Source organism: Cornus florida, unplaced genomic scaffold (genome assembly GCF_030987335.1).
Source record: "Cornus florida cultivar Cherokee Brave unplaced genomic scaffold, ASM3098733v1 CherokeeBrave_3.0.0_Hap2_Chr04, whole genome shotgun sequence".
Classification (NCBI taxonomy): domain Eukaryota; kingdom Viridiplantae; phylum Streptophyta; class Magnoliopsida; order Cornales; family Cornaceae; genus Cornus; species Cornus florida.
In genome coordinates, this window is record NW_026775574.1 from 22,772,232 (window position 1) to 22,844,320 (window position 72,089).

The 72,089-nt window shown below is 34.9% G+C and overlaps 1 protein-coding gene across 1 annotated transcript; it reads left to right on the forward strand.

The window, feature by feature from the left end:
* Nucleotides 1–10,419: 10,419 nt before the first annotated feature.
* Nucleotides 10,420–37,776, forward strand: LOC132304839 (mannose/glucose-specific lectin-like). The gene is made up of 4 exons (XM_059802547.1): nt 10,420–10,524; nt 35,973–36,197; nt 36,954–37,382; nt 37,531–37,776. Exons 1-4 carry the CDS (start codon nt 10,420–10,422, stop codon nt 37,774–37,776), a joined length of 1,005 nt encoding a protein of 334 aa, XP_059658530.1.
* Nucleotides 37,777–72,089: the final 34,313 nt, after the last annotated feature.

Below are 72,089 nucleotides of genomic sequence, written 5' to 3' on the forward strand. Positions count from 1 at the left end.
TTTAGGAGGTTTCTCGAGGAGATTCTTTCCTACTCATCCCTATGGCATCAGTGTTATGATGTGATGTTAAGGAAGGGCTTTGCCCTTAATGAATTCGAGGCGAGCATACTCTCACAGGGTATAGGTTACATATATCCTTGGAGGATTCACCTAAGTGAAAGTCGTCATGAGGTCGCGACCGTGGGAGTTGGGCTGTTCCCTAGAGTTTTTATGAAGATGAAGATACCAACGCATGGCCATTAATCGCGCTAACCCGCCAAACCAAGTCTATCATCAGTATTATGTGTGTGATATGTTAAAGTTTGGCTCAAGGGACCGAATTCAAGACTTAGTTCATTCAGGTTCCTCAAATGGAGACTATCACACTAAGTGTAGGTTCAAGTCCGGAAAACACCTACACCTATTGCATAGTATAAAGTTGCTCAATTATATATTTATTTTATTAAAATAGGTGGAGATTGTTGGGTAATATTTTAATAAAATTAATAAATATATTAAATTATATATTAAGTTACATTATATTAAATACTATTTAATAGAATGGTTTATTATATTTATTAATTAAATTATTATATTCTCTATTTATGTTACTATAACCGTCACATTCATTTACACTATAAATAGGTTATATGTTTATCATTCTAATTGGCGAAGTATGGATACGTGTATCTAGTGTGAGTGAGACTCTAAAAGAATAGGTTTCCATCTATCTATTATACTCTTCCATATATATATATGTGTGTATACTGTACTTGAGAGTATTTTACCTATTGAGTTTATGAGTAACTAGACTTATATAAACTTAGACCTAAACCTAGTCTTTCTGTGGTCGTGCACATGGAGGAGATGCCGCTGCGAGCTGATTGGGTTGTATCTTGGAGTTAACTAGTTTCACGTATACCCGTACGAAGGAGATGACTATCAGTTTTAGGTCGATGTGTTCACACATACCTCAACAAGCAGGCCAATACTTTCTTACCTATTTTATTATTATCGTTTTACTTCTTAATTTATATTTTTGAGCTAATATTAATATTATATTGCTGAATTATTTATCTTGTTAATTTAATGTTTTATATCATATTGTTCAAATGATGTATTATTCAATTTAATGAAAGATTCATTGTTAGTATTGTTGTTCATTATCTTGTGTATGAATATCGTGGTTAATATTTTTTCCATAAATTTGTGAATTTTCCACAACACATATGACGCATAAAGAGATTGTGAAACAAACGCATAACCAAAAAAACGAAAAAATAAATAGTAATTAGAATTAAACTGAATGCCGTAAATGATAGACCAAAGAATTAATAGTAATTAGAATTAAACTAAATGCCCAAATGATTCGGGAGTGTGGGAAAGAAGTCAAATGATTTTTCATTTTCGAGCCAGGAGTTCTAATCTTAATAGGAAGGGCAAATATGAAATTAAAAACATACAAGTTATTTCTTGTGATATGTGGACTCTTTTGTAGTTTCATTCTAAGAAAAATAGAGATTGGAGCGCCATCAATATCAGCTCCCTAAAACTAAACCAAATACACTCTAAAGAGTATTTATTTCACTTAAAAGAGTTGTGTTTCTTCTTCTTCTTCTTCTTCTTCTTCTTCTTCTTCTTCTTTTTTTCCTTTTTTTTTTTTTCGAAACTTGAAATATAAAACAAATTTTAATAAAATACAAAAAGTTTCTCCATCAAATTATAAAAATTCTCAACGAAACGAAAATTTGAATCCCTTCATTTTATTTTTTTCACTTTTACAATACTAAATTAAACAGGTCTCTACGTTTTCAATTTTGTCATTTGTTGGAAGATTGAATGTCAGTGTAGATGCATCGACGTGACATTGAGGGAGTGAAGGACTGAGGGCACGTGCCACTCTGGATTTTCTCTCTCCCTTACATTTTATATATATTTTATAATAATATATAAGTTTTTTTTTTATGAAAAGATAAAAAGTGTTTCTCTGAATTTTCTCATTCTTCGTAAAATTATATATATGTTTCTTATTTTTTCCTTCAAAATTGTTTCCTTAATCTTTATTTTTTATATCTGTAAATTAATTTCATTCCAAAACTATCACTATCTCTATATATATATATATAACCATTGACTTATATATAGGTACATTATATTGTAAATAAACGTTATGATATACAATAATATAATGTGTGTCCCGGTGACATTCAATAAATTATTTGATGTGGTAGAGTTCGCTAGTTGATATTGTTCACACTCCACATTTGCAATATTTCTTGTATATATCATCTGCACGTCGTCTCTCTGTGGCAAAAATGTATCCATGTCACAAAAATGAGAGATTGTGTTGATTTAAGAACAGTGGGAAGTCTGGGGACGTATTCATATCCACGTCACAGAAATGAGAGACAAACCTATTGCTCGAGTCCTATTAGAAAATTTTACTAGTGTGAAAAGGTATTTGTGACCATGAGATTGGTTGGGGTGGTAAAAATTTTAGAAGCGTAATTGAATTTGGGCAGAATTTGGGCATGGTTTTACTAACTCGGCTTGAATAACTATGTAAAATACCTTTTGACTTGTACATCTTGGAGCGGAAGCCATGAAACGTCCACGAATGAAAAAAAAAAAAATTTTAATTTAAAAATTTATTATAAAATTATAGAGCAATTTGATATATTATTAATAATTGAATTGATCTACCAAAATTATGCTCTCTACATTACATGTATTTATAATAAAGAAATTCTAAAACAAAAGTAATCCAAAAACTAGTAGAACTTTTGAAACTATTTCTAAAAATTATGGGAAAAGAAAAAAGAGATAACATCCTTATCATTAAATTAAGATAACTACCAAATTTTAAAAACAATTGACTTGACCTCCAATAAAAATCCCAAAATATTCAGTAGTCTCCAGATTGAAAAAAGTGATTTTAAAGACGAAGGTTTTTATACTCAATACTTATTTTTATATTTAAGTAATATTAGGTATATACTAAGCAAATCTTAATATATTCTATTTCAATTACTAAATATACTTTTGTAATTTTTTTATTTGAGAACTTCTATATATTATTTTAATTTTTTAACACTAATATTAAGTCTCAAGTATATTTGACAAGTTGAATTTTGTTTTTATCTGCATCAGAGAAAAAGAACTATTAACATGGTTGAAAATTTGTTTCATTGTTTACTTTTATTAGATTGGTAATACAATTATGAAGTACTCTACAAAATCAGTTAATAATAGTCATGTCTCACCACTAATTGGAAAATTTATTTTCTTTGGAAAAAAAAAAAAAAAAGTGTCAGATTGCAACCATCAGGTAATGCTAAAGTTGACATTGCCTATTCTCTTGAGTGGGAAAAAGAAATTGCTGAAGTTCAAGAGCTGAAGTTGTCCTCATTTAGCCTCTCCACTAGAGAGAGACAAGAAATAATCATTAAATTTTAAATGAGACTTTAGAAGCAAGCATTTTTTTTTTTCTTTCAAACTCTACATTCATTCAATGATTCAAAACATTTGTGTTCATATGCAAGAGTTATTGACTGGTACCTTAAAACCTAATAGCCCATGATGAAATCTTCCAACCTGTTATGTCGTGCAATCATGGGTGCAGTCAGGAATTTGTTTCAGGAGGGGCGCCGTATTAAAGATGATAAATTATATTTTTTTTCAAGTTAATGGTGATGCAAGACAATAAGTCAAAAAATAGAACTGTAATAATGGTGGAATAATGCCATTTAAAAATTTGAAAAATAATTATTTTAAAAAAATGGAAACATAAAATACCGATCTCAAGAGTCCTTTTAGCAACAAATTTAATTACTAAACTTTGCAAAAAAAAAAAAAGTTGCTAAAGAGTCCTTTTAGCAAGCTTTTTTTTTTTTTTTTTTATTTTTTATTTTTATTTTTAAAGAGAATATAAAAAAGAAGAAGAAGAAGAAGAAGAAGAAGAATGAAAAGAAAGGAAAAATTAAAGATATTTTTAAAAAATAATTATTTTAGTGGGAACTTTTGTAAAATTTTATAAATTATAGGCCTAATTGTAATAAAAATAAATTGGCCCAAGGGTAAATAATTATTTCAGGAGGCATTTTTCACTTTCTTTTTTAAAAATTCTTGGCCTATGTGTAATAAAAATTAATAGCCATTTTCTAGAAAAAAATTATTTTGGGGGGAGGGGGCATTTTGAAAACTTTTAAAAATTATAGGTCAATTTGTAATTAAAACTAATGGGCCAGCATGGGCCCATGGGAGGCTCCGCCCCTAGGTACAATTGGTTTGTGATCAAGCCAAAATGGGGGTTGTTATGTAATAATAGTGGTGGAGTGATATCTTTGTTGAAACTTTACATATTACCTTTTATGCTTTTTTTACTTACCAAAAAAAAAAAAAATGATGATAGTGAAAAATAAATAAATAATGATAGAATAATAATAACAGTATTAAAGAAAGCACTAAGAAAAACTAATTTACAAAAGAAATCTAAAATTTCATAGAATAATAGTATATTTTGTAGTAAATCTCCTCATTATGTCAATAAATTTTTGTTATTATAGTAGAATTAGAAATAAGATATTGTGCAACTTATTATGACATTGATGATTGTGAAGGCACAACGGAAGTATTTAAAAATTTTCAGGATCAAATCCACGTGATTTTTATCAATCAAGAAATACTGTGAAGGGATCTCATACCTTTTTGACGATTGATTAATCGTCAACGCTCTGAGAAAACCAGTGAATTTGATTGCTCCTCTTTTTCCCTTGAACACCAATGAGTCTTCACTTCTATGACCCCAATGTAGGTTTGTGGAACCCTAACCTTTTCTCTCACTCTCTTTTTTTGGATAATATACGATCCAATATTTTGTATCGATATCTCACAGAATATATGATTGAGAGAATCGGTTAAAAAAGTCTGGGCCTAGAGATGAGGATCAAAGAGGGCTTCCTTATCCTAGCTCCAATTGGATAGATAGAGTTATCTCATAACTCTATCCTATCCAATTAATTACAATAAGCACCACAATAGTATTGTAATTGCACTCTAGGATTTAGAAATTACAACAAGGCCCTATCTACTAAATAATTATATATAAGTCATTCTACTACTAAATATCCATAAGTAGCCCTAGGAAAATAAATACTGTCCCACCTAAGGCTTACTTATATTTTATATTCCTTGAGTAACCAATTTAATCATTATGATCACTGAATTTTTTTTATAAAAGAATTTTTTTTTTAAAAAAAATAAATATTTTTCTAAATAAATAATAGAAAAATAATTTAGTAAACATTTTACTAAAATGCTCTGACCAGGTTCCAGTGATCAAACTTATTAAATTGCATCAAGGGGATATTCTAACTCTTATAGAGTATGGATTCCATGTTGAGCATTTGTGTTCTCAGAGCTCCAATATTAGCCACCCAAGATACCATGGTATTGACCTTAAAAGATCTCACATGTTGGTAAGTTAAAGTGACCAATATTGAAACTTGAGTCCACTAAACCTCTCAAGATTTAGAGCTTAATGTATCTAGTAGATAAGAAACATACCAAAATAATAACAGTAATTTGTATGGTGTGATCTTATAGTTCAGTGTACTCCAAGCACACTAATACACTGCCTTAGAGTCAACTACCCCAATGGTCGAGACAAACCATCCTATCTTATAGAGGTCAAGTGTGTTACATTCTTACAGATAAAAGTCCCCAACTTTTATAATTGACTGCGAACAATGTCAAGGTGCAAGAAATCGGTGAACCCAATTCTCCTGCGTGTAAATCTCATTTACACATTTAAGTCACCTATAATGCAACTTGAGGATAATAATGCATCTCATGCAAAAATATGTAAAGCCCAATGCATGAATATCACATTTATAAATAAAATATCGAATTAATAATAATTAATTGATTTGTAGGGCATATAATCCCAACAGATTGGAAGTGTTTACAACTAGTTAGAAACTGAAAAAAATAAAACAAAATTAATAAAGAAGATGAGACAATTTTTGACAAAGGGGTTAGAGAAAAATAGATTGAGTTTCTAATTTTTAAATAACATGCCTTTAGAGAGTTATACAATAATTTAAATTGTAATCTATTAAATTTTTTATTGGTTAAGTGTTGTGCAAATTAGTTGATCAAGTGGATTAAAAAATAGAGATTTTATTTTTAATTTTTAAATTATTTTTGAGTCAATGTTTTGTATGTTAATAGTGTAATTTTTAATTTCTTTTTCAAACTCAAACAAAGAAGAAATATCAACTTTAGTATCAAGTCATGGATGCAATTTTCTAACACTTTATTTTTTTTTCAAAGAAAACAAAAACTCAATTAGCGGTGAGCCGTGATTTTTAGGGTGAAAAGATTTCTATTTTTGATTTTTAGGGTAAATAGATTTCTATTTTTATTTTTTTAGTACTTACCTTTTGTTTTTATAATTAATAGTATTGGTAAATATTAAATTTGGAAACTAGAAATGATATTGGTTTTGTATTAAAAGAAAAGCATATAGGTGAGCTTAGAATATGACTATTAATCTAATGGTCACTATAGAAAGTACGGAAGAATTTTCTTGCTCCACAAAGAGTAAGAGATCACTAAGTTTTGTTTTGTTTTGTTTGTTTTTTTTTTTTTTTTTTAACAAGGCAAAAAAATAGCATAAACAAACACATTGCAAAACATAAGCCAGGCTACCCGAAGTAGCACAACCTCCCAACTAGCTAGGCAAACCATGGAAAAATTGATCCTCCATTGGATGACACATAGAAAGTTTAGCTGCTTCATGTGCCGCTATATAAGTTGGTGAATATCATAGACAAATGTAGAAATGCTCGCGGGACAAGCTCTCTTACCCAGCACAGCCTCACAAAGAATAAGTGAATCGTTTTCCAAACACAAGCTGTGGAAATGAAAGCTCAGAGCCCAAAGTAATGCTGCTCGCATGACATTCGCTTCCGCTAAGAAGCATAGAAATTCTTAAGCACAACTACTCTCATGACAACTCCGTCATGATCTCAAAAAACTAGACCACCCCCAACCAACCCCTTATAGGCTAAGAAAGCTGCATCCATATTACACTTGACAATGGCATCCAAATTTTACTATTTAAAAGAACGCTTGAAGGACCACCCCTAAGAACATCTGGGTTATTTAAGTAAGCATCACTAAACTCCCAAAAAGATCAATAGGCTTGTGGCCTAGCGGTACCAGGCCCCTACTTCTCAAAGGGAGGCCAGTGCAGGATTCAAACCTTAGTAGAGGCATGTGTATGTGAGTACCAACTAGGAAAAAAAAAAAAACTCCCAAAAAGCGGTCACTGCTATTTTAACAATCTTTTGGGGGCAATATTTCTCGCCTTTGAAAACCAAGCTATTTCTAGCTTTCCAAATCGCCCACGCAATGTATGACGCCATACTACTAGCCTCAACACCTCGCTTACACACAGCTAACCACCATTCTCAAAGGAGGCAACAATCCAGGAATAAAATCAAAACGTAGAGGAGAAAGTTTCCACACTTGAATAGAAATAGGGCAACTGAAAAGTAAATGCTCCACTGTTTTAGGTCCCTCTCCACAAGAAGTACAACAATCATCTAAAGCCAAACCCTTTTTTTTTCAAAGCAAACTTTGTTAGAAGCACCCCTTGGAGACACTACCACAAAAAATGCTAGGCCTTTGGGAGGCAACTACATCTCCATATAAGGTTCCAGCACCGAGGATTGATTGGCAGACAGCCCGATGGTTGAGCCTGAAGAGAACAAGCCACATGATAAGCTGATTTGACAGAAAAAATCCCGGACTCAGTAAAAGCCCAGCTTGGGCTATCCTCGCGACCCTACACACTAAGTGGGATACTCCTTATAGCAGCCACCACATATATATAGAAGAGTTGAGTAAAAATAGGGATGTTCCACGAGTGTGTGCAAGCATCAATAAGCTCCTCCACTCTCTGAAAGGGTACAAATGTGTTTTCACACCAAAAATCATTCCAAATACTTAAAGATTTTTCATCACCCACAATCCACTGGAGGCCTTTTTTTAATTATAGGTTTGTTTAACCGTATACTACGCTACGCCCATGACGGATTTGACCCCAACTCAGCTTCTATAAAAGAACAATTTTGGAAATATTTCGCCATATAAAGCTTAAAAGTTAAACCTTTCCGATGAACTTGAAAATTTCATGCTTACTTCACTAAAAGAGCCAAGTTGTATGCCTCTATATCCCTAAAACCACCCTCTTTCTTACTCTTACGCAAGCTTTCCCATTTTGACAATCTAGCTTCGGGTTTTTTTCGTCACCAAAAAGATTTTATAGGCTTTATTATCTCTTCGCAGAGAGTGATAGGCAACCTGAAACACGCCATAACATAAGTCGGTATAGTGCTTAATACATCCTTAATAAGAACTTCTTTGCCACCTTTAAAAAGAAGGTGTGATTTCCATGCCACCAACCGATTTTGCACTTTTTAAGACACAAAATTGAAAACATCCATTTTTGAGAGCCCGATAATCGTGGGCATACCCAAATACCGAGCTAGTAAGCCCTCTTCCCTAATACCCAAGAAATGACATAGCTACTTTCGCATTGAGCTCTTCATATTTCTTGAGGAAAAAATGGCCGATTTTGAATAATTCACCATCTGCCACAATGCATGCTCATAACCCATGAGAATTCTTTTTGAGGATAGTACCTCTGAGCAAATAGCTTGGCAAAAAATAATAGAGTCAACTGCGAAAAACAAATGTGAAAGAGATGGGACGCCACGGTAAATCTGAATACCAGTTAAGACTTTCATTTGCATAGCTCTCTGAAACGCCTGGGAATAGTTTTCTGCACACAAGATAAAAAATAAGGGGATAACAGGTCTCCATGTCTCAGTCCCCGGGAAGGATTAAAAAAGCCCACCGGGCGACCATTTATAGCAATTGAGTAAGAGACAGAAGTAGTGCAGGCAAAAATCAGGCGAATTCATTTTTTATTAAATCCCAACCGACCAAGAATATTTAACAGAAAGGGGCCATTCTAGTCGGTCATAAGCCTTACTCATATCCAATTTTAAAGCCAAAAATGCATTTTCCCCCTTTCTCTTATTTTTCAGATAATGGAGTACTTCATGGGCCACAAGAATGTTATCAATTATGTACTGACCCGAGTCTATTTTTTTTTCTTCTTCTATATTTCTTTACAAAAAAATATATAAAAGGATAAATTTACAAATCTCTTAAATATTTCTATATCTCTCTATATATACACTATTATTAAATAATAGAGTTAATTACAACGACACCCCTTGAGGTTTGATGTATTGACAACCATATACAACTTAGCTGTTTTTTGGATAAAGACACACCCTGTTATAATTGTAATCCAAACAAGCCCTTGAAACATTAGAAAAGACGATATTGCCCTTCAATATTAATTCATTTTTATTGTAAAATATCATAACTCATAAAAATTCAAATTTGCCCTTATATATATATACACTATTGCCCATATATATATATATATATATATATATGGAATAGCTGAGAGGAAAAGAGGAGTGGCGGCATTGCCACCACTACCGCCTACTATTACCAGCCATTGCCACCACTACGACACCATCATCCGCCATCACCGCAGATCGATGTCGCGTATTGGTTCCAATCAAACCCTAAGAGCCATTCATCAATACTGACGGTGCTCCTTGCCCCGAAACCCTAATCATCAGTTTTGCCATTGTGGGTGAGACGACCCATCTTTGCTGTAGATCGAAGATTTACGTATTAGGAAGCACCATCATAGAGAGAGAAAGTATGTTAAAACATCCACGGAAGGTGGACTCTAGCTTGGGAGTGGTCGAGGCTTGTTTGAGATTTCGTTCTTCGGCACACAGACCCATATTCCTTCTCCAGCAGAACCGCGATGGTGAGTAATTTACTGGCCGACATTCGCAACGAATCGTCGATTAGCACCCTGATCATGGAAGTGGTCTTCTTCATTTGTAGTTGATTACTGGTGGTGGGTCTTCGGGCTTGTTGCCGTCATTGAAAAAGAAGAGTGGTGGGTCTTCGGGGTCGTTAAAGAAGAAGAAGAAGAGGGGTGGGTTGCCACTGCAAAAACCCCAAGTTCCATCGTCCGATAAAGATCAAATCAGTCCAAATTGATTCATAAAATTCCACAAACCCTAGGGTTCAAAATTGACGTATTTTGGTGAAGAAGATGCCTTTAAATTGTTATAAGTTAGAGAAGGAAGTTGATTAATTCAAGGAAGCTTAAAGAAATGTTGGTAACAGTGGTCGGATCCCTAAAATACATAATATATGTATGTGTGTGTGTGTATATATATATATATATATATAGTGAAAATTAGGATTTGTGATTTGTAGAAAGAGAGAGAATATGGGGTTTGCGGCCATGGTGGTGGACAATAGGGAGAAATGGTGGCTGTTGTGGAGCTTTGCGATGGTGGCGTGAAGGATGAAGAGACAGTAGGTGGTGGGGGCGTAAAGAAACTGGTGGTAATGGAGGGTGGGGTGGTTGGGGTTGTGCAACAGATATTATATAAGGGTGTTTTAGTCTTTTTAAAATGTTTAATGAATTAAATATTAAGGGCACTCTTGTCTTTTCACATCTTCTAAGGGCATGTTTGGACCTTGGGGGTGTCTTTATTAACTTTATCAAACCTAAGGGCGTGTCATCGTCCAAAAAAACAACTAAGTTGTATATGACTGTCAATACATTAAATCTCAGGGGGTGTCGTTGTAATTAACCCTAAATAATATATGTAGAATTTTTGTACTTTTAAAAAAAAATTATATTTATTTATATATAAATAACAAAAAGTTGTATGAAACATAAACTGTACTAGTTAGTCAATTCTCTTAAATATATAATACATTTTTTTAAAGAGAAGAGATATTGTTATGGCTGAGAAGTTGATAAATTACGAAATGAGATATCGTTGAAATGAGATATCAGTTTACCCTAAAATTGAGAAGAAGTTGAAGGTTGCAATAAGAGGTTTTTGAAGAATATGGCTGAGAATAGAGAAATATAGTGTTTGCGCGCGGTGTCGACAAGAAATGAGATATCACTTTTAAAATTTTCAATACTTAATTTTCAGTCTTATCAAACAATATCTTAGTCAATTCTTTTCTAAATATACTCCATAATATATATATATATTTTACATTTTTATTAAAAAAACAATAGTTATTAATTATAATATTTAAGTTATAGGTCATTTTAGATCGAGAATTGGTAAAACACTTAATAATTATATATTCTTATTTTTCTTTTATCTTTTTCTTATATTGGCATTTCTACAAATTAATTAAAATCGAAACAATAAATGACTAATTTGTCTATCTTGCAATTAATGACATTTTTGCAGGGTTTTTAGTTAGTTGATATATTATTTTACAGTAACAAAATGTGTCCTTTGAGGACCATAAGTTATTTTGGTTGTTAATACCTTGACCAATTGCGACCAGAATTTGATCTTTTTGTAACCATAAAATTTAGAAGGAAAAAACTAACCATTTTACGATTCCCCAATTATGACAAAATTTTGATCATTTTGCAACTATAAAATTTGGTCGTAAAAAATGAATCTTTTGGTGACCATAATTTATTTTAGTCGTCAATATTCTCACCAATTGCGACCAATATTTACTTTAGTTGCTAATATGTAAACTTTTATAATCAATTCAATTTGGTTGCAAATAATGTAGTATTTGTGACATCCAGCTTGATCGAAAATAATTTGGTCGCAAAAGGCCCAATTTTTGATTGGCATCTGTAATACCAATTATATACCACGCATGTCCATGGGATGCAAATTGACTGATAAGAAAGTGGAAGTAGAAGATACTTTGTATACACTTCTTATTTAATTGTAAAATAAGCCAGCTTCATATCTTCTTTCCCAAATATTTTCAACCAGAAAAAGGTTGAACATTCTTGCAAATTTTCTAACAAATTATACGGCATTTGAAACAAATTCTTAATGGGTAGAAAGTGGGCAGTGATCCTAAAACACATTGTAATACTCTTTACGGATGATTAATAGAAAATGCAAAAGCATTCTCGAGAATCCTCGTGTGTTCAGGTTCACTTAACTCCATCCTCCTCCCTTTTCCTCCTTGTCTCATACTATCTCTATTCCAAAACAAATTTATATCTTTTGAAAAATGGTAACTCACATTACACTGTTTTAAAAATAAAATATTTATTTTGAGGAATATTTAGAGTTAAGTTTCAAACTATGGCAGCTTCATGTGATTTGCTTTGGATACCACGCGTTATATTCCTCGAGCAGCCCAATATTGATACTTAATTTCCTTTGATACTTAATTTCCTATTTTAAAATTTATTAGCCAAAAACAAACATTCAGACACGTGAATGTTAGACAACAAGAAGATTCCCGATGCGACAATTTGCAAATAATTTATGCTTTTGTTTATTAGCACATATCAAGGTTGCTGAAGTATTTGTTTTACTGGAAAGTTGTGCATGCATTGACTCTATGAGCTGTACTCGCAGCGATATATATATATATATATATATATATATATATATATTTATTTATTTGCGCGCGTTCCGAATGACTATATATATATATATATATATATATATATATATCATCCAATCCAAAGTGCAATGTTAATAAAAGTTTTGCAGGAAGCACGACAAAACACCTCATAATTATACAACTCCCAAAGTCTGAATTAAACCTCGCCTTCCTTTCATTTTCATCTTAAATGGGTGTCTCGCCATTAATTATTATTTTTGTTTTGAAAGTTACTACTATAAGTTAATTAGATTATAAATAGATGTTAGACACTCGTTATAAATCAAGAGTTGGGCGAAATGAAAAAAATTTGGACTCTAGATTTTAGGTTCGATTTTTCATAAGAATAAATAATTTTTTAGAGGTCGTGCTTGCAAACATAGTTTGAATTTTACAAAATTCGTGTAGTGGGAGGGGGATACCTTACATGAGTCTATTGAATTAATCCAGTCAAAATCTTAGATGTCTCAATTATCAAAAACAATATATATATATATATATATATATATATATATGACTCATTGTTTTACTAACTCTTTTTTCTTTCCGAAAGTCTCATTCCCCATTTAAGGCAATGCCAAATTCTTACCTACTCGAGACAATCGCCTCTCATTTTATTTTATTTTTTGTTGGATAACTATTGGGGATCACGTAATTACTAACACATATGCTGCTGAATAGTTAGTTATGCATTTATGCATTTTTGTCATCTTTGCGAAGAAAAAATAAAAGCTCAAACACATTTAATTGCATGCAGGACAATCTATTTTTAGGTTTATATGCCTAGTTTTACTCCTGAGAACTGATTTATAAGCATTGTTCAACACATAGCTAGATTTAAAGCACCGGTGTTTTAACTTTAAAAAGTAAGAGTTTAAAAAATCCAATCAAAAAATTGAAAAAAACAAAAACAAAAGAAGCAAAAACTATTGCCCTGAAATGGCTTTAATATGGAACATTTTTAAGTTTCTCATAATTACAAAAATGTAAAAACGGATTCTTCTTGTTCGACCTTATATCGGGCAATGTGAAATTAAATTTACCGAAGTTTGATGTAGTAATTGGATTTCTAAATTTTTAGAATTCCTTTTAATATATGGTGCTTCTCTTTTAATAAGTATATACTCGGACCTCCCATTAGATTTTGTCTAAATTTTGCTACCGTGAAACTATATGAGAAAGTGTGGTCAACCCCATTAAAATTTGGCCCAATCACTCCGACTAACCCTGACCTCGAGGATTTTTGAAATAATTTTTAAATGCCAAAATCACCCTTAAAATGTAGTAAAATGACCGTATTAATAATATACCTAATAACCAATTTAACTCATTTTAATTGGACATAATTACCCTTGCTTATTATCTATATAATTTAATTAATATCACCGATTTGTAACATAAATGTTGCTGTGGAAATTCTACATATTTTTCTAAATAATATAAATAACAATACATCAACTTTATTCATAACACAATGAATTAAAATAAGGAACAATAACATTAATAGAAAATTGAAATAACATACTTTCATTAAATTGAATAATACATCATATGAACAACATGAATATAATAATGAATAAATATTTAACAACATAATAATTCTGCAATAAAAATTAACATAATAATAGAAATTATGAAACGATGATAATATTAAAATAGGTAAGAAAATGCTGAACTGATTGTTGAGACATGTGTAAACACATTGACCTAAAGCTGATAGTCCTCTCCTTCGTGCGGGTATTGGTAAAACTAGTTCATTCCAAGATACAACCCAATCAGTTCGCAGTGGCGTCTCCTCCATGTGCACGACCACAGGAAGACTAGGTCCAAATTTATATAAGTCTAGTTGCTTATAAACTCGATATGTAAAATAATATACACTAACATTTCACAGAAGAAAGAGTTTTGGAGATAGATTATAAAATAGAGAGAAGAGTTTTAATTGCTCTATATCATCACTCATGCATCAAATCATTCTCTATTGAAAAATGAGAAATCTTCATCTTTATATAGAATAATAACTATAACAGTTATTCATACTTAATACGATATTAAGTAAAATTAAAAAGATTAGATTAAATATAATTTAATAGTAATTAATATATTATAATTGAATATATAATTTATTATATATTTATTTACTTTTTATTAAAATATCTATAACAAATATAACTTCTTCTTCTTCTTTTTTTATTTTTTATTTTTTTTAGTACACATACACATGCCTTTATCGAGCTGGCTCAAACCTCTGACTTCCGTTTGAAAAGTAGGGGCATGATACAGCTGAACCACTAGCCTCGTTGGAAAAATAAAGGTAACTTACTTATTCTAATAATATTTCTAAGTTCACCTCATCATTCTCCTCTGTATCATTTCTTTCTCATCTATAATCAATAAATTCAAATCAATTAAACAAACACAAATTCACTTCAAGAAAATATGTATATACATGTATAGATTTTTTTTTTTTTGGTAATTAATCAATTTACTAAAAGAAAAACAAAGGAATAACCAACAGAGGGACTCCCTCAAATAAAGAAACAACACAACCCAGCCAACAGACAAATCCCCAAGGGGAACCAAACCAAAGCAAAAACTAAGAAACCAAACTAACTCAGACAACAAACCAAATAGAGCATCACAACCCAAAGAAGAGTGTCAACCATTCCAGAAAGGCAGGTATTGAACAAAATTACTATTAAACTTAGAGATGGGAAGCATCTTAAGTCTAATAGCACTGTATACCAGGAAAGTAACACAATACTTTTAAGAGAAGACATTAGAGTACTTTCTAGCATTCATTTTACCCCAAATCATGTAAACACAACATGCAAGAGACACTTTGTATAGAAAGTTCCAATTCTTCCAGTGAAGACAATTAATTGTTGGTCTTTGTATTCACAAGTGTTTGTTGTTTTAATGCCAAATACATGCTCCTAGGCTGCTATTCTAACATCTCACCAATTTTGGTGTTCTCAGTGGTTAATAATGTCTTACAGGGGTTGTATTGTCCTTTTACCATTCTGAGATATCAATTTATGTTGCTTAAGGAAGGTACATTGTTGTAGATGCTCAGAAAATCCTTCTACTAAAGGAAAATGTTTTTTTTCCCTTGCACCCAAAAAACCTCCTTGCTCTTTCTTTTATTTTCCTATTTATCATACATTACTTGATACCCTAATTCCTTTTTGGACTCCAAGTTTAGAGTAAACGGGCTGATCTTTGTCTTGGGTTAGTCCATTTTAAAGGTCGAGTCCGATGTATACGTGGATAGACTTAGGGGTTGGATTGGGCTAATCCCAAAAGGGCGGGTTGGGTCGCCCTTAACCCAGTGATATTTTTTGCCCCTTCATCTCGACCCTACAATTATCCCTCATAAGTGTGGGACAGATGTATATATCCACGTCCTTGGGTCGTGCGCGTATATGTAGGGATTTTCGTTTGAGTGTGCAATGGTATAACGTGAACTGTTTGGGTTCCGAGCAGTCATCATTACTTGACCTTTGAGCTTCTCAATCGCAGTTACTTTATTGTCTTTATATACCCTTCCTTTCACTTCGGACTTTTCTCTCTGCCTCTTGTGTACTTTTCTATGATTGAAGCTTACCTTTAATATTCAAAATCATTGCTCTTTATTCTCCGGCGACTTTCTCCCTCACAGCAAACTTTATCGGTGTGGTTTCGTCTCTTTATGAGAAAGTGTGGTCAATGCAGAAGTCAAATAACGAAAGACACCCTAAGGACACTGTGGTACCCCTCGAATCCGAGACATGGGTTGATCAGGCCCAAGCCCAAACCCGAGGGAATATCAAACAATTAATACTTTAAGTGAACACAGATTACAAAATGAATTAAGAAATAAATAATTAAAAGTTGAAAGATCTCTAAAATATAATTCTTTAAAATTAAATACTTAAAATCCAAAACCTCCAATAGTTTAACAACTCGGGAATCCCTCCAAATGGACCCCTAATAAAAATCCAAACTAAAATGTAAATAACTGAAAGAATATCTAAAGTTAAACCACGGAGAGAAGTCCAACATCGTCGTAAGAATGAGTGATAGTCTCTGCTCAGCACGCTCAGGTCTAAGACTGGAACTGGCGAATACCTGAAAAATAGAAGTGGGTCAAGCCCACGAACAAGTTTTATCTTACTTCAATCCAAACAGAGACTCGATACGCATTTACATTCTAACCAACTCAACAATAGCTATATAATCCGTATATATATATATATATATATATATATATATATATATATCCACACTATAAGACTCTCACTGGACTATGCAGGGGGTTTCAACCTGAATAGAAGGCAACATGCAAAAATACACCTGAGTGGGCATGAGTACCTAAGCCTAACAGGGTATACCTCAACCTAACATATCCAGCTACGCATCCTACTGCATATATGCTCCCTAACTGGCGACTCTGAGACTTAAGCTCAGATCGCAGTACCATAAATATATAACTAAAGTCCATCCTATCCATCCATAGTAAATCCAGTTAGCCGTTCAACTTGTTCAGCCGTACAGACTTACATATAAGTAGGATTTTATTTTCATAATCTGTTCCCCTATTCCGATATAGGTAGGACTTAGCGTTTCGAGCTAATCCAAATCTAGTATGCCACCGTCCCATACTGGTGCATACAACCCAAGCATCTAGCAGTTGATAGTACAGACTATAAATGTAAATATCAACTAATCCATAAATCCCACAATTGATAATAGAAATATTAAATTTAAACATCAATTGTTCCATACTAAGCATGATAAAGTTTTATAGATTAACTGGCTTATTGATACTACTTCCCCAGGTCCACTAATTGATGATTCATATCATACATGTAAACATCATTTATCCCTACTAGGCATGATAGAGAACAGAGATATATATATATATATTAACATGCAGATTTAAACCTACTCCAACAAATTCTAACAATTGACAGTACATCTAGTATATGTAACTATCAATTTATTCACAACAAGCAAACTAGAGATCTGTAAAATTGCAGGCTCATATGAGATTACTGAAACATGATAACTGTATTCACATCATTAAGAATTTCTATCCTAAGATTTAGGAATTTAAAACCCTTTACATCCGAAAACCGTAAAGCAATTTATTTAAAAATTACCTACTATTCAAATATAAAACTCAGTTGGTTTATTTTGCAATAGCCTACTCTCTGAAGTTTTAATAAGCCTTAGAACATCTCTAAACACTCCAATACAGCTTCTACCCGAATCTGAAAACCCCAAAATCCAAGCACTGTAGCCAAAACAGTCATCGAAAAACTGAAAAAAAAAAAAAAAAAAAAATTGAGGGAGCCGCCTTTCTACTGCATGGAGCCGGCTCCCTCCTTGAGGGAGCCTGCTCCAAAGGTCTTAGAACCCGCTCCCTCCTTGAGGGATCCTGCTCTTTGCTTAGGGGAGCCTGCTCCATTCCAACGGGAGTCGGCTCTCCTCCTATTCCCTTTTCGTCTTCAAGTCTGGCGACTTTCCAGACGTCTGTCCTCCATTCCTAGGGTTCCTAGGTGTCTGAACTAGGTTCCAGTATGTTCAAGAGGCAATTAAATTCTTTATACAATTACCGACATCAAATTAAACATGCATTGTGCGCAAATAATTTAAATCGAGCAGTTTAGCATTTATGATCACCTACTGTTTAAAGCAACTCAACCATGCAAACAGATTAATTTTAGTTTTTCCCCAATATGTTACAAACTAATTAAACTCTTTATACATCAATTTACATGAATTAAAACAGAAATTACGCAAGAAAGAATTTAAAACAAACAATAAACAACTTGTAAACACGTCCAGTTTTAAGCATCTCAAACATGCAATCCAGTTTAATTTTAATCTTCATTTATTCCTGGAGTTGTATTAGTCGTGTAAAGAACACGAGCCAAAGGGAGAGAGTTAGGATTAGAACTTGCCTTTAGGTCTCAATCCGAAACCTTGTACCGTCGTCTTCCTAAATTCTCTAGCGAACTCCGACTACTGTAAACCTTCCTCTGTTCTCTTTCTGCCTCCACTGTCATGAATATGGTTCTAAAACCCTAGGCAGAACTTAATACATATATTTATAGGCTACCCTTAAACCTAAGCCTAAGTGTAATATGAGACGGAGAACTAAGTCGGCTACAACGAGAAAAAATAAAAATAAAACAAAATCCTAAATTTCAATTAACGCATTTAACTTACTCACACAATTACGCCAATGAAAGAAAATACTAATAATCCAATTAACGTAATTACAGAAAAATAAAATACAATTTAACAATTAATTAATTCACATAACCACCATTAAATAAAACAATTCACTTAAATAAAACAAATCGTCAATTAATGCAAATAAACACGCCAATAACCAATTAAAAATGCAATTTAAACAATAAATTAAATACCAGGACTATCCTTTTGAAATTTGGGGTATTACATTCTTCCCCCCTAACAAAAGGAATTCCATCATCGGAATTTGTTCTTACCTTCTTCTAATATTCCAGGAAACTGTGAGCGAATGACATCCTCCCGTTCCCAAGTAGACTCAGCCTCATTGTGATGATTCCACTGAACACGTACCAAAAGAATAACCTTATTACGAAGAATATGATCCTGACGGTCAACAATACGACATGGTGGCTCCAAATAAGTTGCATCTGGCTGCAACTCAATCTACCCAATATCGATATGCTGATACCGATCCTTATCTCGCAGAAATTTTCACAACATGGAAACATGAAACACATTGTGCAAACGATCTAAATGATCCGGAAGTGCCAACCGATAAGCTACAGCTCCAACTCGGTCCGTGATCATGAATGGACCGACAAATCGCGGAGACAACTTCCCTTTCTTCCCAAAGCGCATTATACCCTTCATAGGAGACACTTTGAGTAGAACTTGATCCCCAAGCTGAAACTCCAAAGCACGAGGGCGACGATCGGCATAACTCTTCTGCCTACTTTGGGCAGTACGCATGCGATCCCTAATAAGAGCGATCTTCTCCAAAGTATCCTTGATGAACTCTGGACCCAAGAATCTGCTCTCACCAACCTCTATCCAACAAACAGGCGATCAACACGGTCGGCCATACAAAGCCTCAAATGGTGGCATACCAATAGTTTTCTGGAAATTATTGTTATATGCAAACTCTGCCAGCGGCAAATAATCCTCCCAGTGGTTCTTGAAATCAAGAACATACGACTGAAGCATATCCTCCATGATATGATTAACTCTTTCAGTCTGTCCATCAGTCTGAGGATGATAAGTAGTGCTAAGATGCAACTCTGTACCCAAAGCCTGCTGAAAACTCTTCCAAAATCCTGACACAAAGCTCGAATCCCTGTCCGATATAATAGACAATGGAAAGTCTATGTAATATAAAGTCTCGCCAACTACTCCGATATGAAGTCAGTGCGAATGGGCAGGAAATGAGCTCATTTTGTCAATCTATCAACAATGACCCAAATAGAATTGTGATCCTTAAATGAATTAGGCAATCTCTCCACAAAATCCATAGAAATGCTCTCCTATTTCTACTCTGGTATCGGTAGTGGCTGTAAAGCTCCTGGCGGCCTCTGATGATCAATCTTAACCATCTAACAAGTACTACATCGAGAGACAAAAATATCAATGTCCTTTTTCATACCTGCCCACCAAAACTGCCGCTTCATATCCTGATACATCTTATCTTCTCCTAGATGAACAAAAAACTCAGAATGATGAGTCTTAATCATCACATCCTTCCCCAAATCATCAACAGAAGGTATTACTAACCGTTCCTTGTATCTCAAATCTCCATCAGTCCTAACATAGTAAAATAAGACCTCTCCAGAAGTCATCTCTACAATTTAGTCAATGCACTGCTGATTCGTAAGTTGTGCCTGCAAAACCTTGTGAATGATAGAAGGCGTAACTACCATACAAGCCATGAAAACATCTGACAACTTATCCACAGTCCTCAAAGCATTCCACTCAATGGTGAATAGAGCAGAAAGACTAGCAACGGGTAGGCGACTGAGTGCATCGGCCACCACATTCGCTTTCCCTGGATGGTACTGGATAGAGAATTGATAATCTTTCACAAATTCTAACCATCGGCGTTGTCTCATATTCAGCTCCTGCTGAGTGAACAAATACTGCAAGCTCTTGTGATTGCTAAATAATCTGAAGGACTCTCCCAACAGATAATGCCTCCAAATGCGTAAGGCAAAGACCACAGTTGCCAACTCCAAATCATGTATTAGATAATTAAGCTCATGAGGCTTAAGCTTATGAGATCCATATGAAATCGGTTGCTTCTCCTGCATCAAAACACATCTAAGACCCTGCAAAGAAGCATCTGTGTAGACAATATACTCTATTTCGCTCTGTGGGGTGGATAAAACTGTGCAGAAGTCAACTTAGTCTTCAGCTCATTAAAAGTTTTCTGATAGTGCTCATCCCATACGAACCGTACACCCTTCTTAGTCAAATGAGTGAGTGGTCCCGCTATCTTCGAGAACCCCTGGATGAACCTACGATAATATTTGGCCAATCTAAGAAAACACCGAATCTCGGTAGGTAAAGTAGGCTGTCCCCACTCAACCACTGCTGAAACCTTGGCTGGATATACCGCTATTCCCCTTTCTGACACCATGTGACCCAGAAACTTCACTTCCCGCTGCCAAAATTCACACTTCTTAAATTTGGCATATAACTGGTGCTCACGAAGAGTCTGCAAGACTATGTAAAGATGTCTAGCATGATCGTCCTCTGACTTAGAATAGTTCAAGATATCATTAATCAAGATAATGACAAACTGATCCAAATAAGCCCTGAAGACTTTATTTATTAAGTCCATGAAAACCGCAGGTGCGTTAGTCAGTCCGAATTGCATGATACGAAACTCATAAGACCCATATCTAGTGAGAAACGCTGTCCTCGGAACATCCTGCTCCCTAACCCATAGTTGATGATATCCAGAACGCAGATCAATCTTAGAGAAATATGTAGCTTCCTTCAATTGATCAAAAAGATCATCAATCCTGGGCAAAGGGTACTTGTTATGAATAGTAACCTTGTTCAACTCCCTGTAATCTATACACAGGCGAACTGAACCATCATTCTTCTTTACAAACAAAACCGGCACTCCCTAGGGTGAAGTACTACTGCGAATAAAACCCTAGCTGAGTAATTGCTGAATCTGATCCCTCAGCTCTTGCATCTCCACTGGTGCCATCCTATACGGTGCCTTAGCAATAGGCGTATTGCCTGGAGCTAAGTAAATCACAAAATTGATCTCTCGACTAGGTGGCAACCCTAGAATCTCCTGAAAAACATCCGGAAAGTCATGTACAATTGGTATTCTATCCAATGACACAATAATCTCCTCCTCCGTTTCCTCCTTTATATGGAACAAATATGTGCTAGTGACCCCGTTAGAATGTGGCATAGCGACGATGTATATATCCTGACCAATTATAGTGAAAACAACAGACCTATCATAACAATTAACTTGGGTATGGTAGTGAGTTAACCAATCTATCCCAAGTATTACATCATAAGTGTGCATGTCCAGGACCAAAAGATTGGCTAAAAATCTGAGTATACCAATATCTAGTATCACAGGCCCATCACTCTCGTGTATAATGGCTGTATTGCCTAAAGGTGTAGAAATACCTTGAGGTCTACTGCATACCCGCGTCGTCATCCTAGATAAATCAATAAAAGATCTAGCTACAAATGATTGTGTAACACCCGTATCAAATAAAACACGACCGTTTGAACCATGAATAAGAAACATACCTTCAACAGCCTGAGGTGCCTGAATATCCTGTGGCATGGGGTTGTACACCCTGCCATAATGCAACTACTGTTGTGCCTGTCCCTGAGTCTGTGGCAGTGCCGGTAATGGCGGATATGTCTGTCCCTGAATCCGTGGAACCTGTGGAGCGGGTAAAGGTACTGGCGCCCTCTACCCCTGTTGCACATGCTGTCCCTGTCCTACTTTAGGACACTGCTTGGAAGTATGACCATACTCTCCATAAGTGTAGCAACTCCTCTGGAAAGTACTAAATGGCCTCCTCTATCGGTTAGCCTGTGGCTGACCCTGTCCTGCCTGTGATCCCCCATTCTGCTGCCTCTGAATAGGTGCCCCATTCTAGTGAACATTTGAACCACCCTTGTGCTTCTTTGAAGGCTGTTGTCCCTGGAATTTGTCCTTATCATTCTGTCGGTGTCCATTGCCATTTTCTTTCTCAGCTGACTGATTAGCAGAGTCTCTGTCACCCTGCTTCTCACCCTTAGCCTGCCTGAAGTCCACGGTCAACTAATACTACTGTAAAGCGGCGTCTACCACCTGAGCATAAGTAGTGTAGGCTAGATTACCTGTAATAGCTCACTTAATAGACTACATCAGTCCCTTAACAAAACTATTGCGTTTTTTCTCCTCTCTATCCACCTCATCTGGAGCAAAAAGAGATATGTGCGTGAACTGCTGCTTATACTCTACCACTGTTATGTTTTCTAACTACAGATTAAGGAACCCAGTCTTCATAGCTGCCCTGACTGCATAAGGAAAGTACTTCTCATCAAATCGTGCACTGAACTGATCATATGTCAATGCTATCCTCTTCTTTGCGGTGGTAACTGACTCCCACCACTGTAGTGCATCCCTAACTAGCTTGAAGGTGGCAAGCATCTGCTTTTGAACCTCCGTGAAATGAACCAAGCGAAGATGTCGCTCGATGTCCTGTTTCCACTGGTGAGCTGCTTTCGCATCAGTGGAGCCTGAGAACTCAGGTGGGCTCCCCTTTGTGAAAGAACTCATAGCCTTTTCCCAAGTATCAATCTGAACCACTGGTGCTGGTATAGGTGCCTGCTGAACCAGTGGCTGATTCCGGAGTGCAGCTGTTACCCTTGCTTCTATAGCCCGAGCAATGAGATCATTGATATGAGGAGGATACTCTGGATCTTCTCGATCCTGAACCTGCTGAACCTCCTTCTGTTCTTCTTAAAACTGACCATCATCATCCTGAAACCCAGGCATTTGCTGCTCTTCCTCCATTTACTGAAGCTGTAGGCGTTCTTGCTGCCTACGTACCGCTCTCCTTTGCCTCCTATTTCCTTGCATGTTCTGTCTTCTCCTATCATTAACCATCTATTAACACGAAAAGACAGACATCAATACAGTTTCTAAACGGACCGTAAAGGAATACAATGAATCCTAAACTAAAGCTCTAATTAAGAGTAAAACGCTACGCGAAAGTCTTAATACGAAATACTCTAGAGACACTTGAACCTGGAGTGCCCTGATACCAACTGTGATATCCCTCGAATCCGAGACATGGGTTGATTAGGCCCAAGCCCAAACCCGAGGGAATATCAAATAATTAATACTTTAAGTGAACACAGATTACAAAATAAATTAAGAAATAAATAATTAAAAGCTGAAGATCTCTAAAATATAATCCTTTAAAATTAAATACTTAAAATCCAAAACCTCCAATAGTTTAACAACTCGGGAATCCCTCCAAATGGACCCCTAATAAAAATCCAAACTGAAATGTAAATAACTGAAAGAATATCCAAAGTTAAACCACGGAGAGAAGTCATACATCGGCGTAAGAATGAGTGATAGTCTCTGCTCAGCATGATCAGGTCTAAGACTAGAACTGGCGAATACCTGAAAAATAGAAGTGGGTCAGGCCCACGAACAAGTTCTATCCTACTACAATCTAAACAGAGACTCGATACGCATGTACATTCTAACTAACTCAACAATAGCTATGTAATCTGTATATATATATATATATATCCACACTACAAGACTCTCACTAGACTATGCAGGGGTCTCAACCTGAATAAAAGGCAACATGAAAAAACGCACATGAGTGGGCATGAGTACCTAAGCTTAATAGGCTATACCTCAACCTAACATATCTAGTTACGCATCCTACTGCATATACACTCCCTAACCGACGACTCTGAGACTCAAGCTTAATTCGCGGTACCATAAATATATAACTAAAGTCCATCCTATCCATCCATAATAAATCCAGTTAGCCGTTCAGCTTGTTCAGCCACACAGACTTACATATAAGTAGGATTTTATTTTCATAATTTGTTCCCTTATTTCGATATAGGTAGGACTTAGTGTTTCGAGCTAATCCAAACCTAGTATGCCATCGTCCCATACCGGTGCATACAACCCAAGCATCCAGCAGTTGATAGTACAGACTATAAATATAAATATCAACTAATCCATAAATCCCACAATTGATAACAGAAATATTAACTTAAAATATCAATTGTTCCATACTAAGCATGATAAAGTTTTATAGATTAACAGGCTTATTGATACTACTTCCCCAGGTCCAATAATTAATGATTCATATGATACATGTAAACATCATTTAATCCCTACTAGGAATGATAGGGAACAGATATATATATATATATTAACATGCAGATTTAAACCTACTCCAACAAACTCCAATAACTGGCAGTACATCCAGTATATGTAACTATCAATTTATTCACAACAAGCAAACTAGAGATCTATAAATTTGTAGGCTTATATGAGATTACTGAAACATGATTACTGTATTAACATCATTGAGAATTGCTATCCTAAGATTTAGCAATTTAAAACCCTTTACATCCGAAAATCGCAAAGCAATTTATTTAAAAATTATCTACTATTCAAGTATAAAACTTAGTTGGTTTATTTTGCATTAGCCTACTCTCTGAAGTTTTAATAAGCCTTAGAAGATCTTAAAACACTCCAATATAGCTTCTACCCAAATTTGAAAACCCCAAAATCCAAGCACCGTAGCCAAAATAGTAGCCGAAAAGCTGAAAAATAAAAAAAAATTTCGAGGGAGCCGCCTCCCTAGTGCATGGAGCTGGCTCCCTCCTTGAGGGAGCCTGCTCTTTGCTTAGGGGAGCCTGCTCCCTTCCAACGAGAGCTGGCTCTCCTCTTGTTCCCTCTTCGTCTTTAAGTCCGGCGGCTTTCCAAACGTCTGTCCTCCATTCCTAGGGTTCCTAGTTGTCTGAACTAGGTTCTAGTATGTTCAAGGGGCAATTAAATTCTTTATACAATTACCGACATCAACTTAAACATGCATTGTGCGCAAAGAATTTAAACCGAGTAGTTTACCATTCATGATCACCTACTGTTTAAAGCAACTCAACCATGCAAACAGATTAATTTTAGTTTTTCCCCAATGTGTTACAAACTAATTAAACTCTTTATACATCAATTTACATGAATTAAAATAGAAATTACGCAAGAAAAAATTTAAAACAAACAATAAACAACTTGTAAACACGTCCAGTTTTAAGCATCTTAAACATGCAATCCAGTTTAATTTTAATCTTTATTTATTCCTGGAGTTGTATTAGTCGTGTAAAGAACACGAGCCAAAGGGAGAAAGTTAGGATTATAACTTACCTTTAGGTCTCAATCTGAAACCTTGCACTGTCGTCTTCCTAAATTCTCCGGCGAACTCTGACTACTGTAAACCTTCCTCTGTTCTCTCTCTGCCTCCACTGTCGTGAATAGGGTTCTAAAACCCTAGGCAGAACTTAATACATATATTTATAGGCCACCTTTAAACCTAAGCCTAAGTGTAATATGAGACGGAGAACTAAGTCGGCTACAACGTGAAGGAAAAAAAATAAAACAAAACCCTAAATTTCAATTAACGCATTTAACTTACTCACACAATTACGCCAATGAAAGAAAATACCAATAATCCAATTATCGTAATTATAGAAAAATAAAATACAATTTAACAATTAATTAATTCACATAACCACCATTAAATAAAACAATTCACTTAAATAAAACAAGTCGTTAATTAATGCAAATAAACACGCCAATAAACAATTAAACAATTAAAAATGCAATTTAAACAATAAATCAAGTACCAGGACTATCCTTTTGAAATTAGAGGTGTTACAGACACTTGAACCTGAAGTGCTCTTATACCAACTGTACAATACCCCCTGATTTTAGAGACGTGGGTTGATCAAGTCCATACTAAAAAATTAGGGGATATCAAAACAATTAAGTATTTAACAAGTACAGATTTCAAAATGAAACAAAAAGAATAAATAATACGCTGAAGGAAATTCTATTAAATAATAATTCCATTACTAATAATCCTCAAAAATTGCAACTTTAGAATACCTTAAGTCAAAGACCCCTAAACCAAAATCTAATAATCCAATCATCTATAAATAAAATAAACTTTTACATTTAATAATGGATAAATATCCTACATTGAAATAAGTAGAAAGAGTAGATAAGTCCCTAAGATATGAATCCTTAACGTTGAAACTTGAACCTCTAATAACCTGAAAGATATAAGAATAAAGTGGGTCAAATCCACGAGCAAGTTCCTTCTACTAAGCCTCTAAAAACCGATAAATAAAATATCTCTAACCAAAATCATCATAATAAAGATTTAACCCTTACTATAGAGTGATACTTAACAATATATAACATCAAATATAATAAATAAATAAATTCTCTAAGTCCCAAACAATAAAAAACAATATATATATATATATATATATAAAACTAGCATTGGACATACCAACCTCTTTTAGAATTTTATCTTCTGAGGCATAACATAATTATAATGGTTAATGAACCATAATCAATAAATCACTTGTATATTTGAAATATAATTTTTCCTAATTATAATTAGAATATCTTTTACAACTCGATCTACCATGCCTCCAAGAGTATGTTTATGTCCATACAAATCAAATGGCAATCTACTTATGCGTTGGCAACTCATCTATGCCTCCACAACTATGTTTTTGTCGATACTATATGTTGGCCTAAGGATTTTATCTAAAGGTCGATCTTATGTTTTGATGATTACAAACTATTAATGATGTTTATGTACTAATGTTTTTATTGAGTGATATATAGTTTATCAACATTCAATCCTTAATGGTGAGCTAAAAGATCCATTCCAAGCATTCCAAAGCATTCCAAACATTTAAGCAATGGATTCAAGGAAGCATCAAAGTTGTAAGAAATCAAAGAAAAACTCGGACTTCAAAGATCACAAAAAACATTTCAAAGAAAGAAAGCAAGTCTTCATCAAGCCTAATCGATCATAGTCAAAGAATGAAGAAAAGGGCAGATAGGATGGTAAAAGCTTAAGATTCAATGTCAAAGTATATTTGAATATTTTTTGAAGCTCAAAATTATAGGACCATGCATATCATACATCATTCATATGCTCCTATGACCATTAGCAATAGACTAGGAACTTCATTTATATATATTGTCATATGAAGTTTTTGCTAAGAAAGAGTTAGTTCAAGCTTGATAAGCTTTGAAAGAACTCATTTTTTAAGCTAGAAATTCTAGGACCATGCACATTAATCATTATATTTATTTTTGTCTCTAAAAAGAAAAGGAAAAGGCATTGAATTAATTTTTCATCTTTAAAACCTTTGTTGCCACAATTTGGTAAAAGATTCTAGGACACAATGCGCTTGAAATTTATCATCTTCATATGTCCCTAGACTCTTAGAAACAAGCTTTGAACTTAATTGAATCATTCATCAAAGTCCTAGGTGCTAGAAAGATGGATATCTCAAAAGAAGTTATTTTCAGCCAAGAAAATTTCTTACCAGCTTGCACTAAAACTGCTGTAACTATTTGTGTAGTTGGAATTTTTACACAAGGCAAGTGGGATTGGAAAGCTGACTTCAAGCCCTTGAGTTTAGACTCAAATTTCACCTAAATTGGATTTAAAATGACTGAGATATGAGCTTCACAAAATACCTGATTCTGCTCTACGAAAATTCTGACCAGGTTGCACTTAAATAGCCATAACTTTTTCTATGGTTGGAATTTTTGAGCAAGGCCAGTGGTTTTAGATAGCTGACTTCAAGATAATAAATTTAGACTCAAATTTCACCTTATTTGGAGTTTTATGGACTAAGTTATATCCATTTGAAGTCATGCACTTTTTTCTATCCAATCCAATTTAGCAGCAGCCTTCATGAAGCAAGAGCAGCCTCTATAAGAAACAGAGCCAGCTCTCTCAAAGAAAAGAGAAGGCTCAATGAAAAACTAGAGAAGGCTCAGGAAAGTAGAGAAGGCTATATGAAAAACTAGAGAAGGCTCTACAAAATTAGAGACGGCTCAGGAAAGTAGAGAAGGCTCTACAAAACTAGAGAAGGCTCCATTTTTTTATTGAGCCGTCTCCATTTTAGAAAAAGAGCCTGCTCCACTTTTTTAATGGAGCCGCCTCCATTTGAAATTGAGCCGCCTCCACTTTTGCAAAGAGCCGGCTCCTTTGAGGGTTTTGAATTATAACGACAATTTTTCTGCATTTAATTCCTCCAACTACTTCTAACAGCTATATTGAGTTACGAATTTCTTTATATATATAGAGGGCTTGTCTGCAAACTAAATACACTATTTTAAGAGACATCATATTGTTAGGATATGTGTGCCCTAGCATAGCAAATTCTAATTTTGGATTGTAAAAGTTATGGTTTTTTATTTGGATATTATTATTAAAGCATTATACAATTGGTGAATGGAATGTATTATTTTTCGATTCTTTATGGAATTGATGGTGTCTGCTTGATTACAAAATATATTTATATATGTATGTAATGGCAATTAATACTATGATATAAATTAGTAATTATAAATGGTTTAAAGTCGGTAATTATGGATGGACATTTAATTAGTTAAGACTTAAACCGAGTCCACGATAGATTGAGATATATTGCGAGAGCTGTCGTATGCAATTGCTCTCTATCACAGTCATGGCTTTTGACTCTCAAGCATGAGAGAAGTATAGACTCTTTTATTAATTAATAATTACTTTGATTTGTTCGGCGGATACCTCGAGATCCTTAGATCGACACTTTGGGTAGTTATGTAATTAATAATTAGAGGTCTATATTCTCAATATTTGCATCAGTGCTATTTGTATTTATTTTGTTTTGATTATGGTTGATCACAAATTAAATTCGAAGGCCTTCGTATGTTTTAGACAAATGTTTTCTATATATATTTATTTAATAAATTATTATTATTTTTTGTCAAATAAATATTTTATTGTGATCGAGCCGGAAATAATCAAAGGTAACAAAATAATTATATTAATTATGTTGTCGGATTGATGGCTTTAATTATTCGATAAATAATTAAGCATAGAGGGGTCAAAGTGCAACATTGACTTAGAGGTTATTTACTATTTAATTGGAGTGCAATTAATTTCTTTTAATGGAGTAGAAATTAATTTATGAATTAATTGAATTGGGTCCATGGTTTAATGGACCGGACCAATTATTAATTTATAGGAGCCAAGAAAATAGTAAGCCCAAAAGGATTCTCACCAATAGCCCAAGTTGATATTGGAGTCATGATAGGATTAAGAAAGTTGAATTAGAGATGGAGAATGATTTATTGTTTCCTTATTCTTATTTTTATTTTGCCTATATATACATGAGTTCATGTATATTTTAGGGGTGACTTGGAGAACAAGAAAAAGGAATACACTTTCTCTCTCTAGATTTTAGGGTTTTGTTTTCTCTTCTAAAGGAGACTACCACCAGCCTAGATTCCAAGGTCATTCATCAAGGCATATTGGTGATTCCTAAAGGGAAGATAATAATCGAACGGAAGGAGAAATGATCTTGCTAAAGGGATCTACAATAAGTGAGAACATTCACTTTAGAGGAAAGTTCAAAAGGTTTACTCAGACCTTTGATGTAAGTATTCAATCTGTTTATTGAATTATGCATCATCTTTTATTTATCTTTGCATAAAACTTGTCTCTGTATGATGAATCAAGATCCGTGATTGCAAATCCCTCAAAAGTTTTAAAAACTTGCACGTTTTCCAACACATATTACATTGCAAAGAGAGCTTTTGTTCTCAATCTTCTCTTCATCTCTCTCATTTCACTCTTATTCTATCTTGAGAGATTCCAGTAAAGATTAAAAGGGCTTTTGCTCTTGTTTAAATCTTCATAGAGTTTTTACTCTATTATACACTTGAGAGATTCTATTGAATTCATATGAGCTTATTTTCTTCACATATTTCATCTTCTCTCATTCATTTCATTCATAGAGTTTGAGCTTCATTTATATTCATCAATAGTCTAGTTGTGAGCTAAAAATTGTACTACTATCTTTGAGAGATTCATTGTACACTTCATTTCTATTAAAAGTTATTGTAAAGGGTTGGTGTGACCCAAAAGGAAGCCTAGGAGAAGGGTGTTCTCCTAGCAAGAAAGAGAAGCAAGGTCTTGCTTCAATTGAAGGTTTGCTCTCCACCATTAAGGAGAAGCTCTAAGGAATTTGGGAAGTCTCAAGAGGGATCTTGAGCCGAGGAGTAGGAGTTTCCGAACCTCGCAAAAATCACCGTGTTATAGTTTGCAATTTTTCTTCTCTTATCTCTTTTACAATTGCGTTATAAATTGTTTACTTTTATATCTTGATTTCATATGTTGATTATTGCACAATTGGTTATATTGTTGATTAGAAATTGTATTTCTATAATTTGCGAAAATTGGCCATTGACTCTATTCACCCCCCCCTCTAGAGTCAATTCTTGGGTAACACTATAGAATAACAAATTTTTCATACTGTTAATGTATGTGCTTTGTTCACATAAATCAATGGAAATCTGTTTATGCCATGTCAACTTGTCCATGGCTTCGAATAAATCACCTTAAACATGATAATTAAATACACAACATCCATATAATAGACAATATATGCTTTGTATATGCATGAATAAATCTTTACACTCATAATAAACATGCACACGTACCAATTCATCGTTATCATATATATAACCATGGTACATTATGCAAATACCATCATAGATCAGGTTTACAGATTATAAATACACCAGTAAATATGATTATAATCATAAATCGGATTACGCATTGAATTACACAATTTAATATCTTAACAGATTAATTTAAAAAACTTATTAATCAATATTAATCATTCTCATCAACTATAATAACACCAGTGTCTAATAGAATTTACACATTTTATACCCATGATACTCTTCCCAACACTTATAAACATGTTTGGGATCATTATTACTCAAACCAGGGTTATTCAAAATACTTTTGAAGTAAACAGGTCCAAGAGCTAGAACACAAACCACCTGTGCTCAAGCACAGCCCTATGCTCGAGCATAACTCCTAGTGCTCGAGCACTGTGCGTCGAAATAGTGTTCTGCTCGAGCAAAAAGTCGCGGCAGCAATTTTGCAGATCTGTTCTACGTCTGTAAATCCATCGTTTCGCCCCCCGAATTGCGTACTAACAACCCTAAATAAATTCTAAGATGATTCTTACATACATCCATATATGTAAAAATCAATAAGTAGAAACATCAAAAACGGATTTAAAGAAACCATGCTCTTCATCCACATATATACATATATATATATTTATATATCAATAAATACACATTAGTTTAATCCATACTTTTAATCCTATGTTTAGGTGATTTAGCATGCAATTTAATCTAAGATCTTGATACCCAAGATGTAAAACGTATTTTCTAAAAGGAGAAGTAGAGAAGAACTTGCTTGAAGGTTTTGAAACGAAACTGACGTTTTAAGCCTTGGTCGTCTCAATCAATTTCCGCAGCCTCCTTGTCGCAGGCATCGTCCTCTCTCTGATCCGGCCTTCTCTTGGTCGTCCTTCTTCTCTTTCTCTTATTTCTTCTTCTTCTCTCTCCTCTCTTTGGCTGCCTCCTTTATATTTTCTAACCTGAAAACCTTTTTATAACAATAATACATTATGTATATATATATATATATATATATACCCTAATCCTAATCTTATTTGAGTTTCCTTTGACGTCACGAAGAGTGTTTTAATAAGTAAAGATTGAATCTTTGAAAGAAAATACCTCAATCAAGGTACCTTTTAAGTCACTAGACCTTTTTAATATAAAAATATTGAATATTTGAACACCTAATACCCTAAAACGGCTCAGTTTGTGAGTTATTTACCCCAAACTTACTACATAAGTTTTCTAGAAAGCTTAAAGGATTCGAATATTGCACAAAACTCTTACTCCCAACATAGCCTAATCATCCGACACATGAAATCCCTTCCTCCTCAAAAATAAACATAACCAATAAAATTAGGCTTATTCAAATTTTATTTGTGCATGACAAATATTGCTGGTCTCAATTACTAAAAATTGGGAGTATTCAAAAAACTAGTCTAACTACCCAATATAATTATATACATAATATACTTAAGAATATATATATACTTTTATATCTTAAAATATGCATATATAGAGATATCCATCCAAGTAATTAATTATATATATATATATATATATATATATATATATATATATATAAAATTATACATATATACACATATAAACATTTACAACTATGGGCCCTAATTATTTAACCCATCAAGGTTTCGTCCAAGCCTAAGACTTCATCCATTGGTCCAACTTCCTTAAACCCAATCACTTAAACTTTTAAATAAATAAATAATTAAATCAAATCTATTAATTACAAATTAATAATTCACAATTAAATAACACAAACATAAATACGCATGTAGTCAAATAAATAACCCAATCATGGCATTCCCATAAAGCAAAACATCATACCAAATTAGCAAGTATAATCATGAAATATAATTTAAATAAAATAAGATAATTAAATAAAATACTTAATTAAATAACTCCTTTAAAATATAGGGATATTACAAAGTTTCAGTAGATTTTTAAATTTGAAGACAGAGATAAGTGCACTGGTATGATGGAGTTAGTTTACTCGTTCTCCAGCCTCCAAGTGGGAGATTAATGTTAAGGTTGTGGAGCATGAATCACAAGTTTTAGTAACTTCGGTTGAAGTTTGTGAATGCTCTGATCCATCGGAGTTAGTGTTCATATCAATAGCAGAAAGCTTTGTAAGCTCCACTAGAAGTCTTTGAATACTTTGATCAATCGATGCTATGTTCCGATTGATCGATGATGGGCTCCGTTCCATCAAAGCTGAGGGAACTTAAATCTCATAAAGAAGTGCAAGCTTCAATGGCGTCAAGGCTTCGAGTCGATAGAAATAAGGTGGAGGATTTGTTTCCTAAACTGAGTTTTCACTTTCCAAAAGGTTGTAGACTTGTGGAGCAAGTTGTTTTTCTATAAATATTGGGTTTTATACAAACCCTATAGTGAGTGAGAAGATTTATGGTGTGAGAGATTGATATTGAGAGAAAGAGCAGATCGTTTAAAGCTCTTCTTGTCAACACACATCATTATTGCTGATAGTTATAAATTTTTCGGTGCGCTCCGTAAACATAGTAAAAATGATTTTTTCGAATCATGTATATCCTATATTCTTATGTTATTATTTTTCTTCTTGATGGCTTGTTTGCGAGCCCCAGCTGCTTCCCAACAAAATGCACTTACTACATTTCATAGTAGCATCACAGAGTGGTGAGATGGGAGATTGTTGGAAATTTGGCCATAGTTGATTCCAAGCCCTACGCGGATGATTTGAACCACTGAATCTGAAAAACGTAGTTGAAAAGGGAGTCAAATGTGTCCAAACAGAAAGAAAATAAAAAATTGCGTTCGATTAAGAAAAAAATAACAAAAATAGAAATGAATAAATTTTAATGACTAGCTAACTAATATGAATCAGTTATTAATAAGTAAAATAAAAGGCAAAAGTTAAATACTATTTCTGAGAAAATCCAAGATACCCCAAAGTAATATATCTGAAAAAAATCCAAGGATGAAACAAAAATCAATCTTATGTTGGAGAATCAAACAGTACAAAAACAGCACATAAACAAATGTTAAAAAAGAAAGAGAAAATCGTGAACCTATATCAAAATTCAAGATTATAATGTATTAGACCCAAAATAATTTAAGTCACATATTCACAATCTACTATAAAAACTAGATTCTAGAATTTAGTGGAGGGGCCGAAACTCAACGCACACAAGACTGTACAATGTAATTAAAATTAAAAATTAATTATAGTATAATTTTCGTTATAATATTATTCTTATTATATATAATACATATTGAGGAAAAATACAATTCAAAAAATGAGAAAAATGAACCTAAATAATTATTTAAATTTTACTGCTTTCCATGAACATGACTAATAAGGAAGGTTCATTTAATTATATTAATGGATATTATTATTGTGTATATATGTAAATATAAATAAAACAATGATATATTATAGTAAAAATTAATAACAATGAACTTATATTTTTATTTTACAATATCTAAGCTTTCAAGATTAGGCAAAAAAAAAAAAAAAATGTCAAAATTATATGAGTTTTGTGATGACGCAAGTATATAATATAATTATTGGGGCCAGAATGAGTGTTTAATTTTTTTTTTGAAGGGGAGGGGGGTTTAAAATTTTTATGAATTTGGGGGGCCATAAAAAGATTTATATATTTTTATTTGACAAGATTTGAGTTTTTAAAAGTAAGCTGAAAAGGTTGAAATTGAAATTTTGAGTGTACTCAAGTTATAATTATTGGGGTTAACAAATAAGTGTTTTGAAAAATTTTGGGGTCCAATTAAAATTTTATATGAGTTCTGGGGCTAAAAGTTAGGTTGATTTACAAAAAGAACATATTTTTGGAGGCAAAAAAAAAGAAAATTGGAAAATTTTGGGGGCTCATGCTAGCTCCGCTCTAATTATAATCCTTTTGGATCATGTACTCCACGTTGTTGTTTTTTAATGACCTTTTCTCTAACAAAAAAATAATAAAAAAAAATAATTGAAAAAGGAAAATGCTTATGATTCCATTGCCCTATATATACCCATGCCATCTCCCTTATGATTTCACGACAACTCTTCCTTATTTTCCCTGCTAGCAGCTCGTGTTCATTTTGTTGCCTTCATCTCTTTCTCCGAGTTTTTCACTGTTTGTCTCCTTTAATTTGCTTCAATATCTGACAGCCTTTCCAATCTCTTTCCTTTTTGGTATGTAACTTATTTTTCATCTTTAACAAATGATATTTAAGTTATAATTTTAAATATATGTATATGCTCAAATTTATTTTATTATTATTATTATTATTTTGATGTTACAAAAGGGCCTTTAGCCCAATGGAGGAATTACCCGTGCACACCCATAAATGCTTTAATCTCGATTCCATTGGTTATTCGTTCATTAATCTAGGAACCATATCCCTCAGCAATCAATTATGCCTTTCTATTCGTGAATTGAATACTTAAGGGCAATCGATTATGCCTTTAGGGCAATCAATGGAATCGAGAGTAAAGCATTTATGGGTGTGCACGGATATATATATATATATATATGTATGTATCTTTTTTGATCTAATTTACTTTGTCATGCTGACTTGAATTACTGAACTTATTTATAGCTTTTAGTACTCCATGGCGAATGCAAAGGCAGTTACTTTCGGGCCATATGGTTCTAAAGTACCTGGTAATAACTTTGATCACGGAACGTCTTACAGTACAATAAGGGAAATAATTGTCTGTGTCGCCCCTGCCGGAACAGAAATTGAATCCTTTCAAGTTGTCTACAGTGATATTGAAGGAAAGCCAGTATCAGAAATAAGGCGTGGTGGTGGCGGCGGAAATCCACACTCGGTAATATACATGCAATTTGATATATGTACAATTTTATTTAGATTCTATATTTGTCCTGCCACTTGTCTAAAGAAGAAGAAGAAGAAAATTAAACTCAGTAAGTAAAACTATCTAAACAAATCTATAATTAAACCATATTAGCATTTCAAGTTTCAAATCTTTAAGTGACCTTCACATCACACTGATGAAAATTGGTATCAATCGTTGGAATAAGAGACGCGAGATTTGGTTTTGAAACTGAAATTTTTTTTTCCTTGGATGTTTGTAGACTTGAAGAAAGGTTTATTTTATATAAATACCAAATCTTGTACAAACCCTAAAAACTCCACAATCCACATTACGAAGCATATAACCATATATACATATCTTAACATCTTAATTATTTGTGATCCAAATTCTCTTTCAGATCGGGTCCTATTACGACCTTATTTTGATTCGATTATCTGGATTTGCCTCCAAAAAAAATAAAAAATTTGACCCATTTTTGTCTTGTAGATCGTGGATCCGGATTCTAGTTTCTATTGCAACCAGGTTTGTAGTGTGGTATATATGAGAAAACACTGCAAGATGAAATAGATAGTTTGGGAGAGAAGATTGTGGGCTTCAAAACTTCTAATCTTTCTTTTCTATTTTGCGTGGTGAAATCTTTTATCCAATTGTCACTATGAATATTACCTTTTTATGTCGTTTTTATTATGTTTGTCGGTATTTGTGTCAAAATACTTAAGTTTATTGTTGTTAATTAAAATCTAACAGGTGAAATTAGACTATCCAAAGGAGTACCTCATTTCAATATCTGGCACTTGTGGGTCCTATGCACAGTATCTTGTTGTGAAATCTCTTACATTTCACAGCAATATAAAACAATATGGGCCATATGGTAAGCAAGAAGGAAGTCGTTTTGTAACTCCGTCAACTGCTGGCAAAATTGTTGGATTCTTCGGAAGGTCGGGTGCTCGTTTGGATGCGATTGGAGTGCACATGAAGCCAATCCCAACTGTAGTACCAGTTGGTCCATTTGGAACTACTCATGGAGAGCAGTGGGATGACGGAAACTATAGCACGGTAAGGGAATTGATTATACACTCCGGAGCAGTAATTGATTGCTTCCAAGTTGTCTACGACAATGAAGGAAAGAGAGTAATGGGAGAAAAGCATGGTACCGTCGGCGGACAAGAAAATAAGGTTAGTTATTATTTGCCATTTAATGCATTATAATAACAACAAAAATTTCCTATTTTCTATTGAATATTTTAATACTTAAGCTTTCATTTTATGCAAAAGATTAATGCCATGCATACTTACCCTTTTTGAACAAAAAAACCTTATGTAGGTCACATTAGACTACCCAAATGAATTTTTGCTTTCAGTTTGGGGGTACTTTGGACAAGTAGGTAACATGGTTGTCATTCGGTCACTTGGATTCCAAAGCAACAAAAGAACAATTGGACCATTTGGAGTGGAGGATGGACAGAAATTTCAATTCCCATCTGCTAGTAGTGCTTGTGCCAAGATCATCGGATTCCATGGAAGGTCTGACAAGTATCTTACTGCAATTGGAGTGTATCTTGACAAGTGATGATAAAATTTAGACCCATCTTGAACCAGCCACCTTTTACTTAGTCTTTTAATCATTAATAATTTAATTGCACTTGCATTTGATGCAGTTATAATAATGGATGCTTTGTGTAGTCCTTGGTGAAAGGGTTAAGGCATCACAAACTTGTGTCGGTTGTGTGATTTTGAGTAGCTTTCGTGTTTTCTTGTGTACTAAGCCAGCAAGTTTGAGTTGGTTATGTATTTTGTGGAACTATGTCATTTCAGGGATAAAATATAATATATTGTCTCTGCTGTTCCTTTTAATAAAATGATTGATGTATTTTCAAATGAAGAATCGCATTGGTTGGATGATTTGGATAACACAGAAAGACGTAAAGAGGTTAACCACTCCTCGATGCCTAGGCTCAATCAATACCTAATAGAGGGCTACTCCATGCAGCAATCATGTTATGCTAAGAACCTATCAAGAATGACCACATCGAAACTATATGCAATCAGTTATAAATTGCCAAGCATCGCCCCCTCTTCACATGGATCGGGAATTAGCCCCCTTCCAATACCATTTATTCGTATATTTCTTATAAAATTACAAAAAAGGAAAATATATATTTAATATTAAGAAAATTTTGATTGGTTCAACTCCCACGAGAGAAATTGCAAATAACATAGAAAACTAATGACCTCCATTGTTGATAAGACAAATAAAAAAAAAAATTCCTAATAATTTTGTTTCTTTCTTATCTTTAAAAAAAATTCCTAATAATTTAAATTTAATTATTTTGTTTCTTATATTTAAACTAATGACCACTTAAATAAGAAAAAAAAGAAAAAAGTAAAAGAGAGAGACTAGAATGGACCTAACGAAAACTGGATTAGGATCCTCTCCAAGCATGAAAACTAGGTTAGTATTTCTTACTTTACATCTAAAATATTTATTATGAGTCCATTTCGTTTTATTACACTGTGACTTTCATTTTATCTCACCACATCCATTTTATGGACTAAAAGAACATATTAAAGATTCAAAGGACACATTAAAAGTATGGTCAAGTTTCATTTGATCTCATAAACTGAGACCCCTTTTGTCAATGGAGCCAAATTCTAACCATCAAGATAATTGTTCGGCTCGCAAAAAAGCACTGGTTCCGCTTTTCGGATTGTGTGGAATGTGGATATAATAGTGTGGTGTATGGGCGTGCCAGGAATTGCAGTAGTTCCAAAGTGGAAATCCAAACGGTTATCCAGTTAGAAATTTGTAGGGATCAGGCGATTGTACGAAAGTCTGGAATGACCACCTTCAAAGAGTCTTTTTTGCCTTTGAATAAGGACTTCAAACTATTCTATGGCTAATGGAAATGAAGACGGTATTGAAGGTGCAAAGCTGGAAATTAAGGTAATTTAAAGTGCAGGACTGGAAATTAGGATAATTGAGGTGCATAATTAGAAATTAGAGACATGGAAATGTAGTATTTATTTCACTTAAAAGAGTATTTATTTCACTTAAAAGAGTTGTGTTTCTTCTTCTTCTTCTTCTTCTTCTTCTTCTTCTTTTTCTTTTTTTTTTTTCGAAACTTGAAATATAAAACAAATTTTAATAAAATACAAAAAGTTTCTCCATCAAATTATAAAAATTCTCAACGAAACGAAAATTTGAATCCCTTTTACAATACTAAATTAAACAGGTCTCTAAGTTTTCAATTTTGTCATTTGTTGGAAGATTGAATGTCAGTGTAGATGCATGGACGTGACATTGAGGGAGTGAAGGACTGAGGGCACGTGCCACTCTGGATTTTCTCCCTCCCTTACATTCTATATATATTTTATAATAATATATAAGTTTTTTTTTATGAAAATATAAAAAGTGTTTCTTTGAATTTTCTCATTCTTCGTAAAATTATATATATGTTTCCTATTTTTTCCTTTAAAATTGTTTCCTTAATCTTTATATTTTATATCTGTAAATTAATTTCATCCCAAAAATATAACTATATGCTTTATATATATATATATATATATATATATACATTGACTTATATATAGGTACATTATATTGTAAATAAACGTTATGATATACAATAATATAATGTGTCCCCCTAAAAAAAAATTCTGCCTTTGTCCCGGTGACATTCAATAAATTATTTGATGTCTAGTTGATATTGTTCACACTCCACATTTGCAACATTTCTTGTATATATCATCTGCACGTCGTCTCTCTGTGGCAAAAATGTATCCATGTCACAAAAATGAGAGATTGTGTTGATTTAAGAACAGTGGGAAGTCTGGGGACGTATTCATATCCACGTCACAGAAATGAGAGACAAACCTATTGCTCGAGCCTATTAGAAAATTTTACTAGTGTGAAAAGGTATTTGTGACCATGAGATTGGTTGGGATGGTAAAAATTTTAGAAGCGTAATTGAATTTGGGCATGGTTTTACTAACTCGGCTTGAATAACTATGTAAAATACCTTTTGACTTGTACATCTTGGAGCGGAAGCCATGAAACGTCCACGAATGAAAAAAAAAAAAATTTAATTTAAAATTTTTTTATAAAATTATAGAGCAATTTGATATATTATTAATAATTGAATTGATCTACCAAAATTATGCTCTCTACATTACATGTATTTATAATAAATAAATTCTAAAACAAAAGTAATCCAAAAACTAGTAGAACTTTTGAAACTATTTCTAAAAATTATGGGAAAAGAAAAAAGAGATAACATCCTTATCATTAAATTAAGATAACTACCAAATTTTAAAAACAATTGACTTGACCTCCAATAAAAATCCCAAAATATTCAGTAGTCTCCAGATTGAAAAAAGTGATTTTAAAGACGAAGGTTTTTATACTCAATACTTATTTTTATATTTAAGTAATATTAGGTATATACTAAGCAAATCTTAATATATTCTATTTCAATTACTAAATATACTTTTGTAATTTTTTTATTTGAGAACTTCTATATATTATTTTAATTTTTTAACACTAATATTAAGTCTCAAGTATATTTGAGAAGTTGAATTTTGGTTTTATCTGCATCAGAGAAAAAGAACTATTAACATAGTTGAAAATTTGTTTCATTGTTTGCTTTTATTAGATTAGTAATACAATTATGAAGTACTCTACAAAATCAGTTAATAATAGTCATGTCTCACCACTAATTGGAAAATTTATTTTCTTTGCAAAAAAAAAAAAAAAAAAAGTGTCAGATTGCAACCATGCTAAAGTTGACATTGCCTATTCTCTTGAGTGGGAAAAAGAAATTGCTGAAGTTCAAGAGCTGAAGTTGTCCTCATTTAGCCTCTCCACTAGAGAGAGACAAGAAATAATCATTAAATTTTAAATGAGACTTTAGACGCAAGCATTTTTTTTTTTTTTTTAAACTCTACATTCATTCAATGATTCAAAACATTTGTGTTCATATGCAAGAGTTATTGACTGGTACCTTAAAACCTAATAGCCCATGATGAAATCTTCCAACCTGTTATGTCGTGCAATCATGGGTGGAGTCAGGACTTTGTTTTAGGAGGAGCGCCGTATTAAAGATGATAAATTATATTTTTTTTCAAGTTAATGGTGATGCAAGACAATAAGTCAAAAAATAAAACTGTAATAATGGTGGAATAATGCCATTTAAAAATTTGAAAAATAATTATTTTAAAAAAATTGAAACATAAAATACCGATCTTAAGAGTCCTTTTAGCAACAAATTTAATTACTAAACTTTGCAAAAAAAAAAAAAAAAAAGTTGCTAAAGAGTCCTTTTAGTAACTTTTTTTTTTAATTTTTTTTTAAGAGAATATAAAAAAGAAGAAGAAGAAGAAGAATGAAAAGAAATGAAAAATTAAAGATATTTTTAAAAAATAATTATTTTAGTGGGAACTTTTGTAAAATTTTATAAATTATAGGCCTAATTGTAATAAAAATAAATTGGCCCAAGGGTAAATAATTATTTCAGGAGGCATTTTTCACTTTCTTTTTTACAAATTCTTGGCCTATGTGTAATAAAAATTAATGGCCATTTTCTAGAAAAAAATTATTTTGGGGGGAGGGGGCATTTTGAAAACTTTTATAAATTATAGGTCAATTTGTAATTAAAACTAATGGGCCAGCATGGGCCCAGGGGAGGCTCCGCCCTTGGGTGCAATTGGTTTGTGATCAAGCCAAAATGGGGGTTGTTATGTAATAATAGTGGTGGAGTGATATCTTTGTTGAAACTTTACATATTACCTTTCATGCTTTTTTTACTTACCAAAAAAAAAAAAAAAAAAAAAAATGATGATAGTGAAAAATAAATACATAATGATAGAATAATAATAACAGTATTAAAGAAAGCACTAAGAAAAACTAAATTACAAAAGAAATCTAAAATTTCATAGAATAATAGTATGTTTTGCAGTGAATCTCCTCATTATGTCAATAAATTTTTGTTATTATAGTAGAATTAGAAATAAGATATTGTGCAACTTATTATGACATTGATGATTGTGAAGGCACAACGGAAGTATTTAAAATTTTCAGGATCAAATCCACGTGATTTTTTATCAATCAAGAAATACTGTGAAGGGATCTCATACCTTTTTGACGATTGATTAATCGTCGACGCTCTGAGAAAACCAGTGAATTTGATTGCTCCTCTTTTTCCCTTGAACACCAATGAGTCTTCACTTCTATGACCCCAATGTAGGTTTGTGGAACCCTAACCTTTTCTCTCACTCTTTTTTTTCTGGATAATATACGATCCAATATTTTGTATCGATATCTCACAGAATATATGATTGAGAGAATCGGTTAAAAAAGTATAGGCCTAGAGATGAGGATCCAAGAGGGCTTCCTTATCCTAGCTCCAATTGGATAGATAGAGTTATCTCATAACTCTATCCTATCCAATTAATTACAATAAGCACCACAATAGTATTGTAATTGCACTCTAGGATTTAGAAATTACAACAAGGCCCTGTCTACTAAATAATTATATATAAGCCATTCTACTACTAAATATTCATAAGTAGCCCTAGGAAAATAAATACTGTCCCACCTAAGGCTTACTTATATTTTATATTCCTTGAGTAACCAATTTAATCATTATGATCACTGAATTTCTTTTATAAAAGAATTTTTTTAAAAAAAAAAATAAATATTTTTTTAAATAAATAATAGAAAAATAATTTAGTAAACATTTTACTAAAATGCCCTGGCCAGGTTCCAGTGATCAAACTTATTAAATTGCATCAAGGGGATATTATAACTCTTATAGAGTATGGATTCCATGTTGAGCATTTGTGTTCTCAGAGCTCCAATATTAGCCACCCAAGATACCATGGTATTGACCTTAAAAGATCTCACATGTTGGTAAGTTAAAGTGACCAATATTGAAACTTGAGTCCACTAAACCTCTCAAGATTTAGAGCTTAATGTATTTAGTAGATAAAAAACATACCAAAATAATAACAGTAATTTGTATGGTGTGATCTTATAGTTCAGTGTACTCCAAGCACACTAACACACTGCCTTAGAGTCAACTACCCCAATGGTCGAGACAAACCATCCTATCTTATAGAGGTCAAGTGTGTTACAGTCTTACAGATAAAAGTCCCCAACTTTTATAATTGACTGCGAACAATGCCAAGGTGCAAGAAATCGGTGAACCCAATTCTCCTGCGTGTAAATCTCATTTACACACTTAAGTCACCTATAATGCAACTTGAGGACAATAATGCATCTCATGCAAAAATATGTAAAGCCCAATGCATGAATATCACATTTATAAATAAAAATATCGAATTAATAATAATTAATTGGCTTGTAGGGCATATAATCCCAACAGATTGGAAGTGTTTACAACTAGTTAGAAACTGAAAAAAATAAAACAAAATTAATAAAGAAGATGAGACAATTTTTGACAAAGGGGTTAGAGAAAAATAGATTGAGTTTCTAATTTTTAAATAATATGCCTTTAGAGAGGTATACAATAATTTAAATTGTAATCTATTAAATGTTTTATTGGTTAAGTGTTGTGCAAATTAGTTGATCAAGTGGATTAAAAAATAGAGATTTTATTTTTAATTTTTAAATTATTTTTGAGTCAATGTTTTGTATGTTAATAGTGTAATTTTTAATTTTTTTTTCAAACTCAAACAAATAAGAAATATCAACTTTAGTATCAAGTCATGGATGCAATTTTCTAACACTTTATTTTTTTTCAAAGAAAACAAAAACTCAATTAGCGGTGAGCCGTGATTTTTAGGGTGAAAAGATTTCTATTTTTGATTTTTAGGGTAAATAGATTTCTATTTTTATTTTTTTAGTACTTACTTTTTGTTTTTATAATTAATAGTATTGGTAAATATTAAATTTGGAAACTAGAAATGATACTAGTTTTGTATTAAAAGAAAAGCATATAGGTGAGCTTAGAATATGACTATTAATCTAATGGTCACTATAGAAAGTACGGAAGAATTTTCTTGCTCCACAAAAAGTAAGAGATCACTAAGTTTTGTTTTTTTTTTTTTTTTTAACAAGGCAAAAAAATAGCATAAACAAACACATTGGAAAACATAAACCAGGCTACCCGAAGTAGCACAACCACCCAACTAGCTAGGCAAACCATGGAAAACTTGATCCTCCATTGGATGAGACATAGAAAGTTTAGCTGCTTCATGTGCCACTGTATAAGTTGGTGAATATCATGGACAAATGTAGAAATGCTCGCGGGACAAGCTTTCTTACCCCGCACAGCCTCACAAAGAATAAGTGAATCGCTTTCCAAACACAAGCTGTGGAAATGAAAGCTCAGAGCCCAAAGTAATGCTGCTCGGATGACATACGCTTCCGCTAAGAAGCATAGAAATTCTTAAGCACAACTACTCTCATGACAACTCCGTCATGATCTCAAAAAACTAGACCACCCCCAACCAACCCCTTATAGGCTAAGAAAGCTGTATCCATATTACACTTGACAATGCCATCCAAATTTTACTATTTAAAAGAATGCTTGAAGGACCACCCTTAAGAACATCTGGGTTATTTAAGCAGGCATCACTAAACTCCCAAAAAGATCAATAGGCTTGTGGCTTAGCGGTACCAGACCCCTACTTCTCAAAGGGAGGCCAGGGCGGGATTCAAACCTTAGTAGAGACATGTGTATGTGAGTACCAACTAGGAAAAAAAAAAAAAAAAAAAAAAAAAAAAAAAAAACTCCCAAAAAGCGGTCACTGCTATTTTAACAATCTTTTGGGGGCAATATTTCTCGCCTTTGAAAACCAAGCTATTTCTAGCTTTCCAAATCGCCCACGCAATGTATGATGCCATACTACTAGCCTCAACACCTCGCTTACGCACAGCTAACCACCATTCTCAAACGAGGCAACAATCCAGGAATAAAATCAAAACGTAGAGGAGAAAGTTTCCACACTTGAATAGAAATAGGGCAACTGAAAAGTAAATGCTCCACTGTTTTAGGTCCCTCTCCACAAGAAGTACAACAATCATCTAAAGCCAAACCCTTTTTTTTTCAAAGCAAACTTTGTTGGAAGCACCCCTTGGAGACACTACCACAAAAAATGCTAGGCCTTTGGGAGGCAACTACATCTCCATATAAGGTTCCAGCACCGAGGATTGATTGGCAGACAGCCCGATGGTTGAGCCTGAAGAGAATAAGCCACATGATAAGCTGATTTGACAGAAAAAATCACGGACTCAGTAAAAGCCTAGCTTGGGCTATCCTCGCGACCCTACACACTAAGTGGGATACTCCTTATAGCAGCCACCACATATATATAGAAGAGTTGAGTAAAAATAGGGCTGTTCCACGAGTGTGTGCAAGCACCAATAAGCTCCTCCACTCTCTGAAAGGGTACAAATGTGTTTTCACACCAAAAATCATTCCAAATACTTAAAGATTTTCCATCACCCACAATCCACTGGAGGCCTTTTTTTAATTATAGGTTCTCTAACCATATACTACGCTACGCCCATGACGAATTTGACCCCAACTCAGCTTCTATAAAAGAATAATTTTGGAAATATTTTGCCATATAAAGCTTAAAAGTTAAACCTTTCCGATGAATTTGAAAATTCCATGCTTACTTCACTAAAAGAGCCAAGTTGTACGCCTCTATATCCCTAAAATCACCCTCTTTCTTACTCTTACGCAAGCTTTCCCATTTTGACAATCTAGCTTCGGGTTTTTTTCTTCACCAAAAAGATTTGATAGGCTTTATTATCTCTTCACAGAGAGTGATAGGCAACCTGAAACACGCCATAACATAAGTCGGTATAGTGCTTAATACATCCTTAATAAGAACTTCCTTGCCACCTTTAGAAAGAAGGTGTGATTTCCATGCCACCAACCGATTTTGCACTTTTTAAGACACAAAATTGAAAACATCCATTTTTGAGAGCCCGATAATCGTGGGCATACCCAAATACCGAGCTAGTAAGCCCTCTTCCCTAATACCCAAGAAATGACATAGCTGCTTTCGCATTGAGCTCTTCGTATTTCTTGAGGAAAAAATAGCCGATTTTGAATAATTCACCATCTGCCACAATGCACGCTCATAACCCATGAGAATTCTTTTTAAGGATAGTACCTCTGAGCAAATAGCTTGGCAAAAAATAATAGAGTCAACTACGAAAAACAAATGTGAAAGAGATGCGACGCCACGGTAAATCCGAATACCAGTTAAGACTTTCATTTGCATAGCTCTCTGAAATGCCTAGGAATAGTTTTCTGCACACAAGATAAAAAATAAGGGGATAACAGGTCTCCATGTCTCAGTCCCCGGGAAGGATTAAAAAAGCCCACCGGGCAACCATTTATGGCAATTGAGTAAGAGACAGAAGTAATGCAGGCAGAAATCAGGCGAATTCATTTTTTATTAAATCCCAACCGACCAAGAATATTTAACAGAAAGGGTCATTCTAGTCGGTCATAAGCCTTACTCATATCCAATTTTAAAGCCAAAAATGCATTTTCCCCCTTTCTCTTATTTTTCAGATAATGGAGTACTTCATGGACCACAAGAATGTTATCAATTATATACTGACCCGAGTCTATTTTTTTTTCTTCTTCTATATTTCTTTACAAAAAAAATATATAAAAGGATAAATTTACAAATCTCTTAAATATTTCTATATCTCTCTATATATACACTATTATTAAATAATAGAGTTAATTACAACGACACCCCTTGATGTTTGATGTATTGACAACCATATATAACTTAGCTGTTTTTTGGATAAAGACACACCCTGTGATAATTGTAATCCAAACAAGCCCTTGAAACATTAGAAAAGACGATATTGCCCTTCAATATTAATTCATTTTTATTGTAAACTATCATAACTCATAAAAATTCAAATTTGCCCTTATATATATACACTATTGCCCATATATATATATATATATATATGGAATAGCTGAGAGGAAAAGAGGAGTAGCGGCATCGCCACCACTACCGCCTACTATTACCAGCCATTGCCACCACTACGGCACCATCACCGCAGATCGATGTCGCGTATTGGTTCCAATCAAACCCTAAGAGCCATTCATTAATACTGACGGTGCTCCTTGCCCCGAAACCCTAATCATCAGTTTTGCCATTGTGGGTGAGACGACCCATCTTTGCTGTAGATCGAAGATTTACGTATTAGGAAGCACCATCGTAGAGAGAGAAAGTATGTTAAAACATCCACGGAAGGTGGACTCTAGCTTGGGAGTGGTCGAGGCTTGTTTGAGATTTCGTTCTTCGGCACACAGACCCATATTCCTTCTCCAGCAGAACCGCGATGGTGAGTAATTTACTGGCCGACATTCGCAACGAATCGTCGATTAGCACCCCGATCATGGAAGTGGTCTTCTTCATTTGTAGTTGATTACTGGTGGTGGGTCTTCGGGCTTGTTGCTGTCATTGAAAAAGAAGAGCGGTGGGTCTTCGGGGTCGTTAAAGAAGAAGAAGAAGAGGGGTGGGTCACCATCGCAAAAACCCCAAGTTCCATCGTCCGATAAAGATCAAATCAGTCCAAATTGATTCACAAAATTCCACAAACCCTAGGGTTCAAAATTGACGTATTTTGGTGAAGAAGATGCCTTTAAATTGTTATAAGTTAGAGAAGGAGGTTGATTAATTCAAGGAAGCTTAAAGAAATGATGGTAACAGTGGTCGGATCCCTAAAATACATAATATATGTATGTGTGTGTGTATATATATATATAGTGAAAATTAGGGTTTGTGATTTGTAGAAAGAGAGAGAATATGGGGTTTGCGGCCATGGTGGTGGACAATAGGGAGAAATGGTGGCTGTTGTGGAGCTTTGCGATGGTGGTGTGAAGGATGAAGAGACAGTAGGTGGTGGGGGCGTAAAGAAACTGGTGGTAATGGAGGGTAGGGTGGTTGGGGTTGTGCAACAGATATTATATAAGGGTGTTTTAGTCTTTTTAAAATGTTTAATATTTTATGGTTAAAATGAATTAAATATTAAGGGCACTCTCGTCTTTTCACATCTTCTAAGGGCATGTTTGGACCTTGGGGGTGTCTTTGTTAACTTTATCAAACCTAAGGGCGTGTCATCGTCCAAAAAAACAACTAAGTTGTATATGACTGTCAATACATAAAATCTCAAGGGGTGTCGTTGTAATTAACCCTAAATAATATATGTAGAATTTTTGTACTTTTAAAAAAAAATTATATTTATTTATATATAAATAACAAAAAGTTGTATGAAACATAAACTGTACTAGTTAGTCAATTCTCTGAAATATATAATACATTTTTTAAAGAGGAGATATTGTTATGGCTGAGAAGTTGATAAATTACGAAATGAGATATCGTTGAAATGAGATATCGGTTTACCCTAAAATTGAGAAGAAGTTGAAGGTTGCAATAAGAGGTTTTTGAAGAATATGGCTGAGAATAGAGAAATATAGTGTTTGCGCGCGGTGTCGACAAGAAATGAGATATCACTATTAAAATTTTCAATACTTAATTTTCAGTCTTATCAAACAATATCTTAGTCAATTCTTTTCTAAATATACTCCATAATATATATATTTTTTTACATTTTTATTAAAAAAACAATAGTTATTAATTATAATATTTAAGTTATAGGTCATTTTAGATCGAGAATTGGTAAAACACTTAATAATTATATATTCTTATTTTTCTTTTATCTTTTTCTTATATTGGCATTTCTACAAATTAATTAAAATCGAAACAATAAATGACTAATTTGTCTATCTTGCAATTAATAACATTTTTGCAGGGTTTTTAGTTAGTTGATATATTATTTTGCAGTAGTGACAAAATTTTGATCATTTTGCAACTATAAAATTTGGTCGTAAAAAATGAATCTTTTTGCGACCATAATTTATTTTAGTTATCAATATTCTCACCAATTACGACCAATATTTACTTTTGTTGCTAATATGTAAACTTTTATAATCAATTCAATTTGGTTGCAAATAATGTAGTATTTGTGACATCCAGCTTGATCGAAAATAATTTGGTCGCAAAAGGCCCAATTTTTGATTGGCATCTGTAATACCAATTATATACCACGCATGTCCATGGGATGCAAATTGACTGATAAGAAAGTGGAAGTAGAAGATACTTTGTATACACTTCTTATATAATTGTAAAATAAGCCAGCTTCATATTTTCTTTCCCAAATATTTTCAACCAGAAAAAGGTTGAATATTCTTGCAAATTTTCTAACAAATTATACGGCATTTGAAACAAATTCTTAATGGGTAGAAAGTGGGCAGTGATCCTAGAACACATTGTAATACTCTTTACGGATGATTAATAGAAAATGCAAAAGCATTCCGGAGAATCCTCGTGTGTTCAGGTTCACTTAACTCCATCCTCCTCCCTTTTCCTCCTTGTCTCGTACTATCTCTATTCCAAAACAAATTTATATCTTTTGAAAAATGGTTACTCACATTACACTGTTTTAAAAATAAAATATTTATTTTGAGGAATATTTAGAGTTAAGTTTCAAACTATGGCAGCTTCATGTGATTTGCTTTGGATACCACAAGTTATATTCCTCGAGCAGCCCAATATTGATACTTAATTTCCTTTGATACTTAATTTCCTATTTTAAAATTTATTAGCCAAAAACAAACATTCAGACACGTGAATGTTAGACAACAAGAAGATTCCCGATGCGACAATTTGCAAATAATTTATGCTTTTGTTTATTAGCACAGATCAAGGTTGCTGAAGTATTTGTTTTACTTGAAACTTGTGCATGCATTGACTCTATGAGCTGTACTCGCAGTTTGCGCGCGTTCCGAATGACTTGTACCTTCAATGAGAGTAGGTGGTTTTCATATATATATATATATATATATATATCATCCAATCCAAAGTGCAATGCTAATAAAAGTTTTGCAGGAAGCACGACAAAACACCTCATAATTATACAACTCCCAAAGTCTGAATTAAACCTCGCCTTCCTTTCATTTTCATCTTAAATGGGTGTCTCGCCATTAATTATTATTTTTGTTTTGAAAGTTACTACTATAAGTTAATTAGATTATAAATAGATGTTAGACACTCGTTATAAATCAAGAGTTGGGCGAAATGAAAAAAATTTGGACTCTAGATTTAAGGTTCGATTTTTCATAAGAATAAATAATTTTTTAGAAATCGTGCCTGCAAACATAATTCAAATTTTACAAAATTCGTGTGGTGGGAGAGGGATACCTTACATGAGTCTATTGAATTAATCCGGTCAAAATCTTAAATGTCTCAATTATCAAAAACAATATATATATATATATATATATATATATATATATATATATGACTCATTGTTTTACTAACTTTTTTTTCTTTCGGAAAGTCTCATTCCCCATTCAAGGCAACGCCAAATTCTTACCTACTTGAGACAATTGCCTCTCATTTTATTATTTTTTTTGTTGGATAAATATTGGGGATCGCGTAATTACTAACACATATGCTGCTGAATAGTTAGTTATGCATTTATGCATTTTTGTCATCTTTGCAAAGAAAAAATAAAAGCTCAAACACATTTAATTGCATGCAGGACAATCTATTTTTAGGCTTATATGCCTAGTTTGACTCCTGAGAACTGATTTATAAGCATTGTTCAACACATAGCTAGATTTAAAGCACCGGTGTTTTAACTTTAAAAAGTAAGAGTTTAAAGAAATCCAATCAAAAAATTGAAAAAAACAAAAACAAAAGAAGCAAAAACTATTGCCCTGAAATGGCTTTAATATGGAACATTTTTAAGTTTCTCATAATAACAAAAATGTAAAAACGGATTCTTCTTGTTCGACCTTATATCGGGCAATGTGAAATTAAATTTACCGAAGTTTGATGTAGTAATTGGATTTCTAAATTTTTAGAATTCCTTTTAATATATGGTGCTTCTCTTTTAATAAGTATATACTCGGACCTCCCATTAGATTTTGTCTAAATTTTGCTACCGTGAAACTATATGAGAAAGTGTGGTCAACCCCATTAAAATTTGGCCCAATCACTCCGACTAACCCTGACCTCGAGGATTTTTGAAATAATTTTTAAATGCCAAAATCACCCTTAAATGTAGTAAAATGACCGTATTAATAATATACCTAATAACCAATTTAACTCATTTTAATTGGACAAAATTACCCTTGCTTATTATCTATATAATTTAATTAATATCACCGATTTGTAACATAAATGTTGCTGTGGAAATTCTACATATTTTTCTAAATAATATAAATAACAATACATCAACTTTATTCATAACACAATGAATTAAAATAAGGAACAATAACATTAATAGAAAATTGAAATAACATACTTTCATTAAATTGAATAATACATCATATGAACAACATGAATATAATAATGAATAAATATTTAACAACATAATAATTCTGCAATAAAAATTAGCATAATAATAGAAATTATGAAATGATGATAATATTAAAATAGGTAAGAAAATGCTGGAATGATTGTTGAGACATGTGTAAACGCATTGACCTAACGCTGATAGTCCTCTCCTTCGTGCGGGTATTGGTAAAACTAGTTCATTCCAAGATACAACCCAATCAGTTCGCAGTGGCGTCTCCTCCATGTGCACGACCACATGAAGACTAGTCCAAGTTTATATAAGTCTAGTTGCTTATAAACTCGATATGTAAAATAATATACACTAACATTTCATAGAAGAAAGAGTTTTGGAGATAGATTATAAAATAGAGAGAAGAGTTTTAATCACTCTATATTATCACTCATGCATCAAATCATTCTCTATTGAAAAATGAGAAATCTTCATCTTTATATAGAATAATAACTATAACAGTTATTCATACTTAATATGATATTAAGTAAAATTAAAAAGATTAGATTAAATATAATTTAATAGTAATGAATATATTATAATTGAATATATAATTTATTATATATTTATTTACTTTGTATTAAAATATCTATAACAAATATAACTTCTTCTTCTTCTTTTTTTATTTATTTATTTTTTTTTAGTATACATACACATGCCTTTATCGAGCTGGCTCGAACCTCTGACTTCCGTTTGAAAAGTAGGGGCATGATACAGCTTAACCACTAGCCCCGTTGGAAAAATAAAGGTAACTTACTTATTCTAATAATATTTCTAAGTTCACCTCATCATTCTCCTCTATATCATTTCCTTTTCATCTATAGTCAATAAATTTAAATCAATTAAACAAACACAAATTCACTTCAAGAAAATATGTATATACATGTATAGATTTTTTTTTTTTTTTTTTGGTAATTAATCAATTTACTCAAAGAAAAACAAAGGAATAACCAACAGAGGGACTCCCTCAAACAAAGAAACAACACAACCCAGCCAACAGACAAGTCCCCAAGGGGAACCAAACCAAAGCCAAAACTAAGAAACCAAACTAACTTAGACAACAAACCAAATAGAGCATCACAACCCAAAGAAGAGTGTCAACCATTCCAGAAAGGCAGGTATTGAACAAAATTACTATTAAACTTAGAGATGGGAAGCATCTTAAGTCTAATAGCACTGTATACCAGGAAAGTAATACAATACTTTTAAGAGGAGACATTAGAGTACTTTCTAGCATTCATTTTACCCCAAATCATGTAAACACAACATGCAAGAGACACTTTGTATAGAAAGGACCAATTCTTCCAGTGAAGACAATTAATTGTTGGTCTTTGTATTCACAAGTGTTTGCTCTTTTAATGCCAAATACATGCTCCTAGGCTGCTATTCTAACATCTCACCAATTTTGGTGTTCTCAGTGGTTAATAATGTCTTACAGGGGTTATATTGTCCTTTTACCATTCTGAGATATCAATTCATGTTGCTTAAGGAAGGTACATTGTTGTAGATGCTCAGAAAATCCTTCTACTAAAGGAAAGTGTTTTTTTTCCCTTGCACCCAAAAACCTCCTTGCTCTTTCTTTTATTTTCCTATTTATCATACACTACTTGATACCCTAATTCCTTTTTGGACTCCAAGTTCAGAGTAAACGGGCTGGTCTTCGTCTTGGGTTAGTCCATTTTAAAGGTCGAGTCCGATGTATACGTGGATAGACTTAGGGGTTGGATTGGGCTAATCCCAAAAGGGCGGGTTGGGTCGCCCTTGACCCAGTGATATTTTTTGCCTCTTCATTTTAACCCTACAATTATCCCTCATAAGTGTGGGACAGATGTATATATCCACGTCCTTGGGTCGTGCGCGTATATGTAGGGATTTTCGTTTGAGCGTGCAATGGTATAGCATGAACTGTTTGGGTTCCGAGCTGTCATCATTACTTGACCTTTGAGCTTCTCAATCGCAGTTACTTCATTGTCTTTATATACCCTTCCTTTCACTTCGAACTTTTCTCACTGCCTCGTGTGCACTTTTCTATGATTGAAGCTTACCTTTAATATTCAAAATCATTGCTCTTTATTCTCCGGCGACTTTCTCCCTCACAGCAAACTTTATCGGTGTGGTTTCGTCTCTTTATGAGAAATTGTGGTCAACGCGGAAGTCAAATAACGAAAGACACCCTAGGGACACTGTGATACCCTTCGAATCCGAGACATGGGTTGATCAGGCCCAAGCCCAAACCCGAGGGAATATCAAACAATTAATACTTTAAGTGAACACAGATTACAAAATGAATTAAGAAATAAATAATTAAAAGCTGAAAGATCTCTAAAATATAATTCTTTAAAATTAAATACTTAAAATCCAAAACCTCCAATAGTTTAACAACTCGGGAATCCCTCCAAATGGACCCCTAATAAAAATCCAAACTGAAATGTAAATAACTGAAAGAATATCTAAAGTTAAACCACGGAGAGAAGTCCAACATCGTCGTAAGAATGAGTGATAGTCTCTGCTCAGCACGCTCAGGTTTAAGACTGGAACTGGCGAATACCTGAAAAATATAAGTGGGTCAGGCCCACGAACAAGTTTTATCTTACTTCAATCCAAACAGAGACTCGATACGCATGTACATTCTAACCAACTCAACAATAGCTATATATATATATATATATCCACACTACAAGACTCTTATTGGACTATGCAGGGGGTTTCAACCTGAATAGAAGGCAACATGCAAAAATACATCTGAGTGGGCATGAGTGCCTACGCCTAACAGGATATACCTCAACCTAACATATCCAGCTACGCATCCTACTGCATATACGCTCCTTAACTGGCGACTCTGAGACTCAAGCTCAGATCGTAGTACCATAAATATATAACTAAAGTCCATCCTATCCATCCATAGTAAATCCAGTTAGCTGTTCAACTTGTTCAGCCGCACAGACTTACATATAAGTAGGATTTTATTTTCATAATCCATTCCCCTATTCTGATATAGGTAGGACTTAGCGTTTCGAGCTAATCCAAATCTAGTATGTCACCGTCCCATACCGGTGCATACAACCCAAGCATCTAGCAGTTGATAGTACAGACTATAAATGTAAATATCAACTAATCCATAAATCCCACAATTGATAATAGAAATATTAAATTTAAACATCAATTGTTCCATACTAAGCATGATAAAGTTTTATAGATTAACTGGCTTATTGATACTACTTCCCCAGGTCCATTGATGATTCATATCATGCATGTAAACATCATTTATCCCTACTAGGCATGATAGAGAACAGAGATATATATATATATATATATATATTAACATGCAGATTTAAACCTACTCCAACAAATTCTAACAACTGACAGTACATCTAGTATATGTAACTATCAATTTATTCACAACAAGCAAACTAGAGATCTGTAAAATTGCAGGCTTATATGAGATTACTGAAACATGATAACTGTATTCACATCGTTAAGAATTTCTATCCTAAGATTTAGGAATTTAAAACCCTTTACATCCGAAAACCGTAAAGCAATTTATTTAAAAATTACCTACTATTCAAATATAAAACTCAGTTGGTTTATTTTGCATTAGCCTACTCTCTGAAGTTTTAATAAGCCTTAGAACATCTCTAAACACTCCAATACAGCTTCTACCCGAATCTGAAAACCCCAAAATCCAAGCACTGTAGCCAAAACAGTCATCAAAAAGCTGAAAAATAAAAAAAAAATTTGAGGGAGCCGCTTTTCTACTGCATGGAGCCGGCTCCCTCCTTGAGGGAGCCTGCTCCAAAGGTCCTAGAACTGGCTCCCTCCTTGAGGGATCCTGCTCTTTGCTTAGGGGAGCCTGCTCCATTCTAACGGGAGTCGGCTCTCCTCCTATTCCCTTTTCGTCTTCAAGTCTGGCGACTTTCCAGACGTCTGTCCTCCATTCCTTGGGTTCCTAGGTGTCTGAACTAGGTTCCAGTATGTTCAAGAGGCAATTAAATTCTTTATACAATTACCGACATCAACTTAAACATGCATTGTGCGCAAATAATTTAAATCGAGCAGTTTACCATTTATGATCACCTACTGTTTAAAGCAACTCAACCATGCAAACAGATTAATTTTAGTTTTTCCCCAATATGTTACAAACTAATTAAACTCTTTATACATCAATTTACATGAATTAAAACAGAAATTACGCAAGAAAGAATTTAAAACAAACAATAAACAACTTGTAAACACATCCAGTTTTAAGCATCTCAAACATGCAATCCAGTTTAATTTTAATCTTCATTTATTCCTGGAGTTGTATTAGTCGTAGACCGGTCCCTTACAAGGGTCGCGATACCAAGTCAAGCTTGAAAAGTTGTGAATTTAGGAGGTGGCCAAGTTTTACATTTATAGAAAGCCACTACTACCTTTCTCTATATAAAATATAGATAGGGCGAGTAGGGATCGTCCCAAGGGATTAGATGGTGTATCGAATTGTGGAACTATGGTAATTAGGGTTAGTAGGTCGAGTGATCACACAATTGATTGGTTGGTTGATTAAGCTAAATTGAATTCAACTAAATAAAATAATATGAAGTAAACAAGAGAGAGAGAGGTCTTGGGGTGTAGAGATCACCACCAAGCAATACTTTTCTATACTACTAACAAGTGATCAATTGAGGGTAATGGATGTGTTGCAATATGATAAGGGTGTGTGTGCATTAGGTTGATTCAATTGGCAAGGATGACAAATCAAGCAAGTATTGTCTAAACATCATGTGAAGAGCACAATATATCTAAACAATAGAGCATATATTGTCTAGACAATATGGGGATAGCACAATAGATCAAAACAAGTCATTAATCATTCATTAAGCTCACAATCCACATACAACACAATATTAGAGGAATATGCCATTTGGACTCACAAGCATGGAACATCAAACATCAAGAGTAGATTGTCCTCCCATCTAACATTACACTACCACTACACTAAATCTACACTACTAGCATGAAAATAAAGCTATCTAGACTAGGGGAGAGTCACAAACCATCAAGAATAGGCATAAACCATCAAATGAACCAAAATAGCATTCATTAAGCATATCATCTTGATAATCTCTAGATCTATAGCATCAATACACATAGACATGCATCAAAAACACTAAATCTAGGGATAAGCACATGAATATCCTACTCTAGCATACATAGACATATGGATAGAATAGAATAGTCAATTGGAAGCATTAAACCATATAAACCATGAAATAATCAAGATTTATATATACATGAATATTAAAATGTATCATACAACACTAATCCCTCAATAATACACAAGATTAGAGTATAGAAAGCATGCTTGGGGCTAAGAGACTCCCTCAAAAAGTGTATCATATTCCTTATATAGGTAGGTCAAATACACCCCATGATGAGCTGTGGTCGTGCAAGGCATATTCTCCAATCATTGGATAAAGGACGGAATAAATGAGCTGGAGTTTAACTTTTTCTCGCTGGAGGAAGTTCGATCGATCGAACCTTAACTTGGATCGATCAAAAATGGGTTCGATCGATCGAACTGCATCTTGGATCGATCGAAGTGGTCTGACTCCTCCGGATAATGACAAGGCTGGGATATTTTCAAGATATTTATGGGGAAAAAGACAAAAGTGGTTGGTAGGCGTACAGCTGTGGATAAGATCAATCATTTGAATAGGACAAAATAGGGTTCGATCGATCGAAGGTGATGTTCGATCGATCGAACTTGGAATTTCAGCAAAGGCCAAGGTTGGATCTATCGAGAAGTACTGTGATCGATCATAGATGTTCGATCGATCGAACTCTAAGTTGGATCGATCGAACTTTTCAGCTGCACAACTTGATTCCTTTTTGCTCATTTCTTTCTCTACTTTGCTCTCTCCTTTGGTTTATCTCAGGATTGCTTCAATTAAGCTCTTATTTGGCTGAGTTAGCTCAATTTTGGGATTAGTGCCTAATAATATAAATAACACGTAATAAGTCTAAAACGGCAAAGTAAGATAGATAAAGATACTAGAATGCTTAAGCTTAATGGGTTTAAATGCGCACTTTTCAGTGCTCATCACATCCCCAAACTTAAATATTGCTAGTCCCTAGCAATGAACTAAGAAGTAAAGGAATGAAATAAACAACTATACAAGTATAAACTAGAAAGCAAGTAAAATGATAACACCATTTTCGTAGGGAACACGATTGCATTTAGCATATGCAACAAGCCTTTTAAACCCCTAGGTTACCCCTAGTGGACGAGTAAAGTCTCGTGAGGGTTTCCAGAAATGGTACCCACAAACATTAAGCTCATTCTTTCAAAAGAGGCACCAATATTAGAAACAAGCATTGGGAGAAAACTACCTCAAGTATGCAATTTTTCAACCGCTTCTAAGCAATCTCCCAAAATTTCAATATTAAGCAAGCAAGTATGGTCCTCCACATATCAAGAAAATGATCATGAAAATCGAAACAAGTCTAGAATCCATGTGAGAGGTCCGGCATCAAGTGTGTTACTATCTTAGCCAACTAGAGAAGTAATCACATTCTTACCCTCAAACTAGCACACAAATCTAGTACCGATCATCAAGATAAGAGAGTGGATCTTTTATTAAAGTTTTATTGTTCTAGGTGCGCTTATTCTTTTCACTCATTTTATTCTTCTTTTTTTATTTTTTTTTTTATTTTTTATTGAGGATCAAAGATGAAAATATTGTGCAATGTGTTGATCTCTTAAGCTTTCTAGAAGATTCATGTAGCGAGCTTTAGGTTAATGACTCCTAAACCAGATGGCTTTAGGGCATTAGGTGTTAAGACACCCCAACGGATTTACAAACTCAAATCAACTAGGCTACAAATCAAGACAACAACCATCTAATCATTTCCCACTTCTCGCCTTTTGGGAGAAGTCCTTACTTTTATTGCTTTTTGCAACTTCTTTTTTTTTTTTTTTTTTTTTTTTTTCCAATTATTAACCTAGAGTTTGGGCCCTCCATCTTTTGGCGCGAGAAGTTCACTGCTTAATGAGGCAAGAATCCTGGCTACTCAATGAAAAAGGGGTTGTTATCCACCTTTATCAAGAATGAAAGCTTTCAATGCACTACTAGCCCAATTGGGATATAACCAATTCAATAATCAACAAAGCATGTACCCCACAATTGAATGCTAGCGTGCGCCAGTGCTAGTGTAGAATCCTAGAATGAATCTCAAAACAATCACAAAATCAAGATGATGTGGACCACAAGTGCAAGCATGATATTAATTTTTTTTTTTTTTTTGAAAAATTTACTCCTAAATGGCATTCAAAAGGCATACAAGGAGTATTGGACTCTCAAGTCAAGCAATTTTTAAATTTTAAGCAATATAATCCTCAAAAGATCAAAATCATAGCTAGAAATGGACCAAGTATTGAAATATCCCTCAAATACACAAGACATGCTCAAAATTTGAATTTTAAAGCAACACTGAAACATACACCAATACCCCCAAACTTAAACTGCACATTGTCCTCAATGTGTGAAGAGAACAAAGGAAAGAGTATACCAGTGCTTTAGACATGAATAATCGGGATAGAAGTATCCAAAGTGGGTGGCATGGCCCCCCCAAACTTGGGAAAAACTGTGGTCCTGAAAAGATTGCACTCAGTTAAGCTCATTAGATAACAAGATAGGATAATCAGTGCACAGTGGACATGCAAGTGTAAAATGGGATAAATAGAGAATAGAGAGAGATGTGTAAGAGTGGTCCTGAAAAATTGGGCAGCACTCTCTCACTGAAGTCACTGTGGTGTACCTGATGGAGTCAAACATACAAATATGAGATACTAAGAGACATCCATAATCAAAAAGCAATATATAGAGAATATAAAGTGCAGGTACATCAATAAAATAATAAAGCCGACAGACCGGCCGTAAAGTATAATACAGTAACAGTGACAGTATAATACAGATCCAGAATAAAAGAAATGAAAGCATAGAACAACTGGAAGTGGAGTCTCAGGAGGCCTGATCGTGAAGATCTGCAGTGGCTGGAGGTGCAGGTGCGGGTGCAGGTGCAGGGAGTTGGCTGGAGAGATCGGCAAAGCAAGCCATGACATCCGCCCTGAAAGAGGTGAACTCAGTTCGGTGGGCAGTGATGTCGGCTTGCATGGCTGCTACGTCCTCCTCCAGTGTCTGCAAGCGTGCTCCGAATCCGGGAGTGGGAACTGGAGACTCAGGCAGATATGCCTCTGAAGAAGACTCCCGAACTCGCTCCTGAGCAGCGGCTCGATCACTGGTATCATCGGCATCAACATCATCTGCAGCATCGGCATACTCCTCCGCAGGTCGCTCCAGGTCAATGTCCATGCGATCGGCAGCCTGACCGACTGGTGCGTCGTCCGCTGCGATATCTGCTGCTGCTAGAGGTGCCGGCTGTGCCTGGGCTGCCTCCTCCTCCTCTAGTTCAGCTGCTGCCTCTACAGCTAGCTCCTGAAGACTCCGAATAAGAGCATTGTAGCTTTTTTTCCAGTCGCTCCTCCCATAGAAGCTGGACCGTGCAAGGGGCTCCTCATCTGGGGGCACTCTGTAGCGCTGGTCAAGAAGGATCTGCGTGATGAGGTGTCCGAAGGGCAGGACCTTGGACCACTTAGGGTCCTCCCTGGAAATGAAAGAATCATACAGCAACCTCATCACGCTCCAGATGAGGACTGGGATAGATACCCAGCAGCCCGTGTAAAAAGCGTAAAGAGCTGTCAAGTAGTCATGATGCCTCTGGATCTTGTGGCCCGCCATGTAAATGTTCTGGAAGAGAACTGTGTCGATGAACAAGAGGTCGTCAGGCAAGAAGGTCTTGGTGGCGAATGTCTGACCACCGGCATGATGGCCTGTCAAGGAGATAGCCATGTCAGAAAATGAAGGCCTATGCAGCCTCGGGTATGTCTCTGCAAGCTCAGGTGGACACCGGTGTGGGCACCGGCAAGCAAGGGCCAGAGTGTCAACTGTGATGACAATCTCGTGGCCGTCCACTGTAGTGATCATCTCCACAGTAGATCGTGGCGAGGGCTGGAGATGCTTAAAGAATAGCCGCACCAGTCGCGGGTATACAAGGCCGGTGATTGGGGCAAGGATGGCTGAGAGGCCCTGCTGCATGATATCCTGATAGCCAGACCGGGTCAGGATAGACTCGGAGAAGTACTCAGTATCGAAGTACGACTCCTGAGCCACGGTCATGGCTGCATATCTCAGCAGCAACTGGTCACGGCGCTGAGCCGGTAGAGGTGGCTGCGGTGATGGCATGGCGGCTGTATCTGCCTGATGGCGCGCAGGAGAAGGTGATGGTGTGAAGACTGGAGGAGCTTGGGATGTAGATGGCACGTGGTCAGCTCCCTCCTCAGCCTCGTGGGATGGGGACTGAGGGGGAGTAGCCTGTACGGGCTCCTCCTGAGCATGAGATGGCTCTGCAACCATCTCTATCCTGGGCCGTATATGTCTGCGGGGTCGCTGTGGCCCCGAAGATCGCCTGGCTACTGTCTTGAACCGCGGAGGCATGATCTGTTAAAAGACAAGAAAATTTCAATATATAAGTCAGTGCTAGATATATAAGAATTTAAATGCATAATAGAAACATCTATGTCAAATAAGATAGACAAAATATGGATGACATGAATCTATGATAATGATGAAATGTGAGTCATGCTAAGCAATGTAGGTATGAAATGCATCCAATGTGGAATATCACAGGCATTGTGCATATAAAGATAGCATGAAGATGACACAAGATGAATGGAGTGTGTATGTGTGATCTTTGAAAGCTTGATCGATCGAACTTTAAGTTCGATCGATCACCGAAAATTTTCGATCGAAGCATGAAAGTGCACAAGATTGGATCGATCGAAGGTAATGAAATGAAGTTCACTACTTTGATCGATCGAAGCACAAGTTCGATCGATCGAACTGTGCGAATGCCGAATTTGAAAAGTCACAGATCTGTGAGATCTAGAGTACGGGGCCCACACAAACGTGTTTGTGGGCCCATCTACACATCATTCATACAATCAACAACACCCAAACACTCCCCAACTTCAAATCAAATCAAAAACCCCTAATTTTGGTTCGGCCGAATGCATGTGTGTATATATAGCATGTAATCATGAAATTGAAGCTTCAACAATGAATGATTCATACATATTGAACATGATTTAACATAAACAATCAATAACATGCATCAATTTAAGCTTGGAATCAAGAAAATTGCATTCGGTTTACCTCTAAACAGAGAGAGATGAGATGAGAGAGAAGGGGCAAAGCCGCGATGAAAATGGAGCTTATCCTTGACGGAATTGGCTTGCCGGAGATGGGGAAGATGATTGGGATGGAGGTTGGCCGGATTGAGCTTGAGATTGAGAGAAAGGGAGACTTAGGGTTAGGGTTTGTTTCGAGGTTGGATCGATCTAAGTGTATCGATCCAACTCGGTTTTATTTTAAAAACACGATATGCAGAGTTCAATTGATCGAACCTAGGTCTCCACTCTAAATATATATATATATATATATATATATATATATATATTTTTTTTTAATTTTGAATTTGAATTTTGAATTTTGAAAAATCAAAGGAAATTAAATTAATGAGATGTAAATTTCGATCGATCGAAGAAAGATTTCGATCGATCAAAGAGGATAAAGAATGTACAAGTTTAAGGGCTCAAGAGTTGACACGTGTTGGAACCTTGGATCGATCGAACTTGGAATTCGATCGATCGAACATGAAAATTTTTGAAAAGTCCCGAGAGCATACATTTTTGAAAAATGGATGAGGCCTGAAAATTTTTCTAAGTGTTGGGACTTATGATCGATCGAACCACATGTTGGATCGATCGAAAGGTAGTTCGATCGATTGAAATGGTTTACGATCGATCGAACTTTTGAAAATTTGGAGATCCCGAGAGCATGCATTTTGGAATTTGGATGCAGGTCCAAAATTTTTCTAAGTGTTGGGTGCAAAATGAGAGCTGGATCGATCGAGTCCATAGTTGGATCGATCGAACCAATGTTCGATCGATCGAACCAAAACTTGGATCGATTGAAATTATGCCTAAATGCTCAAAATGACTTGAATGCTCATGCAATCCCTTACTCAGTTCCTTCCAATGTATATGAACCACAAAAACAGTATCTAGACTTCGTAAGAATCAAAATGCAAGATAGAAATGAGGGAGGAATAGGGTTTTGACATCCTACGAATTTCGGTGCTAGTCTTTAACGTCTCTAGCAAGACCTAGGGTTCTTTCAGCCCGGATCAAAGATTTTGTGATGCATCCCCTCCTTTTTGGGATGAGAGATGTTTCGAGTCACTCCCAACAAATGGTTCTTGGAAGAACTTGTTGGGGTAAACTCAAAAGACGTCTTGAGTTCCTTGTCAAACTTTCCTTGGGCTTCCACGCCCTTTCACAACAAGAGTTCGAAATCAATTTTCTTGCATGCAATGCTGAAGATAAAGATGAAGGCTTTGAAACATTGTTCATACACAAAAGCTCATTCCTTTCACAAGCAAGATCATGATATTCCTCTACCACATTAACCTCTTCCTCATATTTGTCAAATGGATTGGGTGTGGGGTTAAAGATGTTCAACTTTACTCTCATGTGCCCAAAAGAAATCTTCATTATCCCCGTCCTACAATTTATGTTGGCATTTGAGGTTGCCAAGAAAGGACGGCCAAGGATAACCGGAATTTGGTTCTTTGGATTGGGCACCGGTTCCGTGTCAATGACGACAAAGTCAACCGGGAAGAAGAACTTATCAATCTTAATCAACACATCCTCAATTATCCCCCTAGGCTTCTTAATGGATCGGTTGGCAAGTTGTAAAACCACCGACGTCGGTTTCAATTCACTTAGGCCCAATTTGACATAAACCGAATAGGGAAGAAGGTTAACACTAGCCCCTAAGTCAAGAAGTGCCCGGTTGATGACATGTTCACCAATGATACAAGATGTTGTAGGTGCATTGGGGTCCTTAAACTTTGGCAAAGTGCTGTGTTGTAGAATGAAACTCACTTGTTCGGTTAAGACCACTTTCTTTGATGTTTGGCTCTTGTTCTTCCGCTTTTGGGTGCATAAGTCCTTCAAGAATTTGGCATAAGCCGGAATTTGCTTAATTGCATCCAAAAGTGGAAGATTGACTTTGACTTGCCTAAACATATCCATTATCTCATTGTTCTTGGTCTTTTGCCTTTCTTTTGAAATGGACCCTTTCAAGGCGTCCGGAAATGGAGCTTTTTCAAAAACTCTTTCAGCATTTTCTTTCAAAGAATTCTCAGCATTGGACTTGTTCAATTCATTGGATTTCAAATCACTTTTCAAAGAAGAATCATGAATAACATTTTTCAAAGAACTTTTCTCAAACACATTTTTCAACACTGTTTTCAATGAATCTCTTTGGAAATCATCTTTTAACTCACAATTTGAGGGCTTCTTATTCTCAAGATCATGCACATGCAATGAAGGAGGAATAGTGTGTGGAACGGGACGGGTGACAACTTGAGGTTGTACCGGTTCACTCTCTTCATTAGGAATTCTAACTTGATTGTCTACTACCCTACCACTTCTCAAGGTTGTTACCGCATTGACATGCTCAACATTATGCCCTTCCAAGGAGGATTTGGTTTTTACAACACATTGTTGTTTGATTGGGGCATTCATGTGCATCTTTCCCTTCTCTCTAGCATTAAGTGTTTCAGCTATTTGCCCTACTTGGGTTTCTAGCTTGGCAATTGATTGAGAATGAGAATGCAACAATTGAGTATTTGCTTCTAGAGTGCCCAAAGCATTTAAAACCTTTTCCTCAAAAGCGGAACCTCTAGAATTTCCTTGAGAATATGATTGGTTAGGAAAATGAGAATTAACAAATTGATTTCCTTGTGAGTTATATGGTCTTGAACCTTGGGATCCTTGGTTTTGAAGTGGAGGTGGAATGTATTTCCCTTGAAAACCGCCTTGGGAAGAGTTTGAGCCCTCCTCTTGGTTTTTCCAAGGAAAATTAGGATGATTCCTCCAACCGGGATTGTAATGGTTACCATAAGGATTGTTCCCTTGGTTCACAAATGTTGCATTAACTTGCTCAATGGGTTCATTTTGAATTTGTCCATGAGGACAATTAGAAGTAGAATGAAGAACACTAGAACAAGTCATACATGATTCATTTTGAACTCTAGGAGAATGGTTAGGAAAGGAAGACACTTGATTCGCCAAGTTTTGATTGATCAATTGATCAAACTTTTGAGATAAAGACTTCATCTCGGCAGTTATATCATTTGAGTGGTCAACTTGATGCAAGCCAACACTCTTCCTACCTTGAGAATTTCTACCATTCCTAGATGACAATGTTCTATGCAAAGAGTTTTCACTCATGCTCTCATAAAGACGCCACACGTCTTCCTCTTGCCGGTCTATATAAGAACCTCCCATTGAAGCATCAACCATGCCTTTATAATTGTCCGATAAGCTTTCAAAGAAGAATTGGACCAATTGCCATTTAGGCATGTCATGGTGAGGACACTTCCTAAGTAATTCATTGAAGCGTTCCCATGCCTCGTGGAAAGTTTCTCCCTCCCCATGTGTGAATTCTCTAATGGCGGTTCTCATAGCATTGGTCTTAGAAACCGGATAGTACTTTTTCAAAAGTTCTTGTTGCATTTCTGCCCAAGAAGTTATAGAAAAAGGCCTAAGGTTGTTAAACCAATACTTCGCCTTATCTTTAAGGGTGAATGGAAAAATTTTCAGCCTTAAAACTTCTTCCGGCATGTCCGTGTATCGAACGGTAGAACAAACTTCAAGAAACTCATCCAAATGCTTGTAAGGTTCTTCACTAGGAAGTCCATGAAAGTTAGGTAGCATTTGGATAGTTTGTGCTTTAATCTCATAATGGTGTGCTCTAAATGGTGGCAATTGAATGCATGTGGGTGCATTATACTCATTAGGCACATAGTGATCTCTCAATGCGAGTGGTGGATTAGCAACTTGAGGTGCAACATGGACACCTTGGTTATATTGAGCTTGATTAATGATGGGGGGTTGTGGTGCATACATTGGCCTTGGAATTCCCATTGGAATTTGGCCTTGTTGTTGAGGAGGTTGATGAATGTATGGCCTAGGCATGCCTAATGGAACTTGCATATTATCATTTTGCACATTAGGATGAAGGATGCCTTATTGGTCTATGTGACCAAGGTCTTCAACATGATCATCATTGAGAGCGTCCATTGGTAGATTGGTTCTATGTGAACTTCCTCTTCCCTTTGGATTCCTAATAGTGGATTCTAAATGCAAATCAAGAGGGACAAGAGTAGGTCTCAATGAATAACGACCATGCATGCACAATGCAACACGAATAAGCAACTTTCTCAACAATGCAATTAAACTTCACAACCACAATTTTCAAATGCAATGTATGTCAAATAAATGCCTCCACGTGGGCCCCCAATTTATCTAATGATGCTATGCAATGCCTCCACGTGGGCCCCCGATTTAACTAAGGAGATTGAGTAAGAAGGTCTTACAATAGTCCTTTAGCACTTCAACTCCAAAATTAAAAGCTTAGCTTACCAATTTTACTTAACAATTTTTCATTTTAAGCATTTTTCCTTTGCTTGCTTTGCTTTTTAGCTTGGAATTACTTTGCTAGCTCCTTGCTCAATGCACCTAGTCAATGGAGAACAAATTCAATAAGCAATCAAAAACAGAAAATAAAAAGATAGTAAAGACACGATCAAAAGAGTACTAATCCTAATTGAATTTCACAATTCGATGTTGCCAATTTAAAATCCCCGGCAACGGCGCCAAAAACTGACCGGTCCTTTACAAGGGTCGCGATACCAAGTCAAGCTTGAAGAGTTGTGAATTTAGGAGGTGGCCAAGTTTTACATTTATAGAAAGCCACTACTACCTTTCTCTATATAAAATATAGATAGGGCGAGTAAGGATTGTCCCAAGGGATTAGATGGTGTATCGAATTGTGAAACTATGGTAATTAGGGTTAGTAGGTCGAGTGATCACACAATTGATTGGTTGGTTGATTAAGCTAAATTGAATTCAACTAAATAAAATAATATGAAGTAAACAAGAGAGAGAGAGGTCTTGGGGTGTAGAGATCACTACCAAGCAATACTTTTCTATGCTACTAACAAGTGATCAATTGAGGGTAATGGATGTATTGCAATATGATAAGGGTGTGTGTGCATTAGGTTAATTCAATTGGCAAGGATGACAAATCAAGTAAGTATTGTCTAAACATCATGTGAAGAGCACAATATATCTAAACAATAGAGCATATATTGTCTAGACAACATGGGGATAGCACAATAGATCAAAACAAGTCATTAATCCTTCATTAAGCTCACAATCCACATATAACACAATATTAGAGGAATATACCATTTGGACTCATAAGCATGGAACATCAAACATCAAGAGTAGATTGTCCTCCCATCTAACATTACACTACTACTACACTAAATCTACACTACTAGCATGAAAATAAAGCTATCTAGACTAGGGGAGAGTCACAAACCATCAAGAATAGGCATAAACCATCAAATGAACCAAAATAGCATTCATTAAGCATATCATCTTGATAATCTCTAGATCTATAGCATCAATACACATAGACATGCATCAAAAACACTAAATCTAGGGATAAGCACATGAATATCCTACTCTAGCATACATAGACATATGGATAGAATATAATAGTCAATTGGAAGCATTAAACCATACAAACCATGAAATAATCAAGATTTATATATACATGAATATCAAGATGTATCATACAACACTAATCCCTCAATAATACACAAGATTAGAGTATAGAAAACATGCTTGGGGCTAACTCTAGCCCCAAGAGGATGTCTAGCCACTCATGGTAGTGATGATCTAACCCTCAAGGGCTAACTCCATGGCTGCTCCTTGTTGGTGAAGATCTCCTCCAATGGTGCTCTAGCTTCCCTCCTTCCCCCTCTCCAAGAATAGCCTCTAAGATCAATTTTCAATGTGTGACAAGAAACTCCCTCAAAAAGTGTATTATATTCCTTATATAGGTAGCTCAAATACACCCCATGATGAGCTGTGGTCGTGCAAGGCATATTCTCCAAATATTGGATGAAGGACGGAATAAATGAGCTGGACTTTAACTTTTTCTCGCTGGAGGAAGTTCGATCGATCGAACCTTAACTTGGATCGATCGAAAATGGGTTCGATCAATCGAACTGCATCTTGGATCGATCGAAGTGGTCTGACTCCTCCGGATAATGACAAGGATGGGATATTTTCAAGATATTTATGGGGAAAAAGACAAAAGTGGTTGGTATGCATATAGCTGTGGATAAGATCAATCATTTGAATAGGACAAAATAGGGTTCGATCGATCGAAGGTGATGTTCGATCGATCGAACTTGGAATTTCAGCAAAGGCCAAGGTTGGATCTATCGAGAAGTACTGTGATCGATCATAGATGTTCGATCGATCGAACTCTAAGTTGGATCGATCGAACTTTTCAGCTGCACAACTTGATTCCTTTTTGCTCCTTTCTTTCTCCACTTTGTTCCCCCTTTGGTTTATCTCAGGATTGCTTCAATTAAGCTCTTATTTGGCTGAGTTAGCTCAATTTTGGGATTAGTGCCTGAAAATATAAATAACACGTAATAAGTCTAAAACGGCAAAGTAAGATAGATAAAGGTACTAGAAAGCTTAAGCTTAACGGGTTTAAATGCGCATTTTTCAGTGCTCATCAGTCGTGTAAAGAACACGAGCCAAAGGGAGAAAGTTAGGATTAAGTCTTGCCTTTAGGTCTCAATCCGAAACCTTGTACCGTCGTCTTCCTAAATTCTCCGGCGAACTCCGACTACTGTAAACCTTCCTCTGTTCTTTCTCTGCCTCCACTATCGTAAATAGGGTTCTAAAACCCTAGGCAGAACTTAATACATATATTTATAGGCTACCCTTAAACCTAAGCCTAAGTGTAATATGAGACAGAGAACTAAATCGGGTACAACGTGAAAAAATAAAAATAAAACAAAATCCTAAATTTCAATTAACGCATTTAACTTACTCACACAATTACGCCAATGAAAGAAAATACTAATAATCCAATTAATGTAATTACAGAAAAATAAAATACAATTTAACAATTAATTAATTCACATAACCACCATTAAATAAAACAATTCACTTAAATAAAACAAATCGTCAATTAATGCAAATAAACACGCCAATAAACAATTAAAAATGCAATTTAAACAATAAATTAAATACCAGGACTATCCTTTTGAAATTTGGGGTATTACATTCTTTCCCCATAACAAAAGGAATTCCATCATCGGAATTTGCTCTTACCTTCTTCTAATATTCCAGGAAACTGTGAGCGAATGACATCCTCCCGTTCCCAAGTAGACTCAGCCTCATTGTGATGACTCCACTGAACACGCACTAAAAGAATAACCTTATTTTGAAGAATATGATCCTAACGGTCAACAATACGACATGGTGGCTCCAAATAAATTGCATCCGGTTGCAACTCAATCTACCCAATATCGATATGCTGATACCGATCCTTATCTCACAGAAATTTCCACAACATGGAAACATGAAACACGTTGTGCATACGATCTAAATGATCCGGAAGTGCCAACCGATAAGCTACAGCTCCAACTTGGTCCGTGATCATGAATGGACCGACAAATCGCGGAGACAACTTTCCTTTCTTCCTAAAGTGCATTATATCCTTCATAGGAGACACTTTGAGTAGAACTTGATCCCCAAGCTGAAACTCCAAAGCACGAGGGCGACGATCGGCATAACTCTTCTGCCTACTTTGGGCAGTACGCATGCGATCCCTAATAAGAATGATCTTCTCCAAAATATCCTTGATGAACACAGTTGGCCATACAAATAGGCGATCAACACGGTCGGCCATACAAAGCCTCAAATGGTGGCATACCAATAGTTTTCTGGAAACTATTGTTATATGCAAACTCTGCCAGCGGCAAATAATCCTCCCAGTGGTTCTTGAAATCAAGAACATACGATTGAAGCATATCCTCCATGATCTGATTAACTCTCTCAGTCTGTCCATCAGTCTGAGGATGATAAGTAGTGCTAAGATGCAACTCTGTACCCAAAGCCTGCTGAAAACTCTTCCAAAATCCTGACACAAAACTCGAATCCCTGTCCGATATAATAGACAATGGAAAGTCTATGTAATATAAAGTCTCGCCAACTACTCTGATATGAATTCAGTGCGAATGGGCAGGAAATGAGCTGATTTAGTTAATCTATCAACAATGACCCAAATAGAATTATGATCCTTAAATGAATTAGGCAATCTCTCCACAAAATCCATAGAAATGCTCTCCCATTTCTACTTCGGTATCTGTAGTGGCTGTAAAGCTCCTGGCGGCCTCTGATGATCAATCTTAACCATCTGACAAGTACTACATCGAGAGACAAAAATATCAATGTCCTTTTTCATACCTGCCCACCAAAACTGCCGCTTCATATCCTAATACATCTTATCTTCTCCTAGATGAACAGAAAACTCAGAATGATGAGTCTCAGTCATCACATCCTTCCCCAAATCATTAACAGAAGGTATTACTAACCGTTCCTTGTATCTTAAATCTCCATCAGTCCCAACATAGTAAAATAGGACCTCTCCAGAAGTCATCTCTACAATTTAGTCAATGCAATGCTGATCCGTAAGTTGTGCCTGCAAAACCTTGTGAATGATAGAAGGCGTAACTACCATACAAGCCATGAAAACATCTGACAACTTATCCACAGTCCTTAAAGCATTCCACTCAATGGTGAATAGAGCAGAAAGACTAGCAACGGGTAGGCGACTGAGTGCATCGGCCACCACATTCGCTTTCCCTGGATGGTACTGGATAGAGAATTGATAATCTTTCACAAACTCTAACCATCGGCGTTGTCTCATATTCAGCTCCCGCTGAGTGAACAAATACTGCAAGCTCTTGTGATTGCTAAATAATCTGAAGGACTCTCCCAACAGATAATGCCTCCAAATGCGTAAGGCAAAGACCACAGCTGCCAACTCTAAATCATGTGTTGGATAATTAAGCTCATGAGGCTTAAGCTTATGAGATCCATATGAAATCGATCGCTTCTCCTGCATCAAAACACATCTAAGACCCTGCAAAGAAGCATCTGTGTAGACAATATACTCTATTTCGCTCTGTGGGGTGGATAAAACCGGTGCAGAAGTCAACTTAGTCTTCAGCTCATTAAAAGTTTTCTGATAGTGCTCATCCCACACGAACCGTACACCCTTCTTAGTCAAATGAGTGAGTGGTCCCGTTATCTTCGAGAACCCCTGGATGAACCTACGATAATATTCGGCCAATCTGAGAAAACTCCGAATCTCGGTAGGTAAAGTAGGCTGTCCCCACTCAACCACTGCTGAAACCTTGGCTGGATATACCGCTATTCCCCTTTCTGACACCACGTGACCCAGAAACTTCACTTCCCGCTGCCAAAATTCACACTTCTTAAATTTGGCATATAACTGGTGCTCACGAAGAGTCTGCAAGACTATGTAAAGATGTCTAGCATGATCGTCCTCTGACTTAGAATAGATCAAGATATCATTAATCAAGACAATGACAAACTGATCCAAATAAGCCCTGAAGACTCTGTTTATTAAGTCCATGAAAACCGCAGGTGCGTTAGTCAGTCCGAATTGCATGATACGAAACTCATAAGACCCATATCTAGTGAGAAACGCTGTCCTCGGAACATCCTACTCCCTAACCCATAGTTGATGATATCCAGAACGCAGATCAATCTTAGAGAAATATGTAGCTTCCTTCAATTGATCAAAAAGATCATCAATCCTGGGCAAAGGGTACTTGTTATGAATAGTAACCTTGTTCAACTCCCTGTAATCTATACACAGGCGAAGTGAACTATCCTTCTTCTTTACAAACAAAACTGGCACTCCTTAGGGTGAAGTACTCCTGCGAATAAAACCCTGGCTGAGTAATTGCTGAATCTGATCCCTCAGCTCTTGCATCTCCACTGGTGCCATCCTATACGGTACCCTAGCAATAGGCGTATTGCCTGGAGCTAAGTCAATCACAAAATTGATCTCTCGACTAGGTGGCAACCCTAAAATCTCCTGAAAAATATCCGGAAAGTCATGTACAATTGGTATTCTATCCAATGACACAATAATCTCCTCCTCCGTTTCCTCCTTTATATGGAACAAATATGTGCTAGTGACCCCGTTAGAACGTGGCATAGCGACGATGTACATATCTTGACCAAGTATGGTAAAAACAACAGACCTATCATAACAATTAACTTGGGTATGGTAGTGAGTTAACCAATCCATCTCAAGTATTACATCATAAGTGTGCATGTCCAGAACCAAAAGATTGGCTAGAAATCTGAGTATACCAATATCTAG

Bases quoted from the DNA above. Each gene is read 5' to 3' on its own strand.
- LOC132304839 (XM_059802547.1), top strand. From the start codon at position 10,420: ATGGTGGCTGTTGTGGAGCTTTGCGATGGTGGCGTGAAGGATGAAGAG. The intron at 10,525-35,972 runs GTTGTGCAACAG...TATAGCTTTTAG, and splicing joins TGGAGGGTGGGGTGGTTGGG to TACTCCATGGCGAATGCAAA. The intron at 36,198-36,953 runs GTAATATACATG...AAAATCTAACAG, and splicing joins GCGGCGGAAATCCACACTCG to GTGAAATTAGACTATCCAAA.